This window comes from Ascaphus truei, chromosome 17, assembly GCF_040206685.1.
Source record: "Ascaphus truei isolate aAscTru1 chromosome 17, aAscTru1.hap1, whole genome shotgun sequence".
In the NCBI taxonomy this organism is placed as follows: domain Eukaryota; kingdom Metazoa; phylum Chordata; class Amphibia; order Anura; family Ascaphidae; genus Ascaphus; species Ascaphus truei.
This window is the reverse complement of record NC_134499.1, coordinates 25,388,656-25,460,744: the sequence shown is the minus strand read 5'-3', so window position 1 is coordinate 25,460,744 and position 72,089 is coordinate 25,388,656. Positions and strand designations below refer to the sequence as shown.

Genomic DNA, 72,089 nt, shown 5'->3' with positions numbered 1-72,089 from the left:
AAGACTTGGGAAATATAAAATGCCCACTAATAGGCTTATGGAACTCTGAAACTCTCTGTAGCTCACAGCAGCATCAATAATAACACTGAATTCAAATAAAGTATTCAGTGAAGATTGAACAGCTTGATGAACCACTGCACACGTATATGTAGTAAAAATGCAAGGTGTGCATAGAAGTGCAAAGTGAACACACTTTTGTAAGACATCTTGTTTAGTTTTTGATTAATGGTACTGTCCACGTAGTAGCACTTTTTTATGCCATTATTGTATCTTCACACATTTTCGAAGGAAGTTGCACTGAATGGGTATCCCTACGCACTTCATGTTCTCATTTTGTAGTGGACCACCAAGACTGCAAGCCAATACAGAATATTTAACAGGGCATTGGTGACAACAAATCTGTTCATTGCTTTCCACTAATTGTAAGCCTGGAATCTGTCTACGTTAAGTGGCTATTTATCAAACACAGAAAGCTGGACATTTATCCTATGCTTCTCTGTGTCGATGTCTCAAGTTTCTTTGCTCAGCTTTTGTGGACTTTCGATGGTTTTACACTGCTAACGGGACATAGGACAGTTCTTACTTGATGTAATACACATTACACCCATACGCATCTCTTATGCTCGACCCATGGATGTCTCGTCTTTCCACCTTTAACCTAATTAGAGCAGTCTCAAGCCTTGAACCCTTTTCACTCATCTCTCAATCCCTAATGAACTCTGTTCCACCCAGTATTTGTCAATGAACTTTCACTTTTCATTTCTAAAGCCCAGCTGAACATTCCCCTTTTTACAAGAAGCTTCTCGTTGACGTATTTGCAGGACTGAGGGAGCGGCTCAGTGAGTAAAGACACTGGCTGAAAACAATAACCCTGAGTTTAAAGCAGGGGAGCCTGGTTCAAATCCCTGTGTTCCTTGTGACTATGAGCAAGTCACTTTACTCTCCCTGTGCCTTAGGTACCAAAACAGACTGTTCGGCCCCGCTCACACAGTACGCTACACGACGTGCGCGTGCTTACATGCGGGCGCGTTTGTCACAGATGCTTGGCAGCCAATGGTAGTGTTCAGTATTGAAACTACCATTGGCTGCAAAGTACGGCGTCGACGCTGCTGCAGTCGTGGGAGTCTTTTCAATCTTTGATTTCCGGCAGCAGCGTGACGTCAATTTCAGCGGCCAATCAATGTTGTAAACATTGATAGACCCAACCCACGTCTGAACCCAAGAGAAAGAACCCGGTATGGTAGAGTAGACAATGATAAGTTGTAAATACTAGTCAAATCTTTAATTCAATAATTATAATAAAATAAGGTGGTACACTCGTTTAGGACAAAATATCTCACTGCTGCTGCAGGGTGTCTAATGGCTGCTGAATCTCTGTCACTCTCCGGTGCTGCTGTTTGCTCGGTCACAGTGGAGTAAGTGATCTGGAAGCTCCCTCTCACCCCACGTGCTGTGAGAGACACACAGGGCACCACCGTCACAGAAGCTACTTCCACCCCAAGAAAAACACAAGCACTGCTATGCATGTGCAGCGCGATCACCCTGCAGGGAAGCAGGAGGCAGTGGGGGTGTGGTGTGTCGGATCATTCTGTCTGCTGGGGATGATCACACATCGCCCAGCAGACAGAGGCGTGAACGCGCGCACGCTGCATCGCGAAGTCCCCTGTGTTGACGCGGCCTAAACTGTGAGAATCCTATGTACGATGCTGCATACCACATCGTGTATTATAATTGTGAAGCACTTTGAGTCCCATTTGGAAAAAAAGCACTATATGAAATAAAGTTATTATTACACTGCTCCCTCCAGATGCACTTGATCTCCTTGACTTGCACTTTTACTGATACCACACTCATATCTTTGAATCCCACAGGTAAACAAGCAAAGTGTCTTCTATGTTAGTGTGAGTGCTCATTTGCATGTAATTTCCCAGAATCCTTGGCTGCAGTGGAAGCATTGTATGCTAAGAGATAATGGGGAAAGGTAGGGTTGTGGACATGTGAATGTGCTCACAAGTGGTATTTTTATTTGCGGTTATATGTCTTTGCAAACACCACACATTTTCACCTCTAATTCCCTGATTGGAGATATCATTAAATACATTTTTGTTTCTCCAGACAGAAAAGACGTTAAACACTAGCCTGGGCTAATATAATATCCTAACAGATTACATTCTCCGCATGCCAATGTTTTCTCCGCAGCCGGTCACAGAACTGGTGACACCCTTGTTATACAAAGCAAAGAGTAGCTCTGGTTTTGATTAACTTTTTCAGTGCAGTTCTTTTCACTGCAATGTCACAGGGGCCTACATAGGTGCTAAAAACTGTAACAAACCTACAAAAAGACTTCATACATTGTACGCATAACTTGTTTTAAATGATTTTCGACGCATCCCTCATGTTGAATACCTGACAATATAAATTAAAACCTGAATTGTATGTATTTTTGGAATTATAACTAGTACTAGTAAGTGTAAATGACCAGTGTAATATTATTTATAATATATTCCGGCTTGGCGGGGCCGGGGCAGAGTAGGTATGGCGGTGGGGGGGGGGTCTCTTAACTCCTCTGGTGCCGGCATCGCCTGCTACAATGCGTTTTGATGTCGCGTGATGTATGGGGCCTCTTGCCTGCCCTCGTGTCATGGCGACGTGGCATGACGATAGCCGGAGGACATGCCGGCACTTAGAGGCCTCCCGCTCTGCCCACAGTTTAAATGTTGTGGTGGTTCATTTAACCACCAGAACATTAAACTGTGCTTAGTGAAGTTGGGCCGGGGATGAGTGCCAGGCGAATTCGCACCGATGGCACCGCGATCACGCCGGCCCTGATAATAGCCCTGCTGTGGTAGTAATACATTTTCTTGATACATAGCAGCTTTATTCTTCGCTAACACAATCAACAGTCTTTTCAGGGTTTATGCCCAGCTGAACTTGGCGGACGGTGTTGACGCACTATTTTTAATTGATTTTGTGGCGCACAGAATTTTTTTTTTTTAGTATATACCATTAACAACCGTACGCCGAGCGAAGTCTATTTCCGTGCGGCATAACAAATACAATAGAAACATTCTGGGGCTCGGCATTCGCAGTGGAAATACAATTGAAGGCGAAGGTAGGACAGGGGTGGGGAACGTCAGGCCCGAGGGCCGTATTAGGCACTCGAAATCATTTGGTCTGGCTCTGCTAAGGCAATTGCTATAACCGAGGTCGCGCTAATTTTTAAAAAATGGCCGCCGCGCGCCCGATCGGGAGGAGGGAGGTGGTGCTATGAGGCGCTGGCAGCCCTACACGATCCCCAGCAATCCCCCAGCAGCCACGTACTCCCCCCGCAGCATTCCCCGCACTTCCCCCATGCTTCTCCAGCAGTTCCCCCCGCACTCACCCCAGCATCCGCGCTACACGATCCCCCCAGCAGCAGCAGCAGCAGCAACTACCAGAGGTAGGGGGGCGGGGTTCTGTGTGCCTGCTGTGTGCCTGCCGTGTGCCTGCTGTGTGCCTGCCTGTGTCTGTATGGCCCGCGAACGATGTTATAAATATCCAAATGGCCCTTGGCAGAAAAAAGGTTCCCCACCCCTGGTCTAGGACGACTTGCCGCAGTTACTCCTCTGCTGCCAACTCGCCGCCGCCAAGGGAAGGTCGACGCCAGTCGTGTCGCTGCGAAGGTAACCCTCTAAAATGACCCCAAAAACACCTAAAGTCAGGTCCTTACCCTAACCCGTTAACCCCTTACACTAATCTTCCACCTAAAAAAACTTAACTCCTTACCCTAAAACCCCTAACCTTAACCCTTACCCTAAAAAGCTAAACCTCAACCCCTTAGTCTTATCCCCTACCCGAAATCCCCTAACCTTAACCTCTTACCTTAAAACCCATAATCGGAGCCCTTACTCTAAAATCTCAGAAAGCTTAACCCCATACCCTAAAGTTAACCCCTTAATAACGTATCTTAGCGGTGGCAAATTGTCCCATTCCCGTGTACCAGTTTTGTGCTTTGCTGATTACACGGGCCCCATACACTGTACTAAGCTCACTTATCATATCCCCTGCAGTTTGGCAGACACTAACATTCTGCAGCCTGCTGTTGCATAGAAAAGTTTGCATCTTTGGAAGATGAATTGATAAAGTGTTGCAATTGTTGGAAGCAACGTGGAGCTAATCACTTAAATACAGAGGTGTGTTTTTAGAAAGAGGCGAAGGCAATTACTCTTCGGAATTACAAGATGTTAAGGCAAGAGCCTTGTACCTCGCTGTACATCCAAATTATAAACTGATATTAAGTGTGGCTTCTACAACCTCAAGAGCTACCAACAGGTCAGGTTCTCAGTATATCCATGCTTCAGCACAGGCGGCGCAGTCTTCGACTAAGCCATTGAGCCACCTGTGCTGAAGCAGGGATACCCTGAAAACATGACCTGTTGGTAGGTCTTGAGGACTGGTGTTGCCCACCCCTGCTCTGAGAAATAGAATGACATTGTTACTGCAGTGTTTGGTGTGAAGGCTCTCATGTGGTCTCCTTCAATAAACCATAATTACCATCCTCGTTGAGCAGGTGCAGGACCACTATACCACTCAGAAAACGATTCAGTTGCAAATATGTTATAATAACTTTTTAACATAAACCTAGGGAATAAATGATACGTTTCTTGGCTCACATGAGCGTAGCACAGCTCCACGCTTTGCTCTTAGTAGTCCCTGTGCCATAGCTTTCTTACTGCTTCTGAGGTTCTACCTGGCTTTGTCTAATAGCAGTCACACTTAATTAGCTAATTCATGTAATTATCTAATTAAGTGAAATTGCTAACAGCAATCTAACGTAATTAGGCTTAGCCAGTAGTGACTGATTTAATGGTATTTTAGGGAAGGAGAAGATGTCTAAGAACCGGTGTGAGGACCAGAAGATGCGTACTCCGTGTGTTAATGGTTTCGGTTAAAGGTGTATACATTGGAGTTACTAGAACATTATAGCACTTCGCTATGAACAAGTTCTCTACCATAATAGCATCTTTTTCCTAGTTTTTGTTTAACCCTTTAAATGCATTGCAGACCTCTCTAGTGATAAGAGGTTAATAGCAATTTAAAACAGCAAGACCCCCCAGAAGTTTATACGAGTTGAACTCGTGTAATGTTCGTTTCTTGCCTCCTGAGCTTGTCTTGCTATTTATTTTCTTCAGTGTTAACAATCCTGATTTTCTAAATCTCTTGCTTCTGAGGTTACCAGGTCTGGGGAGAACTCCATTTTAACCTCCCGGACACTTAATATCTCCTTTAATATCTCGGAACGTCAGATTTTTTTAAATTAAAAACAGCGTTGGGAAGGGGAAGAAGAGATCTCTTAAAGTAAGTAAAAAAATAAATGCCCAATCGGAAGCTGCAATGTCACCGGGGAGATGTATTAGACCAGGGGTAGCCAACTCCAGTCCTCATGGGCCAGCAACAGGTCAGGTTTTAAGGATATCCCTGCTTCAGCACAGATGGCTCAATCAGTGGCGCAGTCGTTGACTGAGCCACTGATTGAGCCACCTGTGCTGAAGCAGGGATATCCTTAAAACCTGACTTGTTGGTGGCCCATGAGGACTGGAGTTGGCCACTCCTGAACTAGATCATTTCACAATAACAAGTGAGATATGACGTGAAACATACAGGTAAAAGACCAAAGTAAATTGGGACACACCTGTAACTCAATATACCGAGTAACTGGCACCACTGCTTTCATTAGCTGGTAGGAGCATATGTTTTTTGTTATTAATCCTCAACGGCATTGAACGGATTATACCTGCCATGGGGGGGTGAGACAAGCTAAAATAAAACGGGCACAAAAATATATCCTGGATTACTAAACCGAAAACTTTGGCTACCCTTTGTTATAAGGAAAAAAAACTAATTGAAACCATTTCTTCTTTTGTATTTCCATTGACTGTCTTTTTTTAATTGAATTATGTTGTCTAAATATTTTTTTTTTTTTATGGCTTGGTTGAGTTTAGGGGAAAAATTCAATGACAAGAAGCACTTTGAAACCCCCCACTCAATATGCCATAAAAACACTGATACACAGAGAGAATGCGAAAAACGTATAGTGCAGTAATTTAGTAAACTGGAGAAATATACATAAAAAATATGCGCTCACAAACCAGAGCGCGTTAATCATTCATAGAACAGTGCTTCTGCTCCTGATGGGATATTACGCAGATCACTGGATTTCCTCCAAGTCCCACAACTCCTGCCTCACGTCTTGTTGCTGCTTGTGCCTCCAATATGAAGAGCTAACATCAGTCACGTAGATGGCAAGCCAGACTCCAGGCTCCACTCTGTACTGCTACGAGCCTCAGAATGTTGCACTCTGGTTTGCGATGTCGCTGGAGGCAAGGGCTGTGATGTCAGCTAGGGGGAAGGCAGATATGCTATGTGATTGGCTGCTGCCAGTCACATGGTGCAGCTGTCAATCTAAATCTCAAAATCTTTTGACTACAGCGATTTTGGTAGCTGTGACGTCGCTGTCGCGCCGACTATGGGCAGTCACTACGGACTACATTGATTTGCTTTGCGGCTGCACGCCGTCACTGTAGCCAGTACTATAAGCGTAACCTTAGGCTGAGTTTATGGCCCTGGCTACAGTGACGGCTTGCAGCCGCAAAGCAACCCATTATAGTCCATAGCGACCGCATATAGTCACGGCGACGAGCAGCGACAAAGCTACCAACATCTCTGTAGCTGAAAGATTTTAATATTTGCAGCTTCAGAAGCCCTATGTGACTTGCAGCAAGCCAATCACACCGCCCCTCTGCCTTCCCCCTACCTGACATCCCTGCCCCTTGCAGCCAGCTACATCGCACATCAGAGTGCAACTTTTGCTACGGCAACGAGTGACGTCACTGGTAGCGTTGCAGTAGCAAGGACTATAAACTTACCCTTACTCCACGGCAGGGGTTTGCAAACTATGTGCGCTGCGCCCCCCTACCTGCCAGCCCCTGTGCTCGCGCCCCCCCCTTTACCTAAAATCCGGCGTCAAAATGACACAGGGTCATGTGACCCGCAGCGTCATTTGATGCGCATTGCCATGGTGATGCGTCACATCACAAGACCCCGAGGCGTCGCGTAGCCGAAGGCAAGGTAGGAGACACTGCAGAGGCCTCACCCGATCCCCCGGCACTTAATTTAAATGCTGTGGGGAATAGCGCGGGGCCTCTGTAGCCGCCGCGCCCCCATTGAAATATCTTGCGCCCCCCACTTTGCGCACCCCTGCGTTATGGGACTGCTACAGCCTCAGAATGCGCAGTAGGCTAACTGTACGCAGACTGATAGAAGCCTCAGAATGAGCAGTAGCCTGAGGCTGCGCCCATACTCCGTGCGACAGTGCACACGGTGCGAACTAAAGGTTGTACCTCTATGAGGCAGGCCATAGAGTGCGCTCAATGAAGCGTGACGGCGCAGCCGATTTTTTGCCAGACAACAATTTTGTTATTTGGCAAGCGACGGTCGGGTCACGTGAGCGGTTCAGCCAATGACGGTGAACCGCTCACGTGCCATCATAAACCACACATTGCTCAGCCGACAGGTGCGCGTGATGCCATGCGCTCCGTCGCACGCCTACTATATCCACGGCCTAACTCCACGCAGACTGCTACAAGCCTCAGAATCAGCAGTAGGCTACCTGTACGCAGACTGCTGTATCATCAGAATCAGGCTACCTGTACGCAGACTGCTGTAGCCTCAGAATCAGCAGTAGGCTACCTGTACGCAGACTGCTGTATCATCAGAATCAGGCTACCTGTACGCAGACTGCTGTAGCCTCAGAATCAGCAGTAGGCTACCTGTACGCAGACTGCTGTAGCCTCAGAATCAGGCTACCTGTACGCAGACTGCTGTAGCCTCAGAATCAGCAGTAGGCTTCCTGTACGCAGACTGCTACAAGCCCTTTATTTTTTGTTTCGATAAAGTGAAACTGCGACTATGCATGTCAAACACTTTCACACTGAAATAAAATGGCATTTATTGCATGGAAAAGATCTGTGCCATTGTGGGGATCGGTTTTAAATCAGCCCTCTGGGACTTAGTAAAAGTATTCTTAAATCCTAAATGCTTTTTAACTCGAAACATATCCATGGTTAAGGGTTTATCTGGAGCTTCTTTAAAGCAATCCATTGAAACTGGATGTCTTCCTAGCTAAAATTGAGCATAGCGCGTTAGGAGAGGATCCCCGCCCCCCCACTGTTTTAGATGAGCCTTCACAAATACAAACCAGAGACAAAATAAAACAGCAGTGATGGTTAGGACATATGATAAAGTATTAAGCCCTTGAAGACCCTATGGATGTACAGGGCATGTCTTGTAGAGCAGCACCGTGGAAGCTCCTTATAACGTTTGCTGTACGTCATTGGGATTTGCTTGGTTCCCCAGGCGTGTTGACGGTGAACAAAGCAGGATAGGACCCTCCCCTTTCGTTAGCGTCAGCGGAATGAGGAAGCGATGGCATTAGCTCGAAAGACAGCGATCACGTAACCGCTAGTGCTGGCGGGACCGGGGCCACGGAGGTGGAAGAAACATCCGGCACTGAAGGGCTTAATAAATAAAATACTGGGAGGTGCCATATTCATGCCAAAAAACAGCCTTTTCCGCCCAGAAATGCACTTATCGGAGGATAATGAAAAGGATCCTAGGTGTCTGACAGGAACACTGGGAGTCTGTGTGGTTGCCACAGAGACGACGAACAAGATTGCAATACCTGCTCTGATTCTGGAAATGCTACTTTTCTAAAGTGGATACTTATCCATGGATATACCACAAATTGGCAGATTGGGGAGTTATCAGCCCAAAACCTCGTTGACGTCAATGGGGAGGGGCCCCCCGGGACAGCCACTTTTGGAGAATTTAGAATGACCCCCCATCTGGGGAGGTGCACCACCTTAGCAGGGGGAGTAGGGTTTTTTCAGAGGAGACAGACAAGTGGGGAGAGGGAGGGAGGGAGGGAGAGAGAAAACCGACATGTTGGCAGAAAGAGACAAACAAACAAGGAGGTAGAGAAAGACAGACAAAGGGATAGAGAGAGAGACAGAGAGAGAGAGAAAGGCAAACAGGGGGCAGAGAGAGACAGTGAGAGAGAAAGCCAAGGGGGAAGAGAGACAGACAGACAGACATGGCAGTGGGCAGAGACAGACAAGAGGCAGAGACAAATAAACAAGTGGACTGCGAGAGACAAACACGGGCAAGGCAGGGGGCAGAGAGAGACAATATAGAAAAAAGGGTGGAGAGACAAACAACGTGGCAGATTGAGAGGCACACAGTCAAGTGGCCAGAGAGAGGGGGACAGACAAGGGGGCAGAGAGACACACAGACAAGACAGGGGACAGTGAGACAAACAGGGGAGCAAGACAAACAGGGGCCGAGAGAGACAGACAAGGGGGCAGAGTGAGAAACACAATGGGGGGGGGGGAAGAGGGGGAGGGAGAGAAGGCAGAAAGGGAGATACAAACAAAAAACATGGCACAGAGACAGAAAATTAGGGGAGGAGAGAGTGTCACAGATAGCAAAACAGAAGCAGATGAAGAACGTGTGACTGAATTTGTGCATATTGTGTATGTCTGGTATATGTGTGTAAATGTGCACATGTCTCTGTGTATTTCTAGTACTGAATGTGTGTCTGTGTACTGTGAGTGCAAATGGGTCTGCATGCATCTGTGTGTGTATGCGAGGGTCAGGTGAAAAATTAAGGCAAATCTACAGCAACAAAAATGCACAATACTGTACGTACCAAAAAGAAAAAGGCCATTGTTTTCTATGGGATTTTCTTTTTCTCTGTTTGTCTCTGTGACTTTGTGCCTCTGTGGTCTGTTTGTCTATCTCTCTCTGCCCCTCAAAATTGTGCCCTAGATTTACCCCAATTTTGCAATAAACATGTTTTAAGAGGGGTATTTGCAATGTATTTTTGTTTCCATTCGATGGAGGCCCAAAAAGGTTGAGAAGAGTTCATCTGTTTACTTAGCACGGTCAGTAGGTATTATACAGTGTCGCTGTTAGAGGGATGTCTGAGTAAGCAGCACAACTAACGATCTTGTGAAATCCAGAACCAAAATCTTGGGTACCATTGTACTTTGGAGATACACTTGACCAATATCTTCATCCTTTAGGATGAACTCTGCCTGACTCCCACCACCGACCGCTGTGCTAGATGCTTGGTGTCAGGGATGCCTAGTTGGATCTCGATGTGAGGGCAATAAGGTGGTGGGAATGTCTTTGGCAAATTGGTTTTAATGAGCTACTGCACACAAGCTCTATTCTATAGTGCAATGTTTTGACGTTTGTTACAATAATTGTACAGGCCACCAGTTTTGTTTGTTGAAGAAGCCTAGAGCACTTTTGTGGAGAAATTGTTTTCAGTGCAATTTCACTGGGTTTATTGCTATGGCAGATGTAATCCCTGCCATCATTATACTACCACAGCTTCTTAATGCCGCGCAGATTAATCCTGTCCCACTCCTTTTTACACTGAGAACTAGTGATTAGCTCAGGAGAGGTGCGAGGCAGCACAGTATTTATCTGCTGCTTAGCTGCAGGAGTGGAGAGAAACTACGACCCACACTAGCAACATCTTCATTCCCTCTACACTGGAGAGAGAGGCGGCCAGCAGTTGGGGAGCCACAGACAAAGCCCCAGAGGTCCGTGTGTTGCCCACAAACGTACTACAGGCTGAATGCCTTATTTTCTTTTCTTGGATATCAAGCCCCACCATTTGAGCTCATCCACAAGTCAGGAGGCAGTTCATGTTCACTTACTGTAGAATACAAGCTCTTCAGGGAAAGGACTTCTATCCCCTTTGTTTACTTTGATGTATTATGCACTTATTGGTATGTTTCTTCCATGTAATACGTCTTATATACTTGTATATTATCACTGTGTACATGGTTGGCATTAAATAAAGAATACAATACAGTACGGGGTCCAGCCACACGCACACTATAGAGGAGTTACAGTGAGGCATTGAGAGTATCACATCTATACAAAACTATGGCCTGGAGTCATCATATTTCGATAATCTAATAATGCAAAATTATCTCCAAAAAATGTGCGTTATTTTTATGGTGCAATACATCAATGTTGTATCGCCAACAATAGGGCACCTTCTTTTGGGTGCGTTAAAAATACGGATTCTAAAGAATAAAAACAGCGAGAATATCCAACGTTTAAGTAAACATTGTCGATTTCGGAAAAAAAACAGAGAGAATATAGCAAGTTTAAGCAAAAAAATATCGATATTCGATACTTTTAGAAATACTATTAATACTTGTATTAGATCCACTTTTTTATCACCTGCTCCAGGCTGGCGTTAAGCAGACCTTTCCTATGTACCTTTGCAGCCACTTCTGTCTGTAAGAGACGCGCATGGAGAGTAGACAGACTCAGTTACTGTACCTGCACGTCTCTAACAGGTGATCGCAGGGCTTTTATGTTATTTTAATAACACAGTATTGAAGCAGGGGGTCTCCGGAGCTGAACTGCATTAATTTCAGCCCCGCGGAACCCCCTGCTTCCTGAGGTACAGGCCCTGGTATGGGGCGCCGGTATCTCCCTGCAGTGTTTAAATCTCCTGCTACACGTAACCAGGACAATTATTCGTTAGCAAAATTCATAATTCTGCACTATTGGGTGGAAATCATAGAACAATGAACACAGCACTGTACAAATTTATTTTTGATACAATGAGTCTTTGCCCTCAAGAGTTTACAACCATTTTTTTATTTTGGTGCTAAAGGCACGAGCAGGTAAAGTGACTTGCCTACGGTCACAAGGAGCTGGGTCACCCACTTCAATGGCCGTGACATTAACATTACAACTCCTGCCTAACACAGGAGAATAACCAATCAGAATAGTCCATGCAGCGCAGCTCGCAGTCCTGATGCAGGGACAGTCTCATGCACGGAACCTTCACATATGAAACATTTTGGCAGTTGACCCAACTCCTCTCTTAGAGGCCAAACCGGGGCGGGATCCCTGTACCTACAAGTCATGAGGAGGTTCAGGTAAGAGATGGAGCTGCAGCCAGGTAGATTTAGAGAGAAACCAATAACCAACTGTATTCTTTTTGGATTATTCTGTGGCTCTTTATAATAACTCCCCCCTTATTTCAACAGAGCGGGAGGCATTGTTTTATACAGATGCAGCAGATGTTATTGCAGAGGTGGGCAACTCCAGTCCTCAAGGGCCACCAACAGGTCAGGTTTTCAAGATATTCCTGGTTCAGTACAGGTGGCTCAATCAGTGGCTCAGTCTTTGACTGTGCTGAGGCAGGTATATCCTGAAAACCTGACCTGTTGGTGGCCCTTGAGGACTGGAGTTGCTCACTACCTCTTCTCTCTCTCTCTCTCCCCTCCATATTTCTCTTCCCCTCCATCCTCCCCCCTATTCCCCCTCCCCTCCCCCATGCCCCCATTCCTCCCTTTCACCCGCTTTCACCTTTTCCCATGCCCCTGCCCCTTTCCTCCCGCTGCCCCCCCTTCTCTCACCCTGCTCCTTTCCCTCTTTCTCCCACCTCCCTCCCATTCTTCCCTCTCCAAGCCACCTCCATCAAACCCCCTCCCTTATATTCCCCCCTCTCTCCTCATCCCCCCCTCTCCCCCTGCCTTCTGCCCTCCGCTCCCTCCTCTCCCTTCCCTCTCTTCCCCCCTCCCTCTCCCCCTTCCCTTGCTATCTTCCTCCCTCCTGGCCCACCTCTCCCTTCACCCCTCCCTCGCCTCCTTCTCTCTCCCCCTTCCCCCCTCCATTTCCCCCTTTCATCTACCCCTCCCTCTTTCTCTCCCCTGCCCCTTCTCCTCTCACTCCCACCCTCTCTTCCCCCTCCCTCTCTTCTCCCTATCCCCCTTCCTCTCCCCCCTATACCCACTCCCCATTCCCGTCTCCCTCCTCTCTCCCCTCCTCCTTCCCTCCCCTCCTCCCTCCCCTCTCCCCATCTCCTCCTCCCTACTCTCCTGCATCCTACCTCCTCCACATTCTATCCCCTCTCCCTACTCCCTCTCCTCATCCACTCTCTCTCTCCTCCCTCCTCTTTCTCCTCCTTCCTCTCCACTCCCCCCTCTACACTTTTCTCCCCTCCCTCCCCCATTCCATCCCTCTTCTCTCCCCCACTTTCCTCCCGCCTTCCTCTCTCCCCCCTCCTTTCTTCCCACCCCCATCTCTCCCCCTCTGTCCTCTCTCCCTCCTTCCTCTCTCTCCCCTCCTCTCCCATCCTCCTCCCCCATCCTCTCCTCTATCTCCCTTCTCCTCTCTCCCCCTACTCCTCTCCCCTTCTCCTCTCTCCCCCTCTTCTCTCCCCATCCTCTTCTCTCCCCATCCTCTTTTCCCCTACTCTCACACCCTTCTCTTCCCATTCTTCTCCTTCTCCTTTCTACCCCTCCTCTTTCCCCCCTCTTCTCCTCTATCACATCCTTTTCTCTTCTCTCCTCCCAACGTATCCGCCTCTCCTCCCACCCTATCACCCTCTCCTCCCTCCCCAACCCCCTTCTTCTCCCACCTCCCTCCCTGCTCTCTCCCCCCTCCCTCCCACACTCCCTCCTCTCTCCCCCCCTCTTTTCTCCCCCATCCTCTTTCCCCCTCCTCTTGCCCCCTCTCATCCCACACCTCCTTCCTCTCTCCCCCTCTTCCCCTTCTCCTCTCTCCCCCTCCTCTTCCCCCTCTTCTCCTCTCTCCCCCTCCTCTTCCCCCCTCTTCTCCTCTCTCCCTCTCCCTCCCTGCTCTCCCCCCCTCCCCCACTCCCTCCTCTCTCCCCCCTACTCTTCTCCCCCTTCTCTCTCCCCCCTCTTCTCTCCCCCATCCTCTTTCCCCCTCCTCTTGCCCCCTCTCCTCTCACACCTCCTTCCTCTCTCCCCCTCTTCCCCTTCTCCTATCTCCCCCTCCTATTCCCCCCTCTTCTCCTCTCTCTCTCTCCCCCCACCCTATCCCCCTCCCACCCTATCCCACTCTCCTCCCACCTCACCCCTTCCCCCTCTCCTCCCTCTCCAATCCCCTCTCCTTCCTCCCTTTCCTCCTCTCTCCCCCCTCCCTCCTCTCCCCCCACTCCCTCCTCTATCCCCCCTCCCTCTTCTCCCCCCACTCCCTCCTCTCTCCCCCACTCCCTCCTCTCTCCCACCCACCCTCTCTAAGCTCCCCGCCCCCTCCATTCTCTCCACCTTTCCCTCCCTCTCTCCCCCCTCACGCCCCTCCTCTGTCCCTCCTCTCCTCCACCTGAACCGCCCACCCATTTCTCCCCCTCTCCAGCCCCCACCCATCTCTTTGCCCCTCCCCCCCACCCATCTGTCCCCCCTTCAACCCCTCTCATATCTCTCCCCCCTCTACCCCACCCTTCTCCCCTACTCCACTCCAACCCAGCTCTCTCCCCCCTTCACTCCAACCCAGCTCTCTCCCCCAAACTCTATCCCACCAATCTCTCTCCCCGTCCACCCATCTCACCCCCCCCCCTCCACCACCCACCCACTCATCTCTCCCCCCCCTCCACTCCATGCCCAGGACATACTTGAAAACGAGAGGTAACTCTCAATGTATTACTTCCTGGTAAAATATTTTATAAATAAATAATAAATAACCCATCTCTCTCCCGCCCACTTCAACCCACCCATCTCTCCCCCCACTCCACCCCATCTTTCTCACTGCACCACCCTCCCATCTTTCTCCCCCTCCACCCCCACCCATCTCTCTCCCCCTCCAAGCCCTCATCCCTCCCCTCTGCCCTACCTCATCCCCGCCCTCCCTTCCTCCTCTCTCCCACCCTCCCTCCTCTCTCCCACCCTCCCTCCACTCTCCCCCCTCTCTCCCACCCTCCCTCCAGTCTCCCCCTCCCTTCTCCCATTCTCTCCCACTTCCCCTCCCTCTCTTGCCCTTCTCCTCCCTCACTCTCCCCCTCTTCCCCTCCCTATCTCCCCCTTCCCCTCCCTCCTCTCCCCCTCCCCTCCCTATCTCCCCCTCTCTCCTCTCTACCTTCTCTCCCCTCTGCCCCCTCCCTCCTCTCCCCCCTGCACCGCCCACCCATTTCTCTCCCCCACCCATCTCTTTGCCCCTCCACCCCACCCATATATCCCTCCCCCATCTCTCTCCCCACCACCCATCTCCCTCCACCCATCTATCTCCCCTCCACCCACCTCTCTTCCTCCATCCATCTCCCTCCCCCTCCTCCCATCTCTCTCCCCCCTGCCCCCACCAACATCTCATCCCCCCTCTGCACCCACCCACCTCTCCCCCACTTCACTACCACCCACCCACCTCTACCCCACTCCACTCCCACCCACCCACCTCTCCCCCACCCTCCACTCCCACCCACCCACCTCTCCCCCACCCTCCACTCCCACCCATCTCTCTTCCCCCCTACAATCCCACCCATCTCTCCCTCCCCCCTCCACTCCCACCCATCTCCCTCCACCCTCCACTCCCATCCATCTCACTCCCCCTTCCACCCCCACTCATCTCACTCTCCCCTCCACCCTCACTCATCTCTATCAACCCCTCCACTCCCACTTATCTCTCTCCCCCCTCCACTCACACTCATCTCTCTCCCCCTCCACTCCCACTCATCTCTCTCCCCCCTCCACTCCCACTCATCTCTCATCCCCACTTCACTCCCACCCATTTATCTCCCCCCTCCACCCATCTCCCTCCCCCACTCCACCTCACTCCCCCCACCCATCTCACTCCCCCCCTCCACTCCCACCCATCTCTCCTCCACACTCACCCACCCACCCACCCATCTCTCCTCCACACCCACCCACCCATCTCTCTTCCACACCCACCCACCCATCTCTCCTCCACAACATCTCTCCTCCACAAACATCCCACCCACCCATCTCTTCTCCACACCCACCTACCCATCTATCCTCCACACCCACCCACCTCTCCTCCAGACCCATCCACCTCTCCTCCACACCCACCCATCTCTCCTCCACACCCACCCACCTCTCTTCCACACTCACCCACCCATCCATCTTTCCTCCACTAACACCCACCACCCCCACCCATCTCTCCTCCACACACACCCACCCACCTCTCCTCCACAAACCTCTACTCCATACCCACCCACCTCTCCTCCACACCCACCACACACCTCCCCTCCACACTGACCACCCACCTCTCCTCCACACCCACCTCTCCTCCACACCCACCCATCTCTCCTCCACACCCACCCACCTCTCCTCCACACCCACCCATCTCTCCTCCACACCCACCCGCCTCTCCTCTACACTAACCATCCCATCCACCTCTCCAAACCCTCCCAGCCACCCACCTCTCCTCCACACCCACCACCCACCTCCCCACCACACCCACCCACCTCCCCACCACACCCACCCACCTCCCCACCACACCTACTCACCTCCCCACCACACCCACCCATCTCTCCTCCACACCCACCCATCTCTCCTCCAGACCCACCCACCCCTCCTCCACACCCACCCATCTCTCCTCCACCCACGCACCCACCCATCCATCCTCCATACCCAACACCCATCTCCCCTCCACATCCACTCACCCATCTCTCCTTCACATCAATCCATCCATCTCTCCTCCACACCAACCCATCTATCCTCCACCCCCAACCACCCATCTCTCCTCCACAATCCCTACTCCACACCCATGTCCTCTCCACACCACCCAACCCACCCATCTCTGCTCCACACACACCCATCTCTCCTCCACACCCACCCAACCCACCCATCTCTCCTCCACACCCACCCAACCCATCCATCTCTCCTCCACACCTACCCACCCACCCATCTCTCCTCCACACCTACCCATCTCTCCTCCACACCCACCCACCCACTTCTCCTCCACACCCACCCACCCACTTTTCTTCCACACCCACCCACCTACCCCTTCTCCACACCCACCCATCCTCCACACCCACCCACCCATTTCTCCTCCACACCCACCAAGCCATTTCTCCTTCACTACCACCCACCCACCTCTCCTCCACACCCACCCACCTCTCCTCCACCCACCCATCTCTCCTCTACACCCACCACCCATCTCTCCTCTACACCCACCCACCCATCTCTCCTCTACACCCACCCATCTCTCCTCCATACTCACCACCCATCTCTCCTCCACACCAACCTACCCATCTCTCCTCCACACCAACCCACCCATCTCTCCTCCACATCTACCCACTCACCCATCTCTCCTCCACACCCACCCATCTCTCCTCCACACCCATCCACCCATCTCTCCTTCACACCAACCCATCCCACCCATCTCTCCTCCACAATCTCCCCTCCACACCTACCCACCCAGCCATCTCTCCTACACACCCACCCAACCCACCCATCTCTCCTACACACCCACCCAACCCACCCATCTCTCCTACACACCCACCCAACCCACCCATCTCTCCTACACACCCACCCAACCCACCCATCTCTCCTACACACCCACCCAACCCACCCATCTCTCCTACACACCCACCCAACCCACCCATCTCTCCTACACATCCACCCACCCATCTCTCCTCCACACCCACCCATCTCTCCTCCACACCCATCCACCCATCTCTCCTTCACACCCATCCACCCATCTCTCCTTCACACCAACCCATCCCACCCATCTCTCCTCCACAATCTCCCCTCCACACCTACCCACCCAGCCATCTCTCCTACACACCCACCCAACCCACCCATCTCTCCTACACACCCACCCAACCCACCCATCTCTCCTACACACCCACCCAACCCACCTCTCCTACACACCCACCCAACCCACCCAACCCACCCATCTCTCCTACACACCCACCCAACCCACCCATCTCTCCTACACACCCACCCAACCCACCTCTCCTACACAAACCAACCAACCCACCCATCTCTCCTACACACCCACCCAACCCACCCATCTCTCCTACACACCCACCCAACCCACCCATCTCTCCTACACACCCACCAAACCCACCCATCTCTCCTACACACCCACCCAACCCACCCATCTCTCCTCCACACCCACCCATCTCTCCTCCACACCCACCCAACCCACCCATCTCTCCTCCACACCCACCCAACCCACCTGTCCTCCAAACCCACCCAACCCACCTCTCCTCCACCACCCACCCATTTCTCCTCCACCACCCATCCACCCACCTCTCCACCACCCACCCATCTCTCCACCACCCATCTCTCCTCCACCAACCCACCCATCTCTCCACCACCCATCTCTCCTCCACCAACCCACCCATCTCTCCTCCACATCCCCCCCATCACCTCTCTCCCCCCTTTCTCAACAACAATAACAATAAACACACACATATGAGAGAGAGAGAGAGAGTGAGAGAGAGAATAGAAAGACCACTTGTGAGCACATTCACGTCTTAGGCCATGGTGCCTTCGCCCGTGCGGAGGCGTGCGCGGCCGTGACATCACCCGTTTGAAGCGGGTGCGTTTTTCGGCCATGGTACGAGCACCGTGGGTGTGTCTAGGGGCGTGCCAGTGATATCACAGAGCTGGTTCGCCCTCATTGGGCGAACCGCTCACGTGAGCGGCCTGTCGCACCAAGAAATCAGTTTGAACTGATTACTTGCGCAACGCACGCCCCCTCCCGCGTGCAGGCGTCCGCACGCGGGTCTGCAACCCTGCCTTTCACCATTATCACCTAGCACAGGACTGCACAAACTGGGGGGCAAGGAGATTTGTCTGGGGGTGGCGTGGGCGGTTGCAGAAGTCTCGCGCTCTTCCCCCAGGCATTTAAATTAAATTCCTGGGGATCATGTGAGGCCTCTGCAACAGGAAAACTTACAGAGATTCAGAAGCTGTGGTGCGTCTCCATGGCAACGCGGCATCAAATAATGCCGCGGGGTAATGTGACGTAACGTCATAGGCGTCAAATGACGCCGCTGGTCACGTGACCTGACGTCACGTGACCCCGGAGTGTCATCTGACAAGGCGGCAGGTGGGGTGGGGCGAGACGAATCCGGAGCAGGCCAGATAGGGTGTGCAGCAGGAAAAGTTTGCACTCCCCTTACCTAGCATACAGTGATTCCACTGCAGCAAGGGAATCTGGGAAATGACATGCAAATGAGCACACCATGTCACCTTTTGCCTGAAATCCATAATTACATATACATATATATATTTTTTTAAATATATTTTATATATAAGGCGGTGGCCTTAACCGAGACCAGTTTCCCTTCCCAAATCCTGGACTTTTAAAGCCCCTGCGGCCTCTGATTGGCTGAGTCCCTTCGTGACGTCACCGTGGCCGGGCCCCGCCCCTCCTTCCGTCCCTGCTGTGTGTGTGCAGCAGTCTGGCAGCGGAGCGGCGGCGGACAGGACGGAGATAACCCACCTCCCATCACTATATCATATATATATATATATATATACATTATATATACACATTAATATCCCTTCCCCCGTGTATCTGCCCCCCCTCCCTATAACATCCTTTATTCTCTGCTGGGAGGTGCACGTAGGATTACAGAAAAAAGGTGGGGGGGGAGGGTGAAGCAGGCGTGGATTTTACATTCATGACTATGGGTGACAAGAAGAGCCCGACCAGGTACAGTAAGGCATGCCGGGGGGTGCTAGGGTTATTTATACCCCCTTGCCTCATTACATGTATACAGATGTAGACATAACGCGCCTCTCCTTGTCTGTGTAACTTGGGGTCTGCAGTGCCAGCCCCCCATCCCTCACCCTATTTATATTGCTACTTTAATATATATATATATAAATAAATGTGCACATATATTAATGTGTTTATATATATATCAATGTGTGTGGTGTATATTCTGTATAAATCCCTATATGTGTTGGGGAGGGGGGTGCCAGGGTTATTAATACCCCCATTAAATGTCTACAACTAGACATGTCCCCCCCTCCCCCCATGTCCTTGTAAGTTGGGGTCTGCTATGCACCCCCCCCCCCCGGTCACCCCATATGATATAGCTACTTTAACATACTGTGTATATATACAGATACTGTATATAGATGTGTATCCCTGTGTGTGCTGGGGAGGAAGGTGCCAGGGGCGAGCAGAGCTATGGCGGCTGATCCTCTCTCAGATACATAACACACATACTCTCTCACACACTCTCACTCCCTGCACAGCCTCAGACAAAGAGAATATTTACCACAAAAAGCAGGGTAGGGTGAGAGGGTGAGAGGAGACAAACGCCGGAGCTGCCCCTTGCATTATAACTAGATCAGCCCCAGTCCCAGCCCTCTGCAGCTTTTCTTTGTAATGTGGGTTGTTATGTAATTGAGGAGGGTTACTAGTGAAGGGGAGGCCGTGTCATCTTGTATCTTTGGGGTAAGGTTGGGGGTTATTTGTCTTTTTTTTTCTGTGTATTTTTGGGGCTGTGGGGTGTTGCTTTTTTTTTTTTAATGCCTGCTTATAACCCCCATTGGTGGCACAGGGGCCTCCCAGGAGCGTGGCGCAAAGTCCTGAAAGGGGTTAATGGTGGCATGGGTAGAGTTGGGAGGTAGGAGGGGTGTTAGTCAGGGCGACATGTCACAGGGGAGGGTGACAAATTCCTCTCTTTGCCAGGGATGCTGCTGCTGTGTGTGTGTGTGTGTGTCTATTAAACCCACTAACTGGGGCACTGTCATAGGGTAGTTAGTGGGAGGGCAGTTCGCATGGCAGAGGGTTAGCTGGGTCAGTTTAGCTTTCCTTAGACATTATCATGCATGGTTGCGTTATGCACTCATCTTAACCCCTGCAGGACTGTAGTGGTTAATTTGACGGGTAGCAAAACATTTCAAGGAGCAGCACCCCTCAATCCCTCCCTGTTGCTACAGATCTGGTAACCTATCCCTGTGTATTTACCTATATATGCAATGTGCTTGTGTATCTATTTTTGGCTATGTAAATGTGCACACATACATTGAGATGAAGGTTCAAGTTAAATTAGGGACTTCTGCAGCCCTCCACATTTTGAGACAGCAGTATTTCCCATATCAGTAAATGAGGTGTCGCTGAAGTGTGAGGAATGAGAGAATCCAAATGATTGATATTTGACAGGCCTGTATATATGTCTGTTTGGTACAGGCCAAAAAGGCAAGCTAAACCTTCAGCCGACGAAAGCTACTGGGACTGTAGCGTATGCACCTTCAAAAACAGCGCTGAAGCCTTCAAATGCAGCATCTGCGACGTCAGGAAAGGGACATCCACCAGGTAATTTGTGTCTTTCCCATTGGCTGCCTTTGGAGTCTGGGATCGGGAAATGTTAAAAGAAGCACTTGTTGACTGCACCCTCCTTGGGGTGTTTCTATCCCCTCTCTCTCATTTTTTCTTTCTCCTGTTTTATATTACGTTAAAGATGTGTCTTTTCCCCCAACTGATAATGCTTTGACAACTTGTTTTGAGCACAGGCGTATACTCTGGGAAAAGAAGACTGGGAAAAATCTGAGTGTTTTGTAGAAATATGTGGTATTTTGATGCTTATAACATGGAAGTTGATCATTAATGCTGCATTAGTCCTGCAGTGAAGCATGAAATGTGAGAGGTGTCTTTTAAGGAGTAAAGGGGGGGGGGGGGGGACGGGGGCAGAAAGTTGAATTGATGTCATGTGTGGAGTGTTAAAATAAGATCTCATGGAATAGCAATGTTTTTACTGCGATTTTATAGCTTTGTTATTCTCCCTTTTTCCCCATTTAGTTGTTTGGGCATTTTACTGGTTATTTAAAAACATGTTTGGAAAAATGTCTAGATTTGTTGCTAATGCTTTGTGTAAAGAAGAATTGAGACTTTTACTGCCATTGCAGCTTCTTATTTCTTCAATATTGCCTGCAACCTGTTGCGTTGAAGCATAATGCTGCAAGTATGTTGTTACCAGGTCAACTTTTGAGAGAAACTCCATCTTGGTGTTGGAGTTGACCAAGATATCCAATTAAATATATAGTTATGTAAAAATGGAATACTTTCCTCTATGTGGCACAGGAACATATTGAGAGATTCTTGATTAAACCTATTGTAACTTGGAACTGTATAAAATATTGTGACTTCACACGTAAATATTCTAATGTCGATGTGGGAACTCATCTTGAATATTACGTTTGCTGCAGTTTTGTAATGACATATTCTAATAAGGACCCCATTGCAGTGGTTTGTTGAAAATATGTTCACCAGTGGGAGAGAGGTCTTCTGAAGCCATGGTTGGAAACAGAATATTCAAAATATATACTATGCTGATGCATACACTTGTCTGTGTTGGAATAAGTGCAAACGTTATTTAGGACAATATTTGATCATCTATGGCCATAGAATCCTTCCATAGTACTTGATAATATAAACCGTGTTGCGATGGAATATTTGCTGAGTATCACTTAGAACTCTCCTGCACCAACATTTGAGTGTTTGAAACTCATTCATTATAACTTTTGGTGGAACACTGCAGTTTCAATTTGACATGGAAGATTCAGCAGGCGGATGTGACGTGATTTTGACCTCAAAGTAGGAATTTACATCGAAGAATACAAAATAGATGATTCATCATTAATGTAAAGCTGTCGTTAAAGGGCCAAGAATGATTGCAGTGAAGCATTTGAGTGTGTTTTTTTGTCCATGTAATTGATGCAGGCAAAAAAAAACCTCAAAGAAAACTGGTCCTGAAAAGTATAAGTGATTTGGTAAATTCTATATACTCCAAAACAGCCATTTGGTCTATTTTCGGGTAAAAAATCCCCATTGGCATCTAGAGGGTATTTTCAGCTGAGAACAGCCATTTCGGTGTGTATAAAATTACCCCCTCAGTATTGTTAAATTATTGAATGCATGATAGATCATTTAATGCCATTTTGTCCTGAATTAGTTTTTTATGGCTGTAGTACAAAATTAGCAGAAATTTCTATCTACGCATATTTACAGTCACAATTTTGTGGGAGAAAAATCAAAATCACGTATTTCAGTTGTATTTATATAGAAGTCACAACAATTGCTTTTTAGTTTTTGGTGGAAAGTGTCGGAAAGGATATGTTTCCACACATAAATGCAAAAAAGTGAGAGAGTAGAAGGCCTGCATCAAAGAACTTAGTCAAAGGTGGATTCTTACATATTTAAAATCTTCAAACCAATATTAATGTAGGTAACCCTATTCCCGAAGTCATAGAACTTCTCAAGACTGGAGGCTTCACATTCTGGGGCCAGTCATAAATATTTCTCTGATGACCGCCATTAAGAAGCCAGAAATACGAGGAAAATTGATCTATAAATCATTTTCATATCAGTCCAGACCTTGAAACCTTTTTTGTTTGGTTTCTAGGTGATGTTGGATTTAGTGTTAAAGGGCTTTCATGTGTCATTGTAAACAAACTTAAATATAGTAAAAACAAAATGTGAAATATTGTAAATATGATCATTAATAAATGTCAACAGTCAAGTGTTTGCTGCAGAAGGCCTGGGAATATAACTTATGGAGCTCTGCAAATAAAAGTTTGAAGACCTAGTACCCTTGTAGTGCTCTTATTGGTGACTAGTTGGTAATAGTTTAATGGATTTCAAGAAGCTGTAAGCGTTCAAACTGTTTAGTTGTACCTGTCAGTTCTTACTTTTCTTTCCTTGAATGAGGAGTTCCGTGTTATCCAGTAAGAATTGCACTGTATTGCGCTGCAGAGTACATTGGCGCTGTGTAGATAATGACAGAGAAGAAGTTGTTGTTGGATAACAAGAACATCCTTTACATCCGGGGTGGCTAACTCCAGTCCTCAAGGGCCATCAACAGGCCAGGTTTTGGGGATATCCCTGCTTCAGCACATGTGGCTCAGTAGAATGCCTGTCTCTTGATGACTAGAGTTGGCCACTCCTGCTTTACATGCTTTCAGTTTTAATAGCACTGTAAGTCGAGTGAGCAATTATTTTGGCTGGGGGGTGCCGCTTAATGTACATACATTTCTAATCTGCATCTCTCTTACATGCCCCCCCCATTTCTCTCTTACTCCCCTTACCCTATCCCCCACTCTTCTTTTCCTAAACTCCCTTTCACTCTCCCACTGTATTACTCTTCCCCACCCTGTCCCTCTCACTCTCTCTCCTCCCCCCTTCTCTCTCTCCTCCCCCCTTCTCTCTCTCCTCCCCCCTTCTCTCTCTCCTCCCCCTTCTCTCTCTCCTCCCCCTTCTCTCTCTCCTCCCCCCTTCTCTCTCTCCTCCCCCCTTCTCTCTCTCCTCCCCCTTCTCTCTCTCCTCCCCCTTCTCTCTCTCCTCTCCCCCTTCTCTCTCTCCTCTCCCCCTTCTCTCTCTCCCCCTTCTCTCTCTCCCCCTTCTCTCTCCTCTCCCCCCCTCCCGCATATCTTTCTTTCCTCCCCAACACCATGTTTTCTATCCCAAAGGACTTTTTGCATGTTTTTTTCACGTGCCAGATGAAAAATAGATGCTAGACTAGGAGGAGGTTTCTGTCCCCGATTCCTAGCGACCCCAGTATGTTTTCAATTTTTACAGCTGTTTGAAACTTGATAATGCTGCCTTGTATGAGTATCCCCAATGAACTAAAGCAGTGTTTTCCTTAATACTGTATTTGTGCTGCTATAAAGTATGTATGTCTTTATTCATATAGTGCTATCCAGGTACATAGCGCTTTACAATACACGTGCATATTATAATACAATGTGAATAAGCGCTTCAGACAAAACAATAGGAAAAGGCGTCCCTGCCCCGAAGAGCTTACAATCTAAGTGAAGTAAATCAACCTCTCATTCCCCCCCCCCCCTCTTCCATTGCTTGTAGATATTTGATAGTTATTTATTTAGTTTCTAAATCTGTTTTTAATGTTATCCTTTTAACATACATGGCAGTGGTATGCAACGTGATATATGGCATGGGTCGCATGTGCTGCCCTTAAACCCTCGAGGGCTGCACATTGCGCACATATATGGGACGTTGGAGCTTCTCCCCGCTGGTGAATCCTGTTCCGCTCCTCCCCTCCTGCGCTGTTGACTATTTCCTGCGCTGTTGACTAGTACTGTATTTATCAGCACAGGAGAGGAGCGGGCAGTACTGTATGTATCAGCGCAGGAGAGGAGCGGGCAGTACTGTATGTATCAGCGCAGGAGAGGAGCGGGCAGTACTGTATGTATCAGTGCAGGAGAGGAGCGGGCAGTACTGTATGTATCAGCACAGGAGAGGAGCGGGCAGTACTGTATGTATCAGCGCAGGAGAGGAGCAGGCAGTACTGTATGTATCAGTGCAGGAGAGGAGCGGGCAGTACTGTATGTATCAGCGCAGGGGAGGAGCAGGCAGTACTGTATGTATCAGCGCAGGAGAGGAGCAGGCAGTACTATATGTATCAGCACAGGAGAGGAGCGGGCAGTACTGTATGTATCAGCACAGGAGAGGAGCGGGCAGTACTGTATGTATCAGCACAGGAGAGGAGCGGGCAGTACTGTATGTATGAGCGCAGGAGAGGAGCGGGCAGTACTGTATGTATGAGCGCAGGAGCGGGCAGTACTGTATGTATCAGCGCAGGAGAGGAGCGGGCGGTACTGTATTTATCAGCGCAGGAGAGGAGCGGGCAGTACTGTATTTATCAGCACAGGAGAGGAGCGGCCAGTACTGTATGTATGAGCGCAGGAGAGGAGCGGGCAGTACTGTATGTATCAGCACATGAGGAGCGGGCAGTACTGTATGTATCAGCGCAGGAGAGGAGCGGGCAGTACTGTATTTATCAGCACAGGAGAGGAGCGGGCAGTACAGTATTTATCAGCACAGGAGAGGAGCGGGCAGTACTGTATGTATCGGTGCAGGAGAGGAGCGAGCAGTACTGTATGTATCAGTGCAGGAGAGGAATGGGCTGTACTGTTTTTAAGTTGCGTGAATGGGAGGACCGCATGGTCCCTTTGCACCGAAAGAGAGGGATAGCAAGTGGTTGAGGCCCGCTGGCGAAGCCACCAGTTGCCAAGCAATAATAAATGTGATGGCAAATGCTGCCTGCACATATGGTTATTGCATGTTACTAGTAAGTGCCCTTTTTTTACAATGCGAATAATGTGACAGGAGTTGGGTTTTGCTCAGAACGATGTGTTATTGAAACACAGTGCAGCAGTATATTGTATTGTACAACCATTTTGCTTTATAACCATTTGGGTGGATGTGATCTTTGAACACTTTTTATGGTTTCGTCAGACGTAACTTTTTTTGTATCCAGTTTATATTCCCAGATAAGTTCCTGTAATTGTAATGCGTTTTGTCAGCATAAGGCCTCGGCCATGTTGCCTGCTTGCTGGCGGAAGCGCGCTGACGCGTGCTTCCGCTCAGCACTGAGCCCCTACAGCCGCATACAGAGTGGCTTTAGTAGGGGCTCACCTGCGCTTCCGCGCGCTTGCGGAAGCGCATGCGGAAGCGCAGGTCCTAGGGAAATTTTAAATTCCCCCGCTTGCCGGCGCGACAGGCAGGTCACGTGAGTGGTTCGCCGAATGAGGGCGAACCAGCTCCGTGACGTCACTGGCCCGCCCCCGGCCAGTGACGTGCCTGCCCCCGGCCAGTGACGTGCCCGCCCCCGGCTTGTGACGTGCCCGCCCCTGGCCAGTGACGTGCCCGCCCCAGGCCCACCCCCTTACGGCGAGCAGGACAAGCAACCGCAAGGCCAGGGAAAGCACCCGCTTTCCCTGAGCCTCAGCGCGCATCAGCACGCCAGCGGTAAGCATGTCTGAGGCCTTAGAAATGATTGCGTCCTATGGAAGATGGGAAGGCTTGTGCTCGTTTTGATTGTATACTTACAGTAGCAATTTAGGGGTTAACTTTTCTTCTTCTTTTATGTTGATGTTTGTGTAGGACTTTTTAATGGTGCTCTGCATTTTCACATTGCTGTTTTTCATACGCAGACTGTAATTGATTGATTGGCAGACTTTTTGATCAGTGTGTGACGTAAAGACATCACAATGCTGAATGTTCCCATAAAACTTTGTCTGTTTGGTTTTGCCCTTACTTGTGTATAGAGATCCACAGATTGCTCACATTTCTTGTATGGAGACTAATTAGAAACATGCAGTGTCGGCCTGGGGAATGAAGAGCCCACAGGAGGAAGTCAATTGTAGGGGCCCACTACGGGGGCTTAACGGGGGAAGAAAAGACTGACACTGGGGAGGGTAGAGGGAGTGGGTGACGCACTGGGGAGTGAGCAGGTGGCACGGAGGGTAGAGCGAGTGGATGGCACATCGGAAGGGTGGAGTGTGCAGATGGCGCATGGGTGGGGGTGCGGGTGGCATTGGGGGGTGGGGCATGGAAAAAGCTCAGATCTGCACCCGCAAAGTCTCCACTCCCTCTGCCCCATGGAGAGCGGCTCACTCAATGCCAGGCCCCCAGGTTCCACCGGATCCCTGGTGTGCCACTCCGACTCTGGAAACATAATTTTTATGTTTTTCTTGGATTTGTCTCTACTACTCGGGCACTGTGATTTAAAAAAAAATATATATAGGAAGTATCACGAAGTGCAAAATAAACATACATACATGCATATTCTTAGGGGGCAATTATAAGGGTACATCTGATTTCACAATTCTCTGAGGAAATGTTTGCACACGACCATATACCGTATATTGGATTTTCTATTTTGTGATATTCAATCTAAATAAAACTAAAATTGATACATGACTTGGGAAACTTAAATTGTTTTATCAATATAAAGCTATAGGTGGTGTTTGTGTGTTTAAATGTCCCTAACTTGTTATGCTTTAGAGCTTTTTATTGCATTCTTAATGATCATAAAGTTCATTATCATTTTACTTTGCTAGAACAAAGTAGATTTACCATTGTGTATTTACAGCTGTTTAACTTTCACTTGAATCGTATACTCGCAAAATAACAATACATTTTGTTTAATATAAACATTAACGTAATGATCTTGGGACATTGTGCTATTGGGATACCTTCATATCTATATTATTATGATTGACATGATTTCAACGTACTGGTCACATACAGTGGTGTGAAAAAGAAAGTACACCTTCTTTCAATTCTATGGTTTTCCTTATCAGGACATAATAACAATCATCTGTTCCTCAGCAGGTCTTAAAATTAGGTAAATACAACCTCAGATGAACAACAACACATGACCTATTACACTGTCATGATTTATTTAACAAAAATAAACCAAAAATGGAGAAGCTATGTGTGAGAAACTAATTACACCCTTACTGCTTCCATAGGAATTAAGATGTTAGGAAGCAGACAGGTACTGCTAATAAAATGCCCTTGATTAATTGATCATCAGCAAGTGTGACCACCTCTATAAAAGCCAAAGTTTTAGCAGTTTGCTGGTCTGGAGCATTCAGGTGTGTGTTAACACAGCGGTGCGCAAACTGGGGGGCGCGACCCCCAGGGGGTGCGCGAGACTGCCGGCGGGGGGCGCGGGGTTTACAGAGGCCCCGCGCGCTTCCCGAAGGCACTTAAATTAAGTGTCAGGGGAGCTGCAGGGCCTCTGTAAACCTTACTTACCTTGGCTCCGGCGGCTTCCTTCCTGCGTTGCCATGGCAACGAGGCGGCAAAATGATGCCGTGAGGTCATGTGACGTCACGTTGCTATGGCAACGTGACATCATGACGCCGGAGCGCATGTAAGTCGGGGTTAGGGGGGGCGCGGGAGTGAGGGGACCGCCGGCAGGGAGGCGCAGGGGAAAAGTTTGCGCCCCCATGTGTTAACACAAAGACCAAGGAGGAAAGAGATCAGCAATGATCTTAGAGAAGCAATTGTTGCTGCCCATCAATCTGGGAAGGGTTATAAGGCCATTTCCAAACAATTTAAAGACCATCATTCTACAGTGAGAAAGATTATTCAAAAGTGGAAAACATTCAAGACAGTTGCCAATCTTCCCCAGGAGTTGACGTCCCAGCAAATTCACCCCAAGGTCAGACCGTGCAATGCTCAGCTAAATTGCAAAAAAAAAAAAACAAGAGTTACATCTCAGACTCTACAGGCCTCAGTTAGCATGTTAAATGTTAAAGTTCATGACAGTACAATTAGAAAAAGACTGAACAAGTATTGTTTGTTTGGAAGGGTTGCCAGGAGAAAACATCTTCTCTCTAAAAAGAACATGGCAGCACGGCTTAGGTTTGCAAAGTTGCATCTGAACAAACCTCAAGACTTCTGGAACAATGTCCGTTGCACAGATGAGACCAAAGTGGAGGTGTTTGGCTATAATACACAGCGCCGCGTTTGACGAAAAGCAAACACAGCATATCAGCACAAACGCCTCATACCAACTGTCAAGCACGGTGGTAAAGGGGTGATGATTTAGGCTTGTTTTGCAGCCACAGGACCTGGTAACCTTGCAGTCATTGAGTCGACCATGAACTCCTCTGTATACCAAAGTATTCTAGAGTCAAATGTGAGGCCACCTGTCCGACAGCTAAAGCTTGGCCGAAATTGGGTCATGCAACATTACAATGATCCCAAGCACACCAGCAAATCTACAACAGAATGGCTGAAAAAGAAAAGAATCAAGGTGTTTCAATGGCCCAGTCAAAGTCCAGACCTCAACCCGATTGAAATTGAAATGCTGTGGCTGGACCTTAAGAGAGCTGTGCATAAACAAATGCCCACAAACCTCATTGAACTGAAGCAACGTTGTAAAGAAGTGGGCCAAAATTCCTCCACAACGATGTGAGACTGATTAAAGTCATGCAGAAAATGATTGTTAAGTTATTGCTACTAAAGGTGGTTCTACAAGCTATTGAATCATAAGGCATACTTAGTTTTTCACACATGGCTTCTCCATTTTGGCTTTATTTTTGTTAAATAAATCATGACACAGTGTAATATGTCATGTGTTGTTGTTGTTGTTCATCTGAGGTTGTATTTACCTAATTTCAAGACCTGCTAAGGAACAGATGATTGTTATTATGTCCTGATATGTAAAACCATAGAATTCAAAGAGGGTGTACTTTCACACACACACACACACACACACTCACACACACACACACACACACACACACACACACACACACACACACACACACACACACACACACACACACACACACACACACACACACACACACACACACACACACACACACACACACGTATATAGGTATCTATATATCTAAAGTGTGTATTAGTTGCATTTTCAAATTAAATTTTTTGTTTGTTTCTTGCAGCTGTTGTAGTTTTTGTTGTCAATTTGGGAAATCTGTTAAATGCTTAAAATGGGTTGTATTTTATGAACAAAAATAAGAAACTGTTAAACGCAAAAATTGAAAAATGAATTGTAACATACGAGGTTTGTGCAATTTTTTGGTGTTTTGCTGGATTCACAAAGATGCAGTTATCGTCCTGTGATAAGTTATCCCATATACTGTACAACTAGTTCTCCCATATACAACTAGTTCTCCAAAGGGGCCAGACCAGGAAATGTTTAGTGGAAGAGCCACAGGCTAAATGCATCTAAAATAATACTTTAAAATGATTATTTCTGTATTATGTCTGTTTCTTTATTTATATATTGCCTACAATGTACTCGCACTTTACAGAAGCGACCGTACAGTACAGGAAATATTACAAGATGTGCAACAAACAAAATCAGACAGGAAAGGAAATCCATGCCCCTGAGAGCTTACAATTTAAGTGATAGCCGTGTCTGTCTGTCCTTCCTGTGAGTGTCTGTCTCGTCTGTAAAACACTAGTATGAGATTAGCAGAGGCCGAGGGCCACATAATGCTCGCGGGCACCAGTTGAACGGCCTGCCATACAATGAAGTGCATGTCAAGTACTTGGGCTACTTAGTCACTGCGTACATGCGCTCGTTGGAGCGCCTGGGGGCACGTGCACCAGTTTCAGCGTCAGGAGATCGCGACCGAGGGAGGGGGGAGTGGCGGGGGCACGGCCATGGCGGGGGCACGGCCACGACGTCACGTGGCTGGTTCGCCCTCTTTGGCTGAATCGCCGCCGTGACTTGACAAACGCTTGGCCGCCACCGCACCAAAAGACACATTTCCTGTCTTTTGGCAAAGGTGGTTGCTCATCGCGCTTCCTGCAGGCGTGCGCAGGCAGTGACTGGGGCCGGCCCCATAGATGTCCATAATGTTTGTGTGTGTGTGCGTGAGCTGTGGTGCATTTTGTGGTAGGACACACCTGCTATCAAACTGCAATATCTATTGTCCAGGCTTTGAGATTGTAGCACATGGATTGATGTTATATGAACAATACTCTGAGTGGCAAGTTTATTTTAGATATAATTGTTTCCTGAAAACGCTTTTCAATTTAGTGGTGACGGCTTTATAATTTATTAAGCCTCTTCAATACAACTGAAAAAATGTGTGTGTGTGTGTGTGTGTGTGTGTGTGTGTGTGTGTGTGTGTGTGTGTGTGTGTGTGTGTGTGTGTGTGTGTGTGTGTGTGTGTGTGTGTGTGTGTGTGTGTGTGTGTGTGTGTGTGTGTGTGTGTGTGTGTGTGTGTGTGTGTGTGTGTGTGTGTGTGTGTGTCAGAACAAATGACTCATATACAGAAAGAAAATGTCTTGCGGTTCCAACATTTCTGTTCCAGTGGAAGGAAAAGCTTTTATGTACATAATTGTTTAATCTCAAAGGAACTGTGGGTAAAAGACCTTTTTATAGGCTGCTACACCGAATGGGAGTCGTCAGACTTTACCAACAGCAGACAGAGCTGACCTGTTTGTTCCAGACAAATCTGATTCAGTGCACCTGAATATTACACGGAGCAGCGCTGGTGCAGCGTTTAATTAGTGGTGCAAAATGTGCTGAGGATCATATAGAGGGAATAGACTGGACAGAAATCGTTGCTGGACTGGAAGGTTAGTCTGTTTTATTCATGCTGGAAAAGCAAAGATATTTGCTGCCTTAAAATCTCAGACTTTTTTTTTTTTTTTAAATTTGCAAACTAGTCTTTGAAAGCTACCATCTAAACCAGGGCCAACTCGAGTCCTCAAGGGCCACCAACAGGTCAGGTGTTAAGGATATCCCTGCTTCAGCACAGGTGATGCAGTCATTGATTGAGCCACCTGTGCTGAAGCAAGGATATCCTTAACCTGATCTGTTGGTGGCCCTTGAGGACTGGAGTTGGCCACACCTGATCTAAACTATGTTGTTTTAACTGGATCGGGATGTAGGAATTCAGCATGTACAACCCGGAAGAAAATATATCAAGGGTAAAATGTGGTGAAGAATGAAGGTGTTTTTGTTCAGAGAGGTCGTGCTCTTAGCGGATAGAGTACTCGGGAGAATGTGGGGGGTACAGCTTCATTGGAAGGGTATTGGGTTCAGGTGATGGCCTCCTAGCAGAGGTGTTGGTGCTTAATGCAGTAAACGAATGTAACATATTGTGGGATTAACACAACGGTATTCTAAATATGAAAAACGTGAGGGATAAAATGGGATGTGAGGTTTCATCGCAGGTAGAAAAAAATGCACAAAGTGTAGCCCAAATGGGGAGTATCTGTCTATAATTGTACTTTCTCCAAAAATGATATTTATCCTGTACCTGGTTGATTCCAGTGATGTCTGCGATATCCCCTTTGGGCTTTCTTCCAGGGTATAAATGATGAGGTTTTAAGGGACACCAATTCCTAACATAACATTGCCCTTGTATTTTTTTCTAAGGTCGCACTCATGGTAAAGGGGCAGGCGCGCACTCCTGCAGCCACAGCGATCTGTGCACTTGACTGCAGGAGATTCGGAAGGAGTGGCGGGGGCATGGCGGACGCGTCACGGAGCTGGTTCGCCCTCATTGGCTGAACCAGCTCACGTGACGCTGATGTAATGCGACTGCAGCCTGGAAAGACAAATTTACTTGTCTCTCCAAACTGCAGCAGCGTCGACGCGCTACATCACCGCCAGTACTATGCTACCTTCAATAAGGTAGCATAGAAGAGTCTGGAACGTGCACGTAGCGATGCCCCCACCGTGAGTGGTGCTTAAGAACCCACTAATAATGTCACACGTGATCAAGTCAAAATATGGCACCTGATCGTAGCTATCCAAAACAATGAATTATAACTTCATATGAGAAGGAACAAACCAGATTTGGTTCTTGTGGTTACATTTATAATTATCCAGTTTTAGAATAGATGGTGCTGGCATGTGGATAAAGGCGGTTGAACTTCCCTAACCTGTTCCACATGTAGGCTCATGCTAACAAAAGTAGCAGCACGACAAGGATGGTGTCCAAATATTTGAAATTGGTATTAAGATTTTACTGTTATTGAAGGGTTTAAATATATTGATCTATAATTATCTTATGTCTTTCTATGATCTTAAGGGAAATAATATACAAAGGTTTAATCGCAGGACTGGCTATGTGAGTGTAATTGAGATCAGGATGTTTGTATTATGTAATCACTTTGCTCCACATCTCGTTTTTGATTTATTAATTAGATAATATATGTGTATAAAGGAGATTGTGGGACACATTTAAAGACATGACGAAGCGCGGTTGTACCCCCCCCCCCCTGAAATGTAGGGTCTGTTTTTCTAATCTAATAACCAGCGCGATTTGCGCATATTTGGGCCCATTCCAGTCGTGCGGTTACTTTGAACTTTTGTTTAATGATTATTTGGAAGCAGCTGGTTGGCGGACGCTGCGTTAAGTAGAGACTGCGCGGGACAGAAATTAGTGTCCTGGCGCATTCCATCAATTAAGGAGAGCATTGCCTTGCACAAATTCAAGTGTAGGCCAGGGGTGCTCAACTGCAATCTTCAAGACCCCACAACAGGTCGGGTTTTAAGGATACCCCAGCTTCAGCGCAGGTGGCTCAAGCCACCTGTGCTGAAGCTGGGATATCCTTAAAACTTGACCTGCTGGGATGTCTTGATGTCTTGAGGAATGGAGTTGGCACCACTGTTGGAGTTTACCACATCCCTCGTTAAAGCATCAATTGAATACAATACCCATTGAGCCATCGTTTACCCCTATGGCTCTCAGCACACCACAATGTTACTATAGCATCGCTTTTTCTGGTGCTTATAGGTTTTTAAATGTATTGCACAAAGAAAATGTTTGACACATGACGGATACCCAGCTTCAGTAAAATTCTAGTGAACTGCCAGTTTCTGTAAAGCATTTAAAAGAATACATTTAATTATGCTCATCAAATTTTCATCACTGTAAACTTTCACTGCATCTCCTCCCTGCTGAATTGGCACAGCCCAGGCTTGTATTCCCCTGCAAACGGCGCTGAAACTTTAGTAGCTATACGTTTTGGAAGCTACAGGGCTGTTGCTAAGCAGGCAGCGTCTATCTCGGCTCTCGTCAGCCTCTCCGGATGACACAGTGCGTTAGGCTAACAATTCCACACGTGCTCTGGGTCAGGCACACTGCCAAGTGTTCTGCGTTTAGCCAGCAGGGAAAAATAAGCATTCGGAATCCCAGTAATCCTCACACCCGTCTCTGTGCGGCTCCTAGTCAGTGCAGGCTGAACAAGTGAACTGTGGTGAGATTGTGGGTATTAAGTGGGATGGGTAATGAAAGGGTAGGTTGGCACTGATCGGGGATTCTTCAAATGAAAAATGACTGCGTGTAAATGATGGTGTCAGAACAATTCAACTTGTTTCTTGCACATGTGCAGGTTTTTCTACGTTCCATATATGATATACACAGATACATATCTATTGTCTATCAGGGGTGCGCAAACTGGGGGGGGGGCGGGGTCGCAGCGCCCCCACACTCTTCCCCCAGGAATGTAAATTAAATGCCTCCTCAACTTCCCTTAACTGCTCTCAGCTGGCTTTTCAGTGACGCGTCACCATGACAACGCAGCGTCAAATGGCGACGCGTGGAGCCCGAGAGCAGGTGAGGAGGGGGAGGGTGCGAACTGAAAAGTTTGATATAGATATATATATATATATATATATATATATATATATATATATATATATATATATATATATATATATACATATATACACACACACACACACACACACACACACACACACACACACACACACACACACACACACACACACAGTTCGACAAACCAATACATTTGCACGCCCCGGGCGAGTGGATTTAACATCGTGGCGAGCTCCTATTGGCCCAAGCAGCACACGTGTGGTACTAGGTGGCGAGTAAATTTTTTTGTTCGGCGAGTAGATTTTATATATATATATATATATATATATATATATATATATATATATATATATATATATATATATATATATATATATACAATATCTGATACTATGCATCTCAGATGCACTGACCTTGACCCCTTGCAGACGCACTTACCAGAACACCCTCCTCCTGTCTCTGTAAGTTCTCCCCACTTACCACTCCGGGGCAGGGACTCCCTTTCCTATTGTTACTTTCATGTCTGAAGCACTTATTCTCATTCTGTGTTAGAGCAGGGGTGCGCAAACTTTTGCTCCTTGCCCTCCTGCCTTGTGTCCCCCGGTGCTCGCACCCCCGCCCCCCCCCCCCCCCCCTCGCTTAGTGCGGCGTCAAGTGACGTTGCGTTGCTATGGCAATGCGCTTGTGACATCATGCCGCATGACCCCTCGGCGTCCTTGGCGCCGCGTTGCCATGGAGACGCTTCCTGACGCCGGCTGAATCACGGTAAGTTGAGGTTGCAGAGGCCTCAAGCGATCCCCCGGCATTTAATTTGAAAGCCTTGGGGAAGAGCGCAGGGCCTCTGCATCCGCCCGCGCCCCCCCCCCCCCCCCCAGAAAAATCTCCCACCCGCCCCCAGTTTGCACGCCCCTGTGTTAGAGCACATAATGGGAATAAGCGCTTCAGACATGAAAGTAGCAGTAGGAAGGGTAGTTAAGACATTATTATATATCACGTGGATTACTGCTGTGAAACGCTGTATCTGTGTATCTTCGCAGCATACTCCACCAGCGGAGCAATAGGCTGTGCTACATCCGTGTGTATAAATAGAGAACACACACGCTGCTAAGGCGGGGGGGGGGGGGGGGTGTTGCGGGGGGGGGGGGGGGAGGGAGCAAGGTGGGGTGGAAGGGGAAGCTCTCTGTGAAGATGCCTGCTCCCAGTGCAGCTTCACTTGTAATGGGCGGGGGAGGGGAGGGGTGGAGAGAGGAAGGAGTTTACATGTCTGTCAGTGAAACTCTGACATACAGAACAGGGGGGTGTGAGGGGAAACCGACAGTCACCCCCCCTCCCCCCCCTTAATATTTTTTAAAAAAAATATACGATGTGTATATTTGCGTGTGTTTATATTTATTTATTTGTATGTATATGTAGCTTCACAAAGCAAGGTTTCTCGTGTTTGTGGGATTTGTTTCTCCCGTTAATTCCTGAGGCGTTCAGTGATTAGCTGCCCACTCAGCCATTTTGCCGTCTAATAAACTGGAGAGCAGCTTAACAGGAGCAGATCCTGTAACTGAACGTTGGGTAAAGGTCACAGGAGGAATACCAGTGAGTGTCGCACCCTGGCAAGGATGCAGGAAAATCCGACTTATTTAAGGACAATGAGCTACAATTGTCTGCATGCCTTTAGTGCTGCTCTGTATTGCTGTGCACTGCGGTCTCCATATTGATGGGAAAGGGAGACCCCCAACGCACTCACCCCCCCTCCCGCACACACACTCACCCCCCCCTCCCGCACACGCGCCCCCCGGCAACACACACACGCGCCCCCCCGGCAACACACGCGCCCCCCGGCAACACACACACACATGCGCCCCCCCCCCCCCCCCCGGCAACATACGCGCCCCCATCCCCCGGCAAAACACGCGCCCCCGGCAACACGCGCCCCCATCCCCCGGCAACACACGCGCCCCCTCCCCCCCGGCAACACACGCGCCCCCTCCCCCCCGACAACACACGCGCCCCCCCACCCCCCCAGCAACACCCCCCCCCCCAGCAACACACGCCCCCCCCTCGGCAACACACGCCCCCCCCCCCTCCCGGCAACACATGCGCCCCCCCCGCAACACGTGCCCCCCCCCGCAACACACGCGTGCGCCTCCCCGCAACACACGCGTGCGCCTCCCCCCCGCAACACACGCCCCCAACGCACGTAACGCGCCACCTCCCCACACCCCCAACGTTTAGATTGCTATGTTATTGCAGTGGGACAAACACAACACACTAGCGGGAGAAGCTGATGTTATTTATAATCAGCTGGACAAGAGGGGGGTGGGGGCTTTCACACTATCTCACCCACAGGAGCGCGGCAGCGGGTGCAGTAATGTTGGCTATATTTATACACATTTTGCACTCGATTAAATTCAATATAATTAAGACCGTTTAGAACTATTTATAACTCTTGCGTGCTATCGGTGTATTGCATTGCTAGGGAATGTGGTTGAGTACAGAAGGAAATAGATTGTCGTTTTTCCTTCCAAGGGTAGGGTTGAATTAAAAGCATACTGTGTAAATGACTGTCAGCTTTTCTATACTGACAGTCCTGTTTAACACTTGTTTAGGAGAAGGACAGATAGTGGAGGTAATTGGGTACCATGTTATCCATTGTGTATGTTGTCTTTACCTTATGGGCTGGCTAATACATTCCTGTCCCCTCCTCATTGCTGCGCACCCTTGGTTATTCTGTATAGTATCTTTTTTGGAACTGTTAGGTAATGAAGCTCTAGAACAGGTGCCGCCAACTCCAGTCCTCAAGGGTCACCAACAGGTCACGTTTTAAGGATATCACTGCTTCAGCACAGATGGATCCGTCATTGACCGAGCAATTGAGCCACCTGTGCTGAATCGGGGATATCCTTAAAACCTGACCTGTTGGTGACCCTTGAGTACTGGAGTTGGCACTGGTGCGTAATCTTTCACCCCTGTGTCCCCCTGCTCGCATTCCCCCTCCGTACCTTGGCTCCAGCATTCTGACATCATGTGACGCCACAGCGTCATTTGACACGTTGCCATGGCAACGTGATGCCAGACGCAGTCTGAGCCAAGGTAGGGGCCAGAGGCCTTCACCGCTCCCCTGGCATTTGTCTGTAAGCGCCGTGCCCCCCCAGAAAATCTGCCACACCCCAGTTTGCGCACCCCTGTTCTAGAGAGTCTACTCGTCTCTTGACAACTGCTTTCAAGGCTGATCTTGTGTGGAGTGCTTAAGCGGATTTTAGATGTATGGAGGAGATCGAAGGCTTCCAGCTGCGTTTAACAGCGTTAATATGCGCCCTCCCTGTTCTCTTGTAGGTTCTTCTCTGCACTGGTGGTGGACACCACTATAGCAGAGGCAGTTTGAAGTGTCTACACTAGTATTACAAGTGTCAGTATTTTCTCTCAACCTTTAACACCTTCTCTAGATGAAGAAATGAAACCTGCTTTAAAAAAAAAACAAAAATCAAATATTAACTGTTTTTGTGTACTTATGACCTATAATCTGAACCTGTTGCAGACTCCAGCAGTACATACAGCCACTATAGGGTTAATGCAAGATTGCACATTATTAAATGACATGAAGGTTTTTTTTTTTTTGTTTTTTTAACGATTTATGCAGCAAGGCAGAAATAGCTGTTTCCTCTCGTTACAGCAACAAAGCTTCTTCACTTCTAATGGGAATTTAAGGGGGGAATGAATATTTGACTAAGTGCTTTAATTTTCTTTGTTTTATGGAATAATGTTTTGTTGGAGTTGATGCAGCCAAGACGGTTATTGAGTTTGCTTTCCTTATGAATACTATATTGTTAATATTTTAACACCCAAACTATGCTAACCATTGAATATGCTGATATACAGATGAACTAATAGTAGTGTGTGCATAGATTTAGTGACCAGCCTGAGCTAGTTAACTTATTACTGCAGCGGTCATTTGGGTTTCTGCAGCTATTGACTTCTCTCTATGTATCTCTCTATTGGTTCCCTCGGCTCTATGTTGTTACATGGTGCATATTAATTTTAATGCCGCCAATAGCTACTTTACTTTGAGATTTGCACATGGCCTTCTTCCCAGGTTTTAAGCCCGCCCCTCCCCACTTCCCAAGTTAGTGGGTCCTTTCATTCTACTGAATATAGACCCAGTGTGGTCTTTCTCCCTCCTAATTGAGGTAAATGAGAATTTTAATCCTAACAGAGGTATATTAGTATTTTATCTGGTAGTGTTAGGACTTGCGAACAGGGTCTGCCTTGTCGTGGCTCGCAAGCTTACAATGCTTTGGCCAAAGGGTTAAACTAAATGACCATTTTTCAAGAGAAGATATAAGTATTTTACTGTGTATGTTGGATGTAGCATTGGGCTTCTCTGTCGTCTGTTGTATACATATGCCACGCTCAATAGCACTCCTTTTTGACACTTATATACATATATATATTTTGTGGGGGCTCAGGGGTTCCCAAAAAGAGCTTGCTGGGGTTTTGTGTGTTTTGTTATCCATGATGAATAGAAGATGTGGGAGATATGCTTCTAAACGGCAAAATATGACATTTTTGGGATTTCTGCTAGAGGTACTCTTTCACGGGAGCTGAGGTATTCAGATTTTTACAGTTCTCCCACTGTCTTGGGTAATTGTCCTTGGGGGGTCCTTCCCAAAATGCACTATATTTGAACAATTATGTAGAAAAAGAAGCTATCAGTGGGGTCTTATCTCAACACTATACCAAGTTTTCTCTGGTCTGCCGCGCCACCGCTCACGGCCGTGCGCGCCTCCCAAGTATACAAACGTCTGGCTAACACAGGCAATTATAATTGACGCACGCACTGTATTACAGCCCTAATATGTGGAGTTAAGATGCATGGTGTGGCTACTGTTATGTAATTTTGTATTTTTGGATCCAAATGTTAAAGTGGTGGTACCCACTCCCCTTTTTCTCTTTCTGTATCCCCTTTCCTACGTTTTTTCTCAATCTAAATAAAATAATAAAATCGTCTTAGAGACTCGACATTTTGGGCAACATCGCTTGGTCAAGAATACATTATTGGCACTTTTCTAAACTAGTGTCCTGCTCATTTCTTAAATATGTAGCCCCGGTAAGAAATGGGGGCTATATAGCTTTCTCCTACTGGTGTAAGTCCTGTTAAGGGCAGGCCGCCAGTAGTTATCATGGTTTTTTTTCCCCCGCACAAGCTCTGCCTTGAGTGATGGAGGCAGGCCTCCGACTCTGTGTGCAGGCCTGAGCCAGAAGGGAGGTCCTGCTGACATCATGAGGGGTGGGGCTGTCTATTTAGTGGGCTGTTCCTGTAAGTGACAGTTAGTTGAGTTGAGTTCTGTCCTGGGAGCAGAGAGTGCTGGAGCAGAGGGAGGAGATAGTCTGGGAGGTTGAAGGAGACAGGAGAGGAGACGCTCAGCACCTTGAGTAGAGCTAGAGGATATTTGGACTGGGGCGCTCCCTAGATTTCGTGGCTTAAAAAGTTGTTGTAACGCCTTACTCTGATAAAAATAATAAAATATTGCAAATATGGTTTTGTGTTTGTGGTGCAAAAGAGTATATAGAAAAACATATACTAGCCCTTTTTGCTGATTTTTGTGGTTGCTGCTTGACCTTGGAGAAGGGAATCCCGTGTCCTTCTCAGCGTGGCAATAGTGGTGTGAAGATGGTCAGCGCGAACCTCGTGGACCTCACGAATATGGTGGATCCGGATGAAGTATCAAGGGAAGAATAAATGAGAATAAAACACAATTTTAGTGTATCGTGTCCACATGTGGGATGGGGGGAATGGGGGGTGAGGGGGAAGGGGGTGGGAAGGGGGAGTTGTGGGGTGAGGGAGGAGTGGACGATGGAAGGATTGATGGTAGGTTCCCACTAACTAATCACAGAATACATAGAGTATATGGATCCAGTGACTCACACGGGCTTGTGTGGTGTCTCTCCCTCAACGCTGACTGGAGTGGGTTAATACAGACTCATATACTGGAGTCTCAATATACATAAAACTCACACGGCCTGATGTGAGTCCTTGCCCTCAGAGGGTGATGTCCTGTATGGATGGTGTTTTGTTGTTTCAGCAGAGTTGTCCCCCGATGGGTGTGGTGTGTGGGTGTCTCCTCTCCCCGTATCCCAAATGACCAAATTGGAGGTGTGCAAACCAAAATAAATTGAAGGTCTTTAATGGGTTAACAGTGAAGACATGTGCATACACTATGCATACATGTTGTGTTGCTTTAAAAGGTATAAAACAATATATGACACAATGACACAATGAACTAGACAGTGGATGATGCACTTAAGCAAACACAAAAATAGACACTCACACTAAACAAATTTACTTGCCCAGCATCAACCGCTCGAAACACTCCTGCACGATTTCCTCCTCCGTTCTTGCTCCTACTGGCGCGGTGTGGTGGTGTGGACCAATGCCCCTCACCCTGCTGAGGGGGTGAGGGGGGAGATCTACCCTCACCCAGAGAGTACATCCTGGAGGTGGGGGTTGGGGTATTGAAGCCCCAAACAGCCCATCCTGCTAGGGTACAGCCTGGAGGAGAGGAGTGGAGGAATAGACCTGTACATTTGGAAGCACTGCTGCACATGAACTGCTGCTGATGCTGTGTGCTGTATCACTGTTATAAGGACAACAAATAGACATTGCTATTTAATACAAAAGAGACTGTGTGTGAGATTGGTATCTCTCGCCCTGGGACCAGGGCTTCTCTGGGAGGATTCCAGCCTATTCCCTAGGTTTTCGCCAGAGATGGAGGCGGTGCACCACCACCACTAAAGATGAAGGCATATACCGCAGAAGCCTGTCCCTGTTATCCCCAATACCAACACGGGAGACTCATGCCCTCCTGTTCCTCACAGGTATGCACCACCAACATACACGTAATCCGCCCTCAATACACCCTAGAGGTCCAATCTGCGACTGGGGGGGGAACATGGGTTACAAATATAATTTGAGGATTATATTTGTTGGCCATTTACTACAGATATGACACATTAACAAGCGTCACAACAAAAGGAAGCAAGACAATCTGCTCCTACTTCCTCGGGAATGAGCGGTTAAAAAGGTGGTTAGTCCCAATTCTACTTTTCAACAAACTGTCCAAACTCACATTCATTATTTTCTTGTGCAATCCTACCACAGTTTGTGGTTTTGGAGAATTACTTATTTGGAAAAATAATACTTCTAACTTCATAAAAACGGCTTTATAATTCATCCCAGATCCATGATCATTTGGTATGAGCTGTTCAACTCTTCTACAATGGTGAAAACTTGGAAACAATTTCATTATGCAGTAATGATGGCAGAATGATGGTACTATAAAACTAAAATCGGCTATGGGAAAACTACATTTAATGGTGTGTGTGTGTGTGTGTGTGTGTGTGTGTGTGTGTGTGTGTGTGTGTGTGTGTGTGTGTGTGTGTGTGTGTGTGTGTGTGTGTGTGTGTGTGTGTGTGTGTGTGTGTGTGTGTGTGTGTGTGTGTGTGTGTGTGTGTGTGTGTGTGTGTGTGTGTGTGTTTCTCCAAAACAGAACAGCAATTTAAATTTTTTTATGTATGATGAAACAAAAACATGAAAATATTTTAACTGCTTCCACATTTTACCATTTCCCTAGCAACATCTTAAAATTACAGTTTTACTTAACCCATTAGTTATTTTCTTCTGTCCAAGTACGATTTACTTAATTGGCTTCTACTGCATGCAGAAAAAATAAAATCACTGTTTTTAAACAAGCATGCACCAGCTTTGATTAAGTTTGCAACTTGCAATCTCCCAATTACAAATAAAACAAGGACTCATTATGAATGTAAATTTGAATTAAAATGCACACAAAAGTACCAGAATACAGAATTTGACACCAATCGATGTCTTTCCATTCACACCGATTTGTATAACGGTCACATATAAGGGCCGTTCTATACTGTTTGCGGCCGTGCGCGCGTGTGTGTGTGTGTGTGCGCGCGCGCGTGTGTGTGTGTGTGTGTGTGTGTGTGTGTGTGTGTGTGTGTGTGTGTGTGTTATGTATGAAATAATATTTAAAAACAAAAGTTGTGATAAAAATATTTTTTTATTTATTTAACTTTCACACTCACACTACAGCGAAATCATTCATTTCTTCATCTTCTCCCTCGTTGGTCTGCTCCAAGCTCCCTGCCGTGCGCGCGGCACCATTATAGAATGGCTGACTCACCTCAGCCAACTAAAAGTGCCGCGCGCGCGCACTACGTAACCAGCCTAAGAGTTGCATCCGGACCTGTGAATTCTTCATCACACTTTAGCACCCAACTAATGCATTGCTTTCATCTGCAGGGGTGGTCAACTCCAGTCCTCAAGGGCCACCAACAGGGCAGATTTTCAGTACATCCCTGCTCAGCACAGGTGGCTATCTTTGACTGAGCCAAATTGAGCCACCTGTGCTGAAGCAGGGATATCCTGAAAACCTAACCTGTTTGTGACCCTTGAGGACCGGAGTTGACCACCCCTCATCTACATAAACTATCTGTGCTGAGAATTTTAATCCTAATAAAGGTATATTAGTATTTTATCTGGTAGTGTTAGGACTTGCGAACAGGGTCTGCCTTGTCGTGGCTCGCAAGCTTACAATGCTTTGGCCAAATGACCCAATGACTAAATGACCCTTTTTCAAGAGAGTATATAAGTATTTTACTTTGTATTTTTGTCATGTTGGATGTAGCATTGGGCTTCTCTGTCGTCTGTTGTATTCATCATGGATAATCAGGGTTATCCAAAATTGGGGTACATCTCGAAGGGGTTGAAGATAATTGGTGGTAGTTTTTTACCTTATGCCAAATTTTTTAAAGAAAATATTAATACTGCCGAATCGAAAAGATCCGTGTTGGAACTCTTTATTGACCTATTATTCCACGGCCGGGAGAGATGCAGAGCTATTAAATATATTCTCCAGATCTACCCACCGATTATTGGTTTTCTTGAGTGCCAAAAAACTATCTGTTTCAAGTGGGAGGCTAGATAATATTTCCTGATATCAGGGACCGCTAGACCTCCTCTTTCCCTAGGTGCAAGCATGACTGATCTCGGTACTCTTGATCGTTTGTTACCCCATATAAACTGCATCATTTTATTCTGCTGATCCCTCAAATATTTTATCGGAATAGCAACCGGTAATGTCTGTTCAGTAGAGCAGCTTCGGGAGGACATTAATCTTAAATGATATGATACGGCCTATCCAGGAAATTTGGTGACCGTTCAAGGGTAAAAGATCTGGTTTTAGTCTAGTGGAAAGCTTTGGGTTATTATATTTATAAAGAGAATTATATTTTTTTGTAAGAACAATCCCTAGTTATTTCAATTTTACATTGTTCCAGTGATAATTGAAATGTAATTTGATTAATTTTACGTCAATATCTGATAGTTAAATTTAGAGCCGCTGACTTGGCCGAATTCATTTTATTACCTGAACACAGACAAAACCTAGGGAGCTCATCTTGTAGGTTGGGAAGAGATATCAGAGTGTTAGAGATTGTCAAAATAATATCATCAACAAATAGAGATAATTTAACATATTTTCCTGGCCGATCTTGATACCTTGAATATTAGAGTTTTCCCTGATTTTGATCGCAAGCGGCTCGATTGTCAGCGCAAAAATTAGAGTGGAGAGTGGGCAACCCTGCCTGGTACCATTACTGATCTTAATTTGATTTAGCTTTTCCCCTGGCATTTTCAGGTTGGCTGTAGGAGTGTCGTATAAGGCTTGGACTGGACCCCTTTTAAAAATAGTTCAGAGAAGCCGAACCCCAGTATAGTTCTATCTAAAAAATCCCACTTAATTCTATCGAACGCCTTTTTGACATCTAAGCTCAATAGCATCGCTTTGGATTTAGAGAACTGAACGTAATTATATTAATAATCTTAAACGTGTTGTCTGAGGCTTGACACTTGCTTATAAAACCTACCTGGTCATTGCGGATTAGACGGGGCAAATTTGTTTAATCTATTCACTAGGATTTTACTATATATTTTTAGATCTGTATTGAGAAGTGAGATTGGCCTTCAACTTGCACAACTCATTGGATCTTTTCCTTCCTTAGGTATTACAACCAAATTTGCTTTTGACATTTGCGAGGGGATCTGGGAACCCGATAGAAAACTATTAAACATGTTCAAAAGAAATAGTGCTAAAATTCCCCAATATTTTTTATAATATAAATTTGAAAAACCATCCGGGCGTGGGGCTTTTGAGCCTTTCAGACCTTTAATAGCCTCTTTTTTAATTCTGTAATATTTATTTTAGCATTAAGACCTGCCGATTCTTCTGCAGATAGCTTTGGGAGTTCGCATGCCTGTAGCTAGCCATCTATTTGTTCGATGGATGTTTTATTAAAGTTGGGGCCTGATGAGTCGAGATTATGCAAATTATTATAATATTTAGAGAATTCCTCAGCAATTTGAAAAGGGTTGTATGTGATTTCCCCGTTACCCCTTCTTATTGCTGAAACTTGCGATTTAGTTTAACACCTATAGTGACAGCGCTCCGACGTCAGGCTGCGGTCTCTGGAAAAATCAAATTGAGATGCCTTCAGCGATCGCGACCAAGCCGTTGCGTCACGCTTACTATAAGCGCACGCGACAGCGGCAATGCATTTGTTTTGACGCGCCGTCACTATAAGCACAGCCGTAGTTTGCTAGCGAGAAGCTTATCTGCTTTTTTGCCTTTATCATAATATGTCTGATGGGTCCATTTGAATGCTTTCTCTGTGTCTTCCAATCTTAGGTTATGTAGTTCCTCTCTGGTCTGGCAAAGCAGCTTGTATATTTTCCTGCAAGGGCGTGACTTATGTTCCTGTTCTAGTTCAGTTATTTTATCTGTACGTTTACCCTGTTTGAGATTTTTTTTTGCCTTTTTCCTATATGAGGCTATTGAGATAAATTGACCCCTAATAGAGGCTTTATGGGCCCCCCAGAGAATGGACGGACTTTCGACTGATCCTTTATTTAATTTGAAATCTACCAGAATATTCCCTATCTGTTCTTCAAACCCTGTCTGGTTCAGGAGCGACTCATTTAGATGCCATGAGACACCTTAGGCCTGATAAAAGGGGGTTTCAGGACCAGCTCGACTGGAGCGTGATCAGAACATGTTATAGGGCCTATATTTGTGTGAGCGATACGATCCAAATGATTTGCCGAGACATATATTAGTCAATTTATTAATTTATTGACTACATTATTTGCAAGTTTCTAAACTGGTGTCCTCCTCATTTCTTGAACATCATTTATTTGAAGATTGAGGGCTTCCCTATATTTGTTAGTAATAGATTATATGGATTCATTGGAAGGTGATTTCTTGAAGGGAAGATAACCGAACTGCTAAAGCGTTTATCTTTTCTTTTTTTTCTCTCACATGGACGTTATTGGGCCTATTCTATAAGCCTTCATAAAAAAATCGCTAGGCCGTTTATGCCGCCAGTTTTTTGAGCGTTGCTATCACGGTATTTATTCAGAAAGCCTCGATTACCTGTGATGGCACAATTCCCAAAACGGACGAGTAGCCAGCGATGTAATGATCGCCTCTCTCAAAAGGGCTCACCCGGCGATCTGTTCCAGCTGCAGAGAGCGCTGCACAGAGAGCCGCCACTCCCTGCGCAAATCTCGCCAGTGATGCAAATATTTTAATATACATTTTAATACTAGTGTAGATGAGCAGGGAGTCTCCGGAGCAGAACTGCATTGATTTGAGGTCCCCCTGCTTCCCGAGATACAGGCCCCGTTATCTCCTATGCATTTTATTCCCATGGTCACGTGACGCGAGACATTTAAATGCATAGGAGATATCGGCACCCGATAACGGGGCCTGGATCTCGGGAAGCAGTGGATCCCCGGAACTCAAATCAACGCGGTTTTGCCCTGAAGACCCCCCGCTCATCTACACTAGTATTAAAATGTATATTAAAACAGCTTCATTTCCTTAGCCGCTAGGGCAATAAAGGGGATAAACCTCAATAGCCTGTTTCTTTGGGCAGAATAGGGTGGATGAAGGTGTTAATAGTCCCAGGGTGTGTGCTTATGTCTGCCTTGAAGGTCGAGGGAGGAGTTAACCCCTTCACTACCATAGCAGTGGGAACTGCTATGTTAATGAAGGGGTTAACCAGACCCGCTACCCCCTGGAAGGCCTAAAAGCCCACCCATGGGGCTACTACCCCTTCACCCAATCCCTCTACCCCGAAGAAACAAAAATAAACACAACAACCCTACTAACCACCTCCTCTACCCCCAACAACACCCCCATCCCCAACACATACAGTACATAAATGTTTTTATTTTCTTTACATTGGCTGGCTGTTTGATTTTATAATGGGCAAATGAGCTATTATCCATATCTGGATAATAGTTATTTTGCCCATTAATGTACTGTATGTGTTGGGGAGGGTTGGGGGTTGGGGGGCGGTTGTTGGGGTTAGAGGAGGTGGGTAGTATTGCTGTTGTGTTTTTGAATGTTTATTGTGAGTAGCGAGGATGGGTGAAGTTGGTATTTGGTCCTTGGTGGGTGTTTTTGCCTACCTACCGGGTGTGTAGCGGGAGGGGTTACCCCCTTCATTACCTTAGTGGTATTTACTGCTAAGGTAATGAAGGGGGTTAACTCCACCCGCAACTTCCTCCCCGCAAGGCCTAAACATCCACAAAGGACCAAATACCAACTTCACCCACCCCCGCTACCCACAATAAACATGGCACTGGTGGTTAACCCCTCCATTGCCTTAACGGTTTGCCGTTAAGGTAATGAAGTTGACTGTAAATGCATTTTTATTGCATGGGATTCAAGCCGGGGGTCTCCAGTGCTGATATTAATGTGTATTAGCTTCGGAGACTCCCGGCATCAATTCAATGCAGGAAAAATGCATTTATTTTTCTAAGTCCTCTCTCGCCGCCACCTCAGCAAGTTTTCTCCCCAGCCTCACACCAACTTTTCCTGGCGTGATGATTTTGGGAGAAACTCGCCATTCTAGAGCCACGATTAGCCTCTAACCTAATTGAGGATACTAGAATTGCACGAGTTTCAGAACCTGCTGATAAGTGGCTTATCACCGCTCACCCGGCGATTTTGTTTTTGATGGCTATAAAAATGGGCAATTCATGCCTTTTACCGCCAACGTATCGAGGCTTGCAGAATAGCAGTAGGCATTTTGGGCGCAAATGCCTCGAAGTAGGTTATCGAGGCTTATAGAATAGGCCCCTGTAGTAAAAAACAGGCTTTTAGTATGTGCAAGGCTTGTCATGTTAACTCTGTGTGTACAGTCATGTCTATTTCTTTTATAATGGTGTTGGGGACAAAGATAAGTGACCATGAACGGAGATATTTTGATATTGGTTTGCCGGCCTTGGTTAGTTAGTCTTGTGATTTCCCTTGACATCTGAATTTGCAAACTGGGTTCAGAAACTGGATGTGTAACACGAATTGTTGCTGGATAGTTGGTGAGTAGTTGTTACTACTATTACCTGTCCACCCACAGTGATGGGAGCCGATAGTACCAGTTGTCAGTACCTATTCACTGTCAGATAATTGTATCTTTTGGACAATTTAGTCCAACATATACGATGCAACAGAGTGCAGTAAATAGGGACTTTCAGTTGATTCTTTCACCACATTTTTTGTTCTGATTCATAGTTGGGGAGTAGATTAACTCCCAGTGACTTGAATGCCAGATCAGGTAACCCAACCTATACAGTGCTTTACTAATCTACCCCTTGAGCTGGTACAGAAGTATGAAGCAGTTAGCCCAGTTTTGTCCCTTTAGACTATTAAATGTGTTGACCTTTTTGAAATGGTGTGTTGAGAACATAAAAAATGCCCAGTTGCACTTACCCTTTTCACTTTACTGGTTGTCCATGCAGTTACACTGTAACTCTCAGGTAGGTCATTTGTTGTTGACATTGTTTTACTTAGGGCAGGGGCGGCCAACGCCAGTCCTCAAGGGCCACCAACAGGTCATGTTTTTCAGGATATCCCTTGTCAGTACATGTGGCTTGGTCTTCGGCTGTAGATCAGGAGTGGCCAACTCCAGTCCTCAAGTTTTTCGACTGAGCCACCTGTGCTGAAGCAGGGATATCCTGAAAACTTGACCTGTTGCTGGCCCTTGAGGACAGGTATACCTGGTCATTTTTCAAACCGGTGCCAGTGCTACAGCAATTGCTTTTTGTAAATGATGTCCTGAATGTGAGGGGGATTTCGGTTTAATCGTATTGAAATTATTCAAAAGGCCTAAGGGGGTAAAAAAATAACTATCCTGTGTAGACATATTGAAATATAAGTGAAAAAGATTGCACAAACGATGATTTATGTTGGTCATACATAATGTATGCATCATTTATAGGGGGAGATTACATTTTTTTTTTAATCATAAAGCATTGCCTTTTTGTTCTCATTATTATTTTTCTCCATATTGCATTGGAATGTAAAACTCTTTATGATTTCTTACAGTCATTTTCACTGGCAATCCCCAGAAATACTTTCTCTGCTGGTTGATATCCCTATCTTGGTTCTGATATGGAACAGCCCATTGGGGGCTTGGTGACATGTTATGGGGATGTAGATTATGCTATAGAGCCGTCATTCTAAACAGGGAGTTCGTGAGGTGTCTGCAAGGAGTTTGGCCAAAATCTGTAACGGTGGTTCCCAGGCCGTATACAGTAATAGGTTTTTGAGCCTGTTTGGGGACTGCACACTTAGTAAGGCCCCAAACTGCACCTTGGTGTGGGTAGTATAGCAATTACAGCAGGAGCTTCCAAAGACACTCTCCACAATGCTTTGCTTCCACAACGGCAAGGCATTGTGGGGCGTGACTTTGGAAGCTCCCAATGTGATTGACAGCAATATCCCCCAGGCTATCTATCTGCACACATTGAGGTGCAGTTTGAGGCCTTAAGTGTGTTCCCTACACCAAGCTCAGGGCACTATACTGCATGGGAACTGTCACACAGTAATGTTGGCAATAGTCAGATGAGTAGGCAATAAGATTTATTAATTAGGTTTTCGTTGAACAAATATTTTCTAGCAGGGGGAGCACAATGTAAAAGAGATTGGAAACCACTGCTATAGAGAAGGGGCGTGCACCTCCCAGGGGGGGCCGCAAGATCTCTGCGGGGGGCGCGGCGCTTAGAAGGCCCGCGCTCTTCCCAAAGACATTCAAATTAAATGCCGGGGGAGCATGAGGCCTCTGTAAGGTCCCTTACTTTATCTCCAGCGGCTTCGGGTGACGCGTCTCTATGGCTACGCCGCAGGTCACATGCAACGTGATGTCAGAAACGCAGTAGACCAGCTAAGAGGAGGGGCACATTCAGGGTGGTGAGCGCAGAGGGAAAACTTTGCGAACCCCTGCTGTACAGTATTCCCTGTGTCTCTGATTATTGCATCCTGACTGCACGTAGATTGTGGATATCTTTTTTTTTTTTTTTTTTTTTTTTAATGTTTTCGATTTGATCTAAAAAGACAAAACCATCGGTGACTACGTGTGTCTGATAAGTGCTGTCCCAGGTGGTAAATCCTAGAGTTGCATCTTAGCCACGTTCTCACTCACCTGAACACTCCACCACTTTATGCAACCGGAATATATTTACTTTCAAACTTGGGCATTCTTTCAGTAATTCCTTCATTGTGACCACTTCCCCTTTGTATCGCGCAGACACTTTGTTATCTGTGTGGGATTCGGTCTCAAGAGTGAAGCTTGGCATTTGTACCTTTTCTTAGCAAGTTGACATTGTATTCCATGGCTCTCAGAATGTACTCTGCTCCAAGAAGAATGTCACAGCTGTAGTTGCTTTTTTCGAGATGGTCTTTGTCCCAGTCCTTATCTGTGACTATGGGACAGCCCTAATTAAAACTGTAGGGTCAAGAGCATAGGCCTCGGTTACAAGATTCCTGTGTGGAGAGTTGCTAGGGTGCACAAGGCTTCCCTCAATTCCGTACATGACAACTGAAATCAATTCAATTGCTTTTTCTTGCATTGAAAAGTCTAAGTGCAAGTTCGTAAGACACAGTACATGCGACGTGGCCTCAAAAGTTATTATTTTTTGCTGTGTTAAAGGAGGCTTTTCAGTAACATTGTGTATTATGGTACACAGAGGGATGTGTGTGTTGATATAGTCAAGATGTTGCCTGTCCACTGTAGAAGATATTTTGTTTTTTTCACAATGTCAATATTTTATATATTCAGAGCCTGGTTCGGATTGTTGTTGTTTTCTGTGAGGAAGTATAAGATTGTTTTGTTTTTTGCTATGTTTTATCTTCCGACAGATTGATGTTTTATTAATTTTTCTTCTGCCTCAGTGTGTTTTATTCCACTGACAAACAGCCCACTGGGTTATCTGTTATGTATTTGGCCAGAGGGGCTGATTTTGTACAACTGATACTCGCCGACTTGGTTTGAATACCAAACTGTCCTTCAATCACTGAGCCAATTGTGAATGGACACCCCTTGTTCCTCCATGTCAGTGTAAATCTGCTTTTTTTGCCAACAGGACATGTATGTCTTTAGATATAAAAAAAAACATTGATACTTTAGTGCTTGAGTGGCCAACTCCAGTCCTAAAGGGCCACGAGTCATGTTTTCAGGATATCCCTGCTTCAGCACAGGTGGCTCCGTTAACGACTATGCCACTGATTTTGCCACGTGTGCTGAAGCAGGGATATCCTGAAAACCTGACCCGCTGACTGGAATTGGCCACCCCTACACTAGTTAGTTGACGGATTCAAATACATTTCTACAAAGCACTCTGTGTGTAAGAGGTTTTAGTTTCAACAATTCAGTCTATTTAATGAAACCACTGCCTCTGTGTTAAAGTTTAAATGACTCGGATGAGGAACACATTTCTTATAGATCTGCACGTTCCTATTGAGGTATGGATAGAAATCTGTAATCCACTGTGTATACATTCTTGTAACTGCTTTGGATAAATGTATATGATGGGAAGGTGGCACCACCATCTTCTCTGCTCTCCTTAACACAACTGCAGGAGTAAATTCATGGACATGCTTTCCTTCGTTCATAAAAAGAGATGGGTGTTCTCCCCCCCCCCTTTTTGGAAACAAAACTAGATAACCAATAGTCAATTATTTCAGCCGACAGCTTTCTCGTGGCCCAGGACTAGTCTCCACGAGGGCCCTAGGTTGTTAAGCTTGGGGGGCTGGGGAAAGATTTCCACTAACGCATTGGCGGCCCTGCATGTTTGCCCTTCGCCTCTCGCCCTTTGCTCCTCACCCTTGCCCCCCCCCCCCCCTCTCGCCCTTGCCTCTCTCTGCTTGCACCTCACCCATGCCCCCCCCCCCCACTCTCGCCTTTTCCTCCACCTATCGCCCTTCTCTCACCCCACGTCTCCCCTCCCCCTTCTCCCCCTCTCCTCTCGGCCCTTCTTCCCACCCCTCTTCCCCCTCTTGCCCTTCTCCCCCTCCCCTGTTTCGCTCACCTTTTATGTCCTATCGAGTACTACATAGTTTGTTAAATAAATAAAATGTAAGACATGAACGCTCTTCATGCTACTTAGTGATGTAGCCCTCCATAGCACTGAAGTAAATTGATAGCTGGAGCATATTAAGCTGTTCACGCAGAAACCGGAAATTTGCTAGACATTTTATTTAGTTCCCCCTTTTGTGTGAAGTGATACTGTATATTAGGCAGGAATCAGACGCTGCCTCCGCTTCACCTGCTTGGTTCTGCGATACATGATTGAGTTGTCCTCACCTTGCTTGTGTCCAGAGAATAGCAGAAAAGATGGAGGCCAACAAAAGACAAGGCCAGCAGTTCAGGTCTTTATTGAAAAGGATTATTTTTATTTAATTTTCCGTTGCTTCACTTGCAAATAAATTCATGGGTTCTCCACCTCTGCTGCACCTGGTATGGTGGAGGACTTTGTCTTATTTTGTTGGCTACCCTAACTTAATTGACTGGTTCCAACCCCTATTTGCTTCACAATGCCGAATCAGTGAGCAAGCCAAACTGATAAGTCCAAAAGGACAAAACAACGAGGAAGGTCCATTGACTCACTACTTTCTTGTCCCAAGCTTAGCATCTAACTATAGCTTACTTACATGTCACTTCCCAGGATCCTTAGCTGCAGCTTCACCACTGTATATGTGTTTTTCAACCAGGGTTCCTAGGAACCCTTGGGTTCCCCGGGCATCCCTAAAGGGTTCCCTGCATATTTCTAGTCATTTGAAAATTGTTTCAAATACAGAAGAATTTACAATGCATCTGATCAGAGTTGCTATTAGAGATGGTTGGGGGTTCCTCAGAATTTCACATAGGGTTCCTTAACCAAAAAAGGTTGGAAACTACTGGTATAATATGTGGCAGTCAGATGAATGAAGCAGTCGGTGGAAAACATACAAATACACGCGTTTCCTCTCTTTACTGAGCTTTATACTATGTAGTGTTTGTCACCTTTATTTTATACCCACCATGAATTAGTTGTGTTTAACGTATTTGGAAGATCTAAGGTGGGATTCTAAGCTCTTTGCAATGCATTCCTGGACCACCTAGCACTCGAGGTTAACCAATTTTTGACCCCCGGCATTGCTTCTTTTTAAGTTACTCAAGGGATTTCCCCCCAAAAAAGGAAATTTCAACATCAGCATGTTGGCTAATTTCTTTTGGCTCTTGCCTTGATACATATGTTCTCTTTTAAAGAAGTAAAAACTCAACATGTGGAGAATGTTTCAGCTCATTATTCACTGTCCTCAAATCCTCTGAAATCTGATGCTAATAAATTAATTAAATATCCCTCAGGATAACGACTCGGTTTCTGGAGCGCTATAGATTAAAGGTGCTTTCATATACGTTTTCAGTGCTTCTCATGAATCAAGCAAGTCAATGTGTGGTCAAATGGATCGTAAAATGACAGAGGTTTTGCGTTGGGGGGCCCGTCGTAAAATGTTTAGGTTTTTAAAAAAAAAATTTTTTTATCCTAATACCATTTTTAGGGTTTCTTCCTTACAAATGTAATGGCTGTTTTTTAGCTAATCAAATTCCAATAGATTTGGCTGATCCTGTAACTTCATTCTCCTATTTTCAATCAATAACAGCGAGATTCTGGCAGACACGAGAGAAAATTATCATTCAAATTCCTTGGAGAGAGACGCAGTTTCTTTGTGTGGAGCATGGCTTCTCTGTGATGAAGGCTCTCTGAGAAATTGACGTGCTTTGAATTGGAGATTAGCTAGAAATCATTTACCCTCTTGTAGATCATAAGTGTCTTGTTTCGATTGTTCCACTGGTTTAAGGTAATACAAAACTGTTTCTGGAAGTCTGCCGCTCTGCCCATTTCTGAGAGGTAGTGTAGTCTTACTAGGAAGGCATGGGGGTATATTGACTTCTTTTTGATCTTTGCATTTCTACAAAGTAGTTGCGACATGACCTCCAGTTTTGACATTTTATTACAGCCTTAAATAGTGGTGTTTGAAGTTTAATTGTTTTCATACTTCCATTTTCTTGAACTCCACATTCGGAACTAAAAAGAGAGTGCGTAAAGATCTTTGAAAATAAACTCTGTGTAACATAGTCTTTTGCCAAAATGTATTTAGACTTTAGTTATTTACTATTATTTATTGCAGGATTAACATGACCTGTACACATGTTCCTATGAATAATCGGCCTGTAGTTATGTTGATTGGATTGGTCTCAGAGGAAAAGGGGGTGGGGGTGGGGGGAGGGAGTATCTTTTCCGTGCTTTCATTAAATGGACCAGCATAAGGTTTCCTCATGGACCGTTTATACACGGATACGCGTTTTCTCTAAAAGTTATTTATAAGTTAGATCTTTAACCCTTTGTGTGCCCTATAATGTATCCTGAATGTCATGAGGACCGACATTTGAGGCCCTCTGACATACAGAGTAGAGCAGTGGTGAGTGTCCAACTCCAGTCCTCAAGGGCTACCAACAAGTCAGGTTTTATGGATATCCCTGCTTCAGCACAGGTCACTCAATCAGAATGACACTGCCACCTGCGCTGAAAAAGGGATATTCTTAAAACATGACCTGTTGGTAGCCCTAGAGGACTGGAGTTGCCCATCCCTGTGGTAGCTCATGCTTTGTTTGTTCGTGTCCTCCACTTCCATTCATGTCGTAGGGGTCCTTCCCATGAGCATGTGAATCTACTATAAGCTAACACGTGGTTCAGATGTGGTAGACCACAAGCACTCACCGGTGCTGCACTGTTCAAACACTCAGCATTAAAGAGCACCCATATTGGTATACTGTAACTTATTACTATGTGAAAAAGAAATGCATTGCTTTCAAATTCACAAGCATTGTACGTTGTGTTTGCATATATTCTGTAACACGCTAGATCAGGATATCACATTGTTTTCTCTTATGAAGCTTGCTTGTGCTGCTGGAGCTAGCTTGGACCAGGCACAGGCATTGGTGGTGGTTTTGAGTGTAATCTTTGTTTGGTTTTAGCCTCATATATGTAGAGCAGAGATAGCTCTTGGTCCATTTGTTGTATTGATTTGTAGATTAAAAAAATGTTCCTCATTTCATCCGGTTCAAATACTTCTATTTTGGAAATGTCAACAAAAAAAATGTAAACTTTTTTTATGGGTTAAATAATTAACTGGCTAATATGACTTTTCTTAATACTGCCATAAAACAAAGTCCTAATTACTGCAACAATACACAAGCCCCCTACCTAGCCTCTATAGAAGAGCAGGTATTGTGCATTCTTTTCTTTCGCCGGCTAGAGCCCTGATTCAATATGTGGTGAAGCCATCTTCCCGGGGATAGAGAACTTTTTTGTGCTGTTCACTGACATGCAGGAAAATTCAAAGGGAAGCCACCTTTACAGCATATTAAAGGTGCAAGCCCAAATAGTCACCCAGTTGAATTTCTTAGGGGCCTCTGAACGGAAAGAATTTGTCGAGTTGGGAAGGGGGCGGGGACTGTACACTCACTTGCTCATCACACAGTGACGTCACACACAAGGGGGCAATCGGAGGACATCAAACCCCACCCAAGTCTCACTTTAACCCTTTTGTGGTCCGCCAAAATATTTTAGTACTTGCTGTCCAATGTCGGGTCGGATTTCTCCAGCATTCCCCTTGCAATTTTCCCAGCAGCCGCACTGACCCCCCCCCCCCCACACCGATTGCTCCCCCCCTCCCCCCCAGCCTGGCACCGATCTCCATCAGCAGCCCCGCACCCCAGCAGCCTTACTGACCCCCCCTTCCCCCCAGCAGCCCCGCACCCCAGCAGCCTCACTGACCCCCCTTCCCCCCCAGCAGCCCCGCACCCCAGCACCCCAGCAGCCTCACTGACCCCCCCCCCCCAGCCAGACACCTACCCCCCGAGCCCAGCACCAATCTCCCCCCCCCCCCGATCCCTGCAGGCAGCCCCACGATGCCCCAGCAGCTGACACCAGAGGTAGGGGGTAGGGCTGTGAGTGTGGTGTGTGCACGGATCGTGCTATAACGGGATTGAGCAATATGTGGGGTTTTTCCCGAAAATTATATTAGACCTGATGGTGCACTTAATGAAAAGTTATTGGACCGCAAAGGGTTAAATAATAAATTAAACATACAAGGTGCCAGATTTGGGTTTAAAAAAAAAAAAAAGCATCAATTACCCATATGAGATGCTTTTTAAAAATTGGAAGGATTTCCCTTTTAAATATGGGCATCATTTGAAATGCTTATCGTAATGAAACCAGAGTTAGAAGTGATGAGTCAGTGCGACTAGGAGTGCAATCCCTTTATTTTATTTTTTGCATACCTGCACTTTTAATTAACTAATTAGGCTGCCAGTTTTCCAATGCTCACTGTACTGTATAAGACTTTTTTTTTTTTTTACATATTTAGACTAACCGCTTCTTGTATCTCTTGGTTTAGGAAACCCAGAATAAATTCTCAGTTGGTTGCACAGCAGGTTGCACATCAATATGCCACTCCACCCCCTCCTAAAAAGGAAAAGAAAGAGAAGGTTGAAAAACCTGAAAAAGAGAAAACTGACAAGGAGAAAGTAGACAGAGAGAAGCCAGAGAAAGACAAGCTGGACAGAGAGAAGCCAGAGAAAGACAAGCTGGACAGGGAGAAGCCAGAGAAAGACAAGCTGGACAGGGAGAAGCCAGAGAAAGACAAGCTGGACAGGGAGAAGCCAGAGAAAGACAAGCTGGACAGGGAGAAGCCAGAGAAAGACAAGCTGGACAGGGAGAAGCCAGAGAAAGACAAGCTGTATAGAGAGAAGCCAGAGAAAGACAAGCCTGATAAAGAGAGGGCAGACGCCGCAATACCAGAAAAAGAACAGCAACCCGACCGAGAGAAGCTGGAAAAGAAAGAGCGAGACATCAGTTCAAGTGTTGTGAAGAAGATCACTAATAAAAAGACCAGGTATATCCACCGGGAGGGATTATAGGTCTATCCACCGGGAGGGATTATAGGTCTATCCACCAGGAGGGATTATAGGTCTATCCACTGGGAGGGATTGTAGGGTATATCCCCCGGGATGGATATAACTACGGGGGAGGGACAATAGGTATATCCTCATGGAGGGATTATGCTTATATTCACGGGGAGGCAGGATTTATCCGCTGGATGGAATTGAAGTTTTCAGTGCAACCAGCAACAGTCTCTCAAACCAAAAGCTTTCCTGATATTGAAGGTAAAAAAGTAACAGTATTAAAACTGGTTGAATCACTGGTGACAGTGGAGGGGTTAAAATGGAGTAATTAAATTTCACGCAGATCAAAAGATCTTACCCCCGTCCTTGCACAGCTGTATTAATTAAATTGGATAAAACGGTGTTGGCATGAATTCAGTTCTGTCATCGCTTGCATTGTTCTTTCACCGGGTGCCTGTGTAATAAATTCGAAATTTAGTGCTGCAGTTCCCCAAATTACTTAATCTTTAGTCCTTAAAGCTCTCTTTGCCACAGAGTTTCATTCATAGCTAATTTGCATTTCAACATTTTTGTGAAATTGAAATTCAAGAGGGAATGGGGAAATTTTATCAGGTTTTTATTTACATGCTGAGAAAAGCCTTATTTATTTTTCGGTTGTGTTGAGTAAACCCCTTCCCCCTGTCAGAGGGGTGTGCAAAACTTCACAAAACAATGTATTTGAAGAGATGATTGTGTAAAAACCAAAGGTGTATAGGTTTACGCCCAGAAAATATATTGTAATGAAACAGAATTGTGTTGGATTCTTTACTCCAATGCTAGAGGTACATTTCATTGCAGTTGTTAATGTCTGTATAACCCTATACTACACTACTGATGGTTTTCGTTTCTTCTAGACCAAAGCCGGACATTCTGAGAGATCCACCCAGCGAAGCCAATAGTATCCAGTCTGGAAAAGCTACAGCAAAAATCAGCAACTTAAATCACACTTCAAGGTAACCTTTAATGTTCTGTTTGGAGGAAGAAGTGCATATTTCTCAATTATTCTCTAGTTACTACTAAAAGGTGGTGTTGGCGTTGGTCTTGGCCTCCTTATTAAGTAATGGGCGAGCACTTGGGAGAACAAAAATACATGCATCATTTTAACGTAATGGTACTAGTTAAAAATGCAAACTCTAATCATCTTAGCCTGGCGCCCAGTCAACTTGTGCTTGCTACAATGTTTGGTATTGGGATATTTAAGTAAAAAGTGGCATTTAAAAAACATTTTGTTGCCATTTATTTTTCTCTACTGTGTAACCCCTTAGTAAAATTTGTAATTGCTTTGTCGTTAAGGGACATCAAGATACCCTACCTAAAATCCCTTTACACATTATACACCAGTTCTCTATACCTTCGGGTGACCGTTTATCGATTTTGTTCCAAACTTTCTGTTGAGGGCTCTGGTCTACATTACTTCCAATGTTCAGCTACTCATAGCACAGCACGTTATAAATGTATGAGGCTTATTAACAGATACTACAATAAAAGACAAGCTTCTAACTAGTAGAACTTGTGGAAACAAGGGCCATATTTACTAAATGGTGTCATTCCGTCCGACATCTTGCAGCGCCAAAAGACGCTTTGCAGCTCGTTCCCTTTAACAAGCCCGAAGGCGTCTTCCGGGTACAGCATCGTTTCGTAAATGGGCAAAGATACTTTTCTGGACAGTCTAGAATTTGATGGGATAATTTGGCACAATGACTGAAGTTTCTTTTATTTTCCAGGCCCAAACTGAAAAATGTAGACCGGAGTACAGCACAGCAGCTTGCGGTAACAGTAGGCAATGTCACTGTAATCATCACAGACTTTAAAGAAAAGACTCGTTCCTGTTCCACATCTTCATCCACAGTGACTTCCAGTGCAGGATCAGAACAGCAGAACCAGAGCAGCTCCGGCTCCGAGTGCACAGACAAAGGCTCTTCTCGTTCCTCAACCCCAAAGGGCGACATGTCGGTTGTAAATGACGAGTCTTTCTGAAGAAGAAAAAAGGAGAGCGAAAAAATATTGCATACAAATTGGTGGAAACTATGGATCCGGGTCAGGAATTCCCAGACACCACCTGCCTGTGTTGTTGGTACAGCCTGGAGCTATTTTCAGATGCAAACATTCTTTTTCTTGGACTAAGACCTCTTACTGAATTCTGCCAGGATTATTTCTACTTGACATGGGCATCTGGCTACAAAGGAATTTCGTACCCTTGACACTTGCGTATTCCATTATTTTATATGATTTTCCTAACAATCATTTATAATTGGATGTGCTCCTAAATCTACTTTTTGTTTTTTTGTTTTTATACAAATCTGCTGTGCACAATTTTCCATGTACATTGTAACTTTTCGTTTAGTTTTTTTATTTTTGACTTTATTTATTGCATTCACAAGCTCCCATCGACTTTCTGCATACCCTTTTCTAAGTTTCTTTCGTTCTTTTCTCTTGTATACAGCATACTATCGATTTTTATACATCAATATATATATATATATATATAAATATATAAATAAATATATATATATAAATAAATGAATGAATGGTTATTTGAAACCAATACATAGAAGAAAAAAAAAAACACTGGTGCTTGATACACTGTGAAGCGAAAACCTTGAACACAGATCGGAGACAGATTGCAACGTAACTGAAAAACCTCTGAATGGATGTCACCTTTTTCAGCTCCCTTTTCTCTTCCTGCTTTGATTTCCCAAACGTTCTGGTTTGTATAATGGCGGATGTGAATTGTCAAGATTGGCTTTGAGCATTGCTTATATCCGCCTCCTCGATACGGCTCCAACATCTGAATTTGGCCCGACCGGCGTGGTTTCCTTCGCCAATACTGTGTGTTGTTAACATCAACACTGCTTGCAAAATGGTTATAGCACACCATGAGAGGGGGGGACATTTGCCTATGTTTCCAATGTCCAAAAAACAAAACAAAAGTGCTAGGACAGTTTGGGAATTGGTTTTGACTTTCAAGTCTTTGGACTTGCAGAAGAAGAGTCCGTCTGTATATGCTGTGTTTCATGCTCAGTCCATGCTTGCTTGCTCCCAGGTGATAGATTTTTGCCACATTAGTAGTAGGTCCATTATAAAAATGTTAACCTTTCGAGAGTGCCCAACAAATAGGTTTATGCGCAAGGTCTGCGTTGAATTGATTATTGAAATTATTTGGAGTGTTTGCAGTAATCAAATTGTAATTTCCTCCAGTATTGCAATGTGCCCTTTACACGTTATCCTCCTTTTCATTATGGCCGTTCACTGTAACATGAATGGTTTTCACTTATTGAGGAATTCCAGGTACTTTATTGATGTCAGTTTCACATTTTCTGTTTAAATTGTAAAAAAAAAAATCCCCCTTTGTTTTTGCTGTAGAATGGATTATTTTTGCTGGGGTGTAGATGTATTAATCTTATTGGAATCCTTCGTACCCAACTTCAGTTCCCAGTTTCGCCGCCACATCTTGGTTCCATTTGAGTTTTACCCATTCTTTGCAGACGTCGCCATTTTCTTACCACCTGAATTTGCATTTGCAACATTTTGCAGTAGCGCAACTTGAAATGTAAATGGTACTGTTGCCGCCACAGAATAAAGCACTGTTTAAAAAAAAAAAAAAAAAAAACCACATTCATAGTGCCACTAACATACAAAGGCATTAATTACTTAAACCAGTGGCTCTCAGCGACGGTCCTCAAGGGGCACCAACAGGTAAGGTTTTCAGGATATCCCTGCTTCAGCACAGGTGGCTCAATCAGAGCCTCAGTCTTTGACTGAGCCTCTGATTGAACCACCTGTGCTAAAGATGGGATATCATAAAAACCTGACCTGTGGAGGGGTCTTGAGAACTGGAGTTGGGAACCTCTGACTTAAACAGTCTCTTCAGGAACAGGAAATTGGTTGGCTTCTCGTTGGTGCATCATTTTCTATAGATTACATACATTGGCCTAAACACTGCACTTAGAATTTGTTTTGTATAACCTGCTCACTTGGAACGAATGTGTATGATAACAATATTTAGTGAGGATTTAAATACGATCAATTTGTTTTGTATAGGAAATTTGGCTGCTTAAATGTTTCCATTATTTCTATTCTTCAATAAAAGTAGTGTCTAAAATATGAAATACAGTGTAGGGGAGTGTATTCTTTTTTTGCTAAATTACCAACATCACCTCGATGCAAGACTGATCTGTAACTTTCGGTATATTGCTGATGTTGAGCACAATTAATTAGTACAGCATCGTCACATTGATAGCTGAAACATGTTTGTAATTTGTGTTGTGGATTCTGTACAGTAAAGTTATGATTTCCCCCTACTAATGCTACCGGTCAACCTGTTTTCGGGTATCGGAAACGTCTTCAGTGTGCGGATCTTTATTTTGCTCTTCAAGTGGGCAATGTGTCCAGACACGAGCTCCGATTATTTAGTCATTGAGTGCAGAGGGGACTGTAAGCGCTCTCTTGTGTTCACTGGCACAGAAAGCAGGTAGATAGAGCACAGTGTTATGTTTTCAAGTTTCACAGATAAACATCTTACTTGACTTTGTGCAATTTGAAACAGTCGCCACCAGAGCAAGTATAGCATTAAATGCGAGGACTTTTTCTTTTCCAGTAGAAAAAAATACTTGGTTGCATATATAGTTCTGACCTAATGTCTTTGAAAATCTGGCAGGAGCTTCTGTGACTGTTTCCACTGAAACTTTTCACCTGTCTTACTAAGACCATTCTGTCTACTTTTTTTTATTTTTTTTTAAACAGCTATTGTATCTTAAATTATTGAAAAATTTAATAATTGCTGACTATATAATAACCTTTGCTTGTATGTAACCGAAAATTGTTTAAGAGCCAACATTTAGAGCAGGGGTAACCAACTCCAGACCTCAAGGACTACCAACAGGTCAGGTTTCCAGGATAACCCTGCTTCAGCACAGGTGGATCTAATCTGGCTCAGTCGAAGAGCAGGGATATCCTGAAAACCTGACCTGTTGGTACCTTGAGGACTGGAGTTACCTCTGATTTAGAGTATGACCATGGAGCTGAGCAGTGTTTATTTTATGCGCAAGCAGTTCTGTTCTTGTGTATGACTTGTAACCTGTATTTACTGTGTAAAGATGGTTACATTATTTCCTTAGGTTTTTGTTGAAGACTCCTATAGAATGCTTGTTGATGTCAAAACATAACCTTCTCTTTGTGAACCTTTTTGTTAATGTAATATACAAGCTATATATTTTTTCATTTCCTCCCGTAAGACAGCTTGTATTCTGCTTTTTGACAGTTTCTTCTCTGTAAAGTCTTTAAAGCTGACGGTCTGTTTTAGTTTTTATCTTCCCGCTAGTGTCAATGGTGGTTTTGTGAACTGGTCAGAAATTCACAGGTCTTAAATGTTTTGGGGAAATTTTTATTGAATACTGCTTTTTGTCTAGCAAATGAAAGATGTTAATATATTCCTGTTGCTGGCATGTGCATGGCTGTCATTAGAAGCCACTTTATAATTTTTCTGCTTTAATTAGAAATGTCTATTTATGAATTCTGCTTGTAGTTTTTTTTCACTAATAAAATAGTAAAATGTATTTGTCTGTTTTTTTTTTTTTAATATATATATATATATATTTAAAATGGGATTTTCTTTCCCCCAACCTTCATCTATGCAGACTTGAAAATAAATACACACACAAATAACCTTGTAATAGAAAGAGGGTACATTTTAAACAAAATGAAGATATGCATTGCAGTGCTTTCTACTGAGCACTTTGCTTTCTAACAACCAGGTCTTTTCTAGACATGATCGTATAAAATATATTTAGGGGTTCCAATTTTAGGCTTTAACTGGAAAAAAAACGCCACTGACTTACCAGGCATGCACTTTCAGTTTGAACCGATAAACACCTGGAATGAAACCTCCTTGTCGACTACATTCCACCTCTCAGGACAGCCCGTCCCACAGCTAGGAGACAAATGCATCACGAGGAGGTATGGAAACAAAAAAAAGTGCTCCGATAATAACTGTTTTTCATATCACAATTACAGTATAGTGCAGGGTATGCAGCACTGAACATTGTAAAGAATTCAGACACAATTCAAATGTCCATTTTGTTTTCAAAGTAAACTCCGATTTTATTTTTTATAAAATGAAAACGCAGGCACAAAATTAAATAAACGCTCAATACTGGACCCCCTAAATGTATTTGGGTTTGTATGGTTTCAGGCCCTAAAATAACCAGTGCCAGAAACACAATTGTCCCCCTGGCAGCAAGTTGTGTTAAATGCTTAGATCTTCATTGTGATGTGGACGGTGGCTAGCCATGGACATTTTTACATCGGAAGCATTTGTGGGTTTGAGCTTCTGTTTCAACTGTCTCCCTTTTTGGCACATTCACTCCTTGGCAGTTTAGTAATAAGAAGTAATGTAACTCCAATTCCTTTTATGCACCCACATTTTTTTTTTCTTAAACAAATGTGTCGCGGTTTACCAGGCATTTAATTCCATAACACTGGAAAAACTTGCCACTCCAGCTGGGATTCCTGTTCTTCAATAAGCAGAGATGCATGGTTTTATTACAGCCAGTTAACCATTCTACGGGGTTGTCTATTGTATAGTCCCAGTATCCATATAATTCTATTATCTGCTTTAGTCCAAGAGAAGAGAGTATATTTAGAAGAGAGTATATTTATTGCATGTTGTAATATCTAGCCATTGATCTACATGAGGGTTCTTCAAACACATAGTTTAAGCCAGCAATCTCCTCCAGATTTAGGATTGCCAGGTAGCATCTCCAAAAATACTGGATGCAATGGTGATGGAAGACATGCGCACACCCCTCACTCCACTCCATGCTGTTTCCTCCTTGGCCCCAACCCCCAGCTCCTGACACTCCTGATTGGCTGCTGGTGGGTAATGCAAGCAATCATGATAGAGGAAGCTGCCCAGCCCACAGCCCTGCTTGGCAAAATCATGCAGCCCCCCAAACCGGTCAGGTCACTATTGCATGTCCAGTATTACCTCGTAATTTTTTTTACTCTATAGTGTTTCCAAGTACAGGACAGTCAGGCAGTCAGGTTTAATACTGGACGCCTGGTGACCCTACCCAGAAGCCTATATGAGTTTCATTCAGATAGTTAGTATCTTGCCCCCTTAGCATATACTGCTTTAAAAAAAAAAAAAAAAGAAACGTAAAATGTGGGGGTTTTTTTTGTGTGTTTTAAGAAAATCGTGATTTTTTTCATCTCTAGGTTGAGGTTATCGTGGTAATCTATAGACGGCACTGGGCTCTGCATACTTTTCTTGCAGCGCCCCCTGTCTGCTCTCCTCCGTTCCCTCGCCCCCCCCCCCCCCCATACCTCAGTTCGGCGTCAAATAACATTGCCGTGGGACGCGTCCTGAGCCGTCTGAATCTCGGTAAGTAGAGGTTGCAGAGGCCTCGTGCGGTCCCCCGGCATTTCATTTAAATGCGTTGGCCAAGACCGCGGGACCTCTGAAACCGCCCATGACCCCCAGTTTGCACACCCCTGCTCTGGGGAGAGCTTAATTTTAATCTCCCAGACATGTAATATTTCAAACATTTAACACCTTAAAGGGGTTATTGATCTGCGCTCATGCGTCCTACAGTCAGGTGTGAACCAACTCCTTCCTTTTGCTGCTTCTGTGCGTGGAGATATTCCCATTCTCCACTGCAGATCCACAGAGGATTACTCCACAGGTAGATCAGTCATAGAAAACAAAAAGCACAGAGCGCAACAAGGTTGAAGATTTATATATTAAAAGTGAATACAAATAGCAAGTATCAACTTCCATATAATTAATCTGTTATTCAGTGCGATCTTTAAGTGGTACAGTCCATGCTGCCCCGTCCATGGATAGAAGTGAGGCAATGCCGTGCTTGAGACAGTCTATCCCGCGTGCTGGGATCGAGTGGTGTCCCTGTCTTACTCTGCTCCTTCCGGGTATGCGCAGTACTGCGCGTCCCATGTGCTGCTGTGTGCATGTCTCCCAAATTCACAGTCTCGAGTCAACTGGCAATTAGCCAAAAGTCAAAAATAACTAAGGCCTCGTTCAGGGTGCCAGCTGCAGGACTCAGAGGGAGGGCGGGAGGGAGGCAGTGCTGCAGTTTGCTGGGCGATCTGTGTGTTTCCCCCAGCAGACTTTTCAGCGTTGGGGAGGGGGCGGGGTTACACACAGCAGGGTAAGTATCGAGGTTGCAGTCATGAAATCATTCTGAAGAATGATTTCATTGGCTGCCTAGGTCCCTGTGACTCTGCTGCAGCTCCAAAAAACGAAATTTTCGTTTATTGAAACTGTAGTCAGCTTCAACTCCTGGCCTCGGAGACAGGGCGGTTGCTACCCTGACAACCAGTATTCAAATTGAATACTTTGTTTCTCACGGCAGCACGCACGGTAGCACGCCCTCCCTCCGAAGCCAGCACCCTGAACAAGGCCTAAAGTTCCAGCACTCAGACCCAGAGAGAGTCCAAAAACCAGGTATATGCCAAACAAGTAAGTAATTTAATGTATGCACAAGATAATACAACTTGGAGTAATGCAGCGCAAATTACAGAACAAAATCCTACAATCACGGTGGTGGGGGTGAAAATACACAGGGACAGGCAGTGGGATAGACACTAGGTAAGGAGAGTGGGGACAACACAAAAAGAGGGAGGGTAATCAGGGGGGCAACGTTTCAGGGGGGAGACCCCTTCCTCAGGCCCGTTCCCTCAGGTCTATAAAGACCACATGGTACTTCCCTTAACCCTGACACCCCAGCCACCAGAGCAGCACTCGATCACAAAAAATGCAACTAGAAAGCTCAAACGAGCAAAGTCTTGAGTACACCAGAGTATATATGTAATAAGCAAAATTAGTCAAACCATCCGGTTCACTGACAACAAGTCTCTCTCCCTCCCCTGGCGGGCTGCTAACTGAGTTACTGAGTACCTGGGTAGATAAAGGTCAGCTTAAGATGACGTCATCAGGGCGTTCTTCTTAGAGCCCACTGGCTCCAATCCGCAGCGTGATGTGTAATCACCAACAGCTATGGTGACCGGGAGATGACTTTGACTGCACCCGGCATCACACTACTGGCGTGCGCTCTCGCCTCAGTCCAGGCGCACGCGCACCACCAACCGACCATTTTCATTGGACCTTATCAAAGCTAATTTAAAAGCCTTGCCTAATATTAATATTAGTCCCCACCTGCTCTGCTCTTGCTAAGGTCATACACATTGCTTGTAATCGCCTATATTTTAGTCTAGTTTTAATATAGATATAAAGACCAGTCCACTATGTGAAGTATATTTTAAGGCTAAATACAGTTTTAATGCACATTATGGACAGTTCTTTCTTGTGCTACGAGTTTGCAAGGGGTTTATTTATTAAACTGGATAATTACATAAGAATAACTGTGATGCTCTATCATACACAACAAACTTTACAACTATCAAGGTCTTGTGAAAGGAACTAGGACAATAAAATGGTAAAATATTACTAGATTTGTTGTAGGATGTGATCCCTTTCAGGGGGTCTAACAATTTAGGTTCTCATAGGTTTCCTTCTCAAGTGTCCACCCGACATCTACTCTACATTTCTCCCGGACCAGTGCAGCTGGTATACAGTACGTATCTGATGTCGGAAGCCAAGCTTGGAATCTTTCTCAGTTAGGTAAACTTTGTACGAAAGAGAAATACCCTATCCTACTGAATTGAAGCATTTTCTGTAATTGCACACTTTTTTTTTTAAACTTTGAAACAGTTTTGCTCAATTCACAAATTACAGGGAAGTTCCCATTAAAACATTTTCTGTACGTAAATTAGATGCAATTAGGATTTGCGTAGAGTCTACAAACCATTTAAAACGATGATTACGTTTGGCAGGTACTGATAATATTGAAACCATATGGAAACAGGCCAGTGGGCTGCCTCAGGTCCGCAGGGGATTCATCCGCAGCCCCCAACTACTGCCTGTCCAGCTACCAGCTCTTCTACATTACATTGCTGCTGATTATAGCTTCTCCTCGCTCCCTCAGCTTCTTAATGACCATGCACTAATAAATAATCTAATGCCTGCTCCTCTCCTGATAAATACTGTACTGCCCGCTCCTCTCCTGCGCTGATAAATACTGTGGCCCTTGAGGTATATCTGTCAAGAGAGAGGGGATTTGGCCCGGGATTAAAGAGGTTACACCCCATTTGGCCACCCTCTACTCTCACCTGGGAAGCAAGGGGTTAACTGGACTGGGGTCCAGTAATGTGGTTTTGCCTTGCTTCAGCCATCCAACTGTTTATTCCCCTGTAAAAATGTATTGTTTCGGTTCCAGTGACTGCACCACAAAAACACTGGGATCCATCCGGGAGAGCAAGGGTTAATAGTTGAATAGTGATTATAGCCCTTTGTTTAAGTTACCCGCAAAGATGCCTGCCTACTAAGGAATGCGACCAAATGTTTGCAGGAAGCTGGAGTGGTTTGTGAGTGTTATAACTCACACTTACAAACCATAGTATCCTACCAGACACTCCATTTGGTAGACTGGCCAAACGCCCCTGATTTAGGAGTGGGGCTACAGAATGAGTGTTGGTGAAGTAAGGTGCTCAAAGTGTACTATATATAGGAAGGAGGGGAGCACACTCTGGATATCAATGCATTGATTAGTGTATATACTGGGCATAAAGCAATGGGGCACTAGATACCCTGAAGGTTGGGGTAGGTTGTCCAGAAACAGCCTCCCCTACCTCATTGGGTTGGCCCTGAGTACTCACAGTATTCACTCAGCAAACAGAGTCTCCCCTCCATCGCGTGCTGCTGAAGAGAGATGAAGTCCAGCAAATAGAAGAGAATGCAGCGCACCACGATCCAAAGAGAAGAACAGGTCTGGCCAAAAAATATTCTTTATTGAAGAGTCATAAAAACAAGGGATGCAGCCCTTGTTTTTATGACTCTTCAATAAAGAATATTTTTGGGCCAGACCTGTTCTTCTCTTTGGATCGTGGTGCGCTGCATTCTCTTCTATTTGCTGGACTACAGAATGAGTGACCTTACTAAATATAAGAATATTATGAAATGTCCTCGGCTGAACGTGCTAAAAGCTACATATGTGTATTCGTGGGACTGATTCGCACATAAGGATTACAGACACCTGATGTCTAGCCGGTACTAAGAGACAGATATTAATATCTCTCTTAATTTTAGTATTACACGGTAGTATTTAGTCTCATTGGGAGCATCATGCGTGACGGAATGTATTAATATGTCTCACGTGCCAGTAAGTACTACTGAACTGAAGTTATGAAGTTATTTACAGTGTATATGGGAATTTTGGATCTGCTCTGAAAAATGCAGACTCCATCTGCTATGTTAAATAAGGCAGGAAGGGCATCCTGCAAGAATTAGCATAAGCCAGTGATCAAAAGGTAACTGCCCTAATTGTTTATACTGGGGGCAGGAACAAAGGAACTGAGTGTTTTTTAAGTGTGATACTTCACACTTACAATGGAAGCCAAAATCTGCTTCAAAGAGATTTTTTCTAGCCATTTTTTCTCGGCATCTAGGGTTAAGAGATGGGTTTGAAATGGTATTTAAACCAGAGTCCCCCCTTACTCAAAGGTCTTCATGTGTCTTCATGATCTTCATGTATTGCTGTGATGTCTTCATCTGAAACTGAATTATGGAAGAAATGGCCCATCCTGTATCCTGATGGCTTTTCTTGTCCTAACCTTTAAGTAAGTGTCCATATTTTGTCTGTTATTTGTATATCTCGTGTGTTCACCTTTTTCAAGGAATAAATTATATTTTATCATATCTAAGTCTCGTCCAGTTCAACCCAGTTATATTTGGTGGTGTACTATTCATAGCCTGTCACAAAGCTCCCGTCACAATATCATGTTGCCCATCACTGACAAACGCTGGTGCAGTTGAAAATCAGCACCTAGATAATTCTGAATATAACCCTCCTTGTCCGGCTCCTTACGAATTTACATCAGATAGACTATTTACATACAGTGTCTCATACATTTTCAGGGTGCTGGATCCATGCAGGCTGGGCATAGATATTCTATCTGCATAAGGATGGGCGCCAGGAATTTTTGTAGTACAAACAAAGCTTTATTCACATCCATTTGTAGCGGGATTTTAGAATGTGGGTGATCTTATAGATTGGTGCTAACAGGAGTCCTTTCTAGCTGCTCCCTAGGCGAACCGAAGGAGCTGAGCTACCCGTGCTCTTTGGAGGTAGAGAAAAGGATACTTTTGGTTTCAGGCCTCCAGAGGGTTTCTCCCCAGCATAGAATGTTGATAAGTGTCCTGATCAATATATCTGAGCGGACCAGCTCTGTGACAGCGAGGTTGGGAACCAGATAGGGCAGATAGGGGTTTTGGACCTGGACAGCATATGGGCAATGAGAGCAGCACTGGTACCTCCATGGAACATCCTGTAACCTTAACATCAAGCATGTCAAACTCAAAGGCTAACACGGGCCAAATAAACAAGGTTTAAGTTTAGGTGGGCTGCAAAAAAACAAAAACTTCAATTTTCATAGAAACGTAGATTTATTTCGAAAAGTACACTATATAAAAAAAAAAAGAACAACGATAAAATTAATGTTTTCTTCCTGACACTTGGCATCTCTGACTCTCACTCTCTCTCAGACTCTCTCTCTCTCAGACTCTCTCTTAGCCTCTCTCTCTCTCAGACTCTCTCTCTCTCAGACTCTCTCTCTCTCTCAGACTCTCTCTCTCTCAGACTCTCTCTCTCTCTCAGACTCTCTCTCTCTCAGACTCTCTCTCTCTCTCTCAGACTCTCTCTCTCTCTCAGACTCTCTCTCTCTCTCTCAGACACTCTCTCTCTCAGACTCTCTCTCTCTCAGACACTCTCTCTCTCTCTCAGACACTCTCTCTCTCAGACTCTCTCTCTCTCTCAGACACTCTCTCTCTCTCAGACACTCTCTCTCTCTCAGACACTCTCTCTCTCTCAGGCACACTCTCTCTCTCAGGCACACTCTCTCTCTCAGGCACACTCTCTCTCTCAGGCACACTCTCTCTCTCAGGCACACTCTCTCTCTCAGGCACACTCTCTCTCTCAGGCACACTCTCTCTCAGACAGACACTCTCTCTCTCTCAGACAGACACTCTCTCTCTCTCAGACAGACACTCTCTCTCTCTCAGACAGACACTCTCTCTCTCTCAGACAGACACTCTCTCTCTCTCAGACAGACACTCTCTCTCTCAGACAGACACTCTCTCAGACAGACACTCTCTCTCTCAGACAGACACTCTCTCTCTCAGACAGACACTCTCTCTCTCAGACAGACACTCTCTCTATCAGACAGACACTCTCTCTATCAGACAGACACTCTCTCTCTCAGACAGACACTCTCTCTCTCAGACAGACACTCTCTCTCTCAGACAGACACTCTCTCTCTCAGACAGACACTCTCTCTCTCAGACAGACACTCTCTCTCTCAGACAGACACTCTCTCTCTCAGACAGACACTCTCTCTCTCAGACAGACACTCTCTCTCTCAGACAGACACTCTCTCTCTCAGACAGACACTCTCTCTCTCAGACAGACACTCTCTCTGACACACACACAAAGATACACACACACACACAGAGATACACATACACACACACAGATACACACACACAGACAGACACACACACACACACACAGACACGAGAGCAGCAGAGAGCAGAGGCAGCGACGGATGTGAGTGACTGGGGGGAGGGGGGAGGAAAGGCATGCGATCCGTGCAGGACAGGCAAATTTACAACTAACTCCATCCCCCCGACCCCCCTACCTTCTCCTATCACCCGGGGCAGAAGGGGATGGGACACCGCGCAGCCACCAGCAGGTAGAGGAGCCGGAAGGCAGACACACACACTCACCGTGTGCTCTGCACAAAGCGGAAGCCCCGCCCCCGGCTTCCTCTCTGCCTGCAGCCAATCCCCTGCGGCCCGGCCGGCATGAAGGAGGGATAATGGGGAGGGATAAGCGGAGGGATGGTGGGGAGTGATAATCGCGGCGCCCCTCTAGGCAAACCACGGCGCACAAGGGCGCCGCGTCGCACAGATTGGGGACCACTGGGCTGGGCCGCAAATATGTTCGTTGTGGGCCGCATGCGGCCCGTGGGCCGCGAGTTTGACATGCTTGCTGTACATATATATTCACAATTCCCTTACTGGAATAATGAAAAACAGACATTAAGAACAATAACAGGTAGTTTACTGGACAAAAGGGTAAGGAACAAACAATAAGTTGCACCCCAGCTCTTCCCAAGGTACCTTTTCCCAACACAGTCCATTCCGTTGGAGCTCTTGGTGTTTTAGTATATAGGTGTTGCTTGATTAGTACCACGTGGACAGGGTCCATTTAAATATCCCTTACTAATAAGAACAGTTGTACTCACAAACGTTGTCCTGACTGGTAAGAATGGTACTTGGTTGTGGCACATGCTGACGATGACCTCTGGGGAAGGAATCCAAACCTCTCTGTGGTGTAGGGCACCGAAGAACTTGTATAGCTATAGCTGCTGGTTGTCAATCGCAACCTGTCACAAGAAAGAACATTTCAGTAAATGTCTTTCAATGCCTCAAATCAGCTCCTGGGTTCTCTAAACAGTATGTAGCAATACTGAGCAGCTTGGTGGGAAACTGCAGCTTTGCATAGATATATTAGTACATACTCCTCCCCTAAATATTCAATCAATTTCAATACAGGGCCAGTCACGAAACGCACCGCAAAACACAGACGGGAGCCTTTCAAGGACTGCAATCTATTTCTTCTGTTCTGAGCTGATTCCTTACTCCTCTGTGTGCAACAGCTCTACCTCTCTGTGCTTTTTTTTCACACAGCTCCTGTCAACTAACCCAGGGGAGCACAATCTTTTTTTCCCTGCGCACCCCTGCCGGCTGTTCCCCTCACTCTGCACCCCCTCCCTCCCCTCTGACCTCGGCTCTGGCGTCATGACGTCACATGACCACGCGGCATCATTAGACACCCCATTGCCATAGCGATGCATCTCCAGAAG

General features: G+C 45.8%; 1 protein-coding gene across 2 annotated transcripts; it reads left to right on the top strand.

Moving 5' to 3' along the window:
- Positions 1–11,924: 11,924 nt before the first annotated feature.
- On the top strand, positions 11,925–60,702 carry RYBP (RING1 and YY1 binding protein). 2 transcript variants are annotated; one of them, XM_075574329.1, is made up of 5 exons: positions 11,925–12,011; positions 21,001–21,126; positions 56,546–57,043; positions 57,947–58,045; positions 58,817–60,702. In XM_075574329.1, the coding sequence occupies exons 1-5, from the start codon at positions 11,998–12,000 to the stop codon at positions 59,067–59,069; spliced, it is 990 nt and encodes a 329-aa protein (XP_075430444.1). In that variant the 5' UTR covers positions 11,925–11,997; the 3' UTR covers positions 59,070–60,702. The 2 variants fall into 2 exon arrangements, with proteins under 2 accessions (XP_075430444.1, XP_075430442.1); XM_075574327.1 differs by lacking the exon at positions 11,925–12,011 and adding an exon at positions 19,253–19,509.
- The last annotated feature ends 11,387 nt before the right edge of the window (positions 60,703–72,089 follow it).

Bases quoted from the DNA above. Each gene is read 5' to 3' on its own strand.
- RYBP (XM_075574327.1), top strand. From the start codon at position 19,478: ATGACTATGGGTGACAAGAAGAGCCCGACCAG. The intron at 57,044-57,946 runs GTATATCCACCG...CGTTTCTTCTAG, and splicing joins ATCACTAATAAAAAGACCAG to ACCAAAGCCGGACATTCTGA. The intron at 58,046-58,816 runs GTAACCTTTAAT...TTTATTTTCCAG, and splicing joins AACTTAAATCACACTTCAAG to GCCCAAACTGAAAAATGTAG.